Consider the following 72,089-nt stretch of genomic DNA (forward strand, 5'->3'; position numbering starts at 1 on the left):
ATGCACACGTATGTTTATTGCAGCACTATTCACAATAGCAAAGACTTGGAGCCAACCCAAATGTCCATCAATGATAGACTGGATTAAGAAAATGTGGCACATATTCACCATGGAATACTACGCAGCCATAAAAAAGGATGAGTTCATGTCCTTTGTAGGAACATGGATGTAGCTGGAAACCATCATTCTGAGCAAACTGTCCCAAGGACAGTAAACCAAACACCACATGTTCTCACTCATAGGTGGGAACTGAACAATGAGAACACTTGTACCCAAGTTGGGGAACATCACACACCAGGGCCTGTTGTGGGGTGAGGCGATGGGGGAGGGATAGCATTAGGAAAAATACCTAATGTAAATGACGAGTTAATGGGTGCAGCAAATCAACATGGCACATGTATACATATGTAACAAATCTGCATGTTGTGTACATGTACCTTAGAAAATAATAAAAATAATAATAAAATAAAAAAGAAAAAAAAGAAAAAAAGGGTTATAGAAACAGGCCTCGCCATGTTGCCCAGGCTGGTCTCAAATTCCTGGACTCAAGTGATCCACCCACTTTGGCCTCCCAATGTGCTGGGATTATAGGTGTGAGCCACTGTACTGGGCCAGCCTTTCTTTGTAAAGTAAGGAGCCTGTCACTCAGTATACTTTGACATGCTCCCATTATTCAGGTGTTGTATCTCTTTGACTGATTCTCAGATGTCCTCATATTTGATCTCCTAATTTCTGTGTCTGTAATTTGTTTACTTTCTGGGGAAAATGGCATTAAGCTTTATGTTATAAATTTTCATAACATTTATATATGACGATTACACTTTTTCATCTTCAAGAGCTTTAAATATTCCTTTTTTAGAGCATCCTGTCCTTATTCTATGATTTATCATGTCATCTCTTCGTTCCTGGTAGTGATCAGTGATTTATTTACTCTGAGTTTTGTTATATTGCTTGTTTCTTCATGTTTAATTTTGGTTGCTCTTGTTAGTGGTTTTTCTGAAATGTCTGGTTGTCCTGTGCTGTCCATTTATATTTACGGACAAGAACAAAAAAGTTGATTGAAGCCAGATGAGGTGGTTCATGTCTATAATCCAGTGACTCAGGAGGCTGAGGTGGGAGGATCACTTGAGTCCAGGAGTTTCAGACCAATCTGGACAACATAGCAAGTTACCATCTCTAAATAAATAAATAATACTTAAAAAGTTAAAAAGCTGATTAAAGTTCTGTGAGTACTGATGGGACATGTCGAATGTTATGGACTGCATGGTTGTGTCCCCGCAAAATTCATATGTTCAAACCTTTATCCCAAATATGATGGAACTTGGAGATGGGCCTTTGGGAGGTAATGAAGTCATGAGGATAGAGCCCTGATGATAAAATTAGTGCCCTTATAAGAAGGGACATGAAAAAGCTTTCCCCACTTACTCTCCTCTTTCTCTCTCCTCCTATCCCATCTCTCTCTCTTCTCTCTCTTTCTCTTTCTCTCCCTCTGTCTCTCTCCATGCTATCTGAAGACAGTGAGAAGGCATCCATCTCCAAACCAAGGAGAGGGCCCTCACCAGTTATCAGATCTACTGGTACCTTCATCTTGGACTTTCCTGCCTCCAGAGCTGTGAGAAATAAATGTTTGTTGTTTAAACCACCCAATCTATGGTATTTTTTTTTTTAATATATAGCAGCCTGAACAAAGACATCCATGTAGCAATATGCCTGTATAGTGATTAGACAGGGACATGGCTCCTTCATTAGGGGACCATCAACTGTCAACACCTGTTGTCATTTCTCTTGAATAATCCACTTCCTCAGAGAGGAATCTAACAAACTGGTGTGTAGGGATGAGAATGGCAGTGAGGGAGTGAAGGAGGGGCATATCTATCCCTGCTTGCAATATTCTCAGAGCACATGGAAAAGGGAACCGGGGGTCACCAGTCAGAATAGACTTTCACACAGGCTTCATTCTCAGTCTTTGTGACTGGTGTTTCCAATCCAAACTCCTCCATAGACTGAACCTTCTGTCAGGCTGTTGACCTACAGCATGGGGGAGGGAATCTAAGGCTCTGACTTCTTAGACCAACCATCAGCCATTCATTCCATTGAAGGAAATACCTGGAACCTTCAGTTCCAGAGCCTTTCCAGAGTGCTAGAAATTACCTTGCTTACTCAAATTCACCCGTAGATCTAGGTGTTTGGCTTTCTCCTCTGATTTTAATAGCCATCTTTTCTGGTCCTGAAATGTTGTGGCCATCTCTTCTGCTTTTTCTCTCTTGACCTCCTCATTATATATGGGCTTTGTTGTTGTTTTGGTGGGGGGATGGCTTTGAAAATCCCTTAACTGTAATTTTATTGGGAATTGGCACATAAATACATGTGTCCAACCTGCCATGTTTAACCAGAAAAAAGAATGTCCTGCTTAGGACATTTTAATAAAGCTTCCAATCCTTGTGCCTTTAAAAGTCTGCATGTTGCTTTTACACTTTATTAGTGATAGCTGCTATCAAATGTTAGTTTCACGTTCATTTTCCCTTAGAGCTTGGAGGCTTTCTTCTGTTAGATGTTAAGCATGCACTGATGCTGATGAGAAGAGTGCTGTCTTCATGGGGACTCCTGTTCCTTTACAGGTAATCTGATATTCTCTCTCTGGAAGGTTTTATGGTCTTTTCTTTATCCTTCATTTTCAATTTCACAAATTTGTCTCTAGGGCTGAGAGTCTTTTTATTCATCCTTTGGTGCTTGGTGGGACCGCCCCACCAAGAATGGCTCTCACCTCTGATTCCAGCTTCTTGTGTACCCGTGTTAAAGGGTATGGCCCCTTTATTCTGGTTCATCTATCAGTAGGTTCTCATTTGCTTTCAATTTTCAAAAAAATTATTCAAAATCTGTGGGCTGATTCTGCCCACCTCACTTCTCATCTGCTATGGACTTATTCTCTTCTGTGAACCCTGTCTCTTCAGTGGGATCTGAGGAAGGAGAGAGGGTAAACATGTGTCTGTCTGTCACCCTGACCCAGAGTGTGACCTTCTCCCTCATGGTGCTCTTTGTCTGATCGCTCGGACCTCAGAAGGCCCAGGTCTTTGTTTTCTAAGCCAACCTGTGGTTGTTTGTATGAACCTTCACTAGAATATTCTTAGAGGGCAGGAACTGAATATCATTTTTGTGCATATCTAGAAAAGATAGCTAACTGAAATGTTTATGCCAGATGAGAACCTAACACTTTAAATTATTGCTGTTGTGGTTTATGCTTAATTGTAACATTCTCAAATAAAAACTAAAGCAAAACTCTAAAAAGAACACTGTGATTATAGTTCACCTTATTCCTTTTTCTGTTCTTTTTTTCCTTCACTTGTTTTTCACTTTTCAAAAATGTCCTTTATCCCTTGCTTCTTTCCGCTTCTTTTCTGGTGGCTGTATTTATTTTTGTTCAAATTCTTTTCCACGAGCACTTTTGAAAATGAGTCTAATAAGGGATTCTAGAGTTCGTAAATCTTTTTAGAGTGCCTGGGGATAGGGCCCTAAGACTAAGGTACTTATTAAAAAAGAGTGCCAAGAGGTCTTTTATACTTTGATTTTTAACTTTGGAAATGAAAACTTTTGGTTTTTCATTCATCACTTGGACTGCATGTTTCAGTTCTGAACTATTTCCCTTGGGCTTTGCTAAAATTAATAACAAGCTTTTCAAAACTGCTAGTTAACATTAAGTTAACTCTTCTAGCCCATAAAGTTTTCTCAAGAATAGAAATGACAAAAATTTAACTTCAATACGAAAGCAATTACTGGTCATCCACCAAAAATTAAAGGCATAAGGTGAAAAATTTATTTTATACAACTCAATTATGTTAAATGTTATAACACATATCGGAACTGTAAATGCACCATTGCTTTATTGCTATTAGTAGTCGCTGTACCTATACCTATCAATTCTGAAGGATTTTTTGTTTTGTTTTTGGTGAAATTTTATCATTCTCTGACTAGTCCAGAAATTTTGGGTTATTTTCTAGTCAAACAAGTATAGAGCTTCTATAAATGTGAACAGTTTATTTACTAGTATAAAAATTTTAAGTAACATTGGAAATTACCTGGACATAGCCTCAAAAATCTAGCTTTATGAATGTTAGAAACAGTATGAAAATGTTAATGCTGACTTAAAGTTGCTAGCCTTGATGGACTCACATATTTTATTACTAATTTCTGGAGAATTTAATTTTCCACATAAACAACTTTGATAATTAAATGAAAATATAGTCAGAAATATTGCCACTCTTGGTGTTATTAATTATTGGGGAAATTTCCATCCCTATTGCTGTTGTCAATCTGTCATTACATGATAAGGACCAAGAAATATGTATTTTAGTAAATAATTTGTTAGTGAATATTATTAAATTGAAACCAAAGGAATTTCATGTAGTTTACATGTCAAAGACTCAATTCTTTAAACTAAATATCTTGAATTCAAAATTTACTTCAAAAATGAAAGGGGCTTAGCTTTTCCAGTGCAGTGTTTGGCAAAGTCAGGCTTTTCATGGAGTCCTGGATGAGGAGTCCAAATTTGGCTCTTTGGCTGACTGCAGAATGACTTGTCATCCCAGGTCCTTAAACATGCCATTTTGCCTCTAGGTCATTGATTTTCCAATCATAAAATAAGGAGACTAACATTTCCTTGTGTATGTGTGAGATCATAGCATCTGTAATGACGTCTATGCCTTCCATAACCGACACGCCATCCACCCCAAACATTAGAAAATGCATGCAGTAGGAAAAAAATAGTGAGCTTACATCAACTAAACTTGAAGTTGGACTCTTGAAAGATTATTTTATTCAGCTTCAGGCTTTAAGCCTTGGAAATAATCTTAGATGCAAATGGTGGTAGAATTTTCGGAATGAAAGCAATTGTTTCATTCACTGGTACCAACATTTCTCTTCATGAAAATTATAACATTTAAAAGAACTCCCATTGACCTAGAATGAGCGTTTGATCCTTTCACTTACGTGAAAAAAAATTTATTCTTCTTCAAAAAATGTTTTTAGTATAGCTGTTGGTTTTTCATTACAGAATGCTTACTAAAATTTTAAATAATTTGCCCTGTGGAAAAATTATTTGTGATAATTTGCTTGAAATTATTTCAGAATTTATGGAATATTAAATATATGGAAATATATGTGTAGAGTGTGCATTCCTGTATACATTTTTTAAAGGGAGAAGCTTTTAAGAGATTATAAAATAGAAAGAAAGACTGCAAGATTCAAAACATAGATCCCCTTAAATGACACTTCCGTCACCAATAATTGCACTGAGTTACGGTAATTTTACTTTAGCAAACAAGACATGTATTCTATGTCTCACACGCCACCTGCTGAATGAGAGGACTCCAGATGAAAGGTCAAGAACATAAAACCACAGGAGCTTTTTGAGTGGGTCTTCAACTTAGTTAAAATAAAAATAAAGGACCTGTGTTCCTTGAGAACTGGCCCCTAAATTTTCTTTCTCTACTTCAGAGTGTGGCAATGATGTGTTTGGGGACTCCGGTCAAAACTGAAGGTTTAGGAAACATTGAACATGACTTGAGAATATTTAGCACATTTACAAATGCATTTGGAAATATTTATATCACCATCTATATAAAAATGAAACTGTGAACAGCTGGACAAGAACACTGGTCTACTCGCCGAACTTTTTTCCAAGTTCCTTGACATCGAGGATTACCAATTGCTTGCCAATGGAGAGTCTGATTTCTGAAACGATATTTTGAAAATGTTAGTTACACTAAAAGCATACCAAAGAAAAGTCTAATTTACAGAATTAAAACTCGAAGTTAAAAAATACTGATCACAGTCTGAGCAATACAGTGAGACCCTGTCTCTACAAAAAAACTTATATATATATTTATAATTATATATATAATATATAGAGATATAATTTATATCTATATTTGTTTTAATTAGCCAGACATGGTGGCACATGCCTATGGTCTTGGGAGGCTGGGGTAGGAGGATTGCTTGAGCCCAGGAGTTGGAGGCCATGATCTCACTGCTGCACTTCAGCCTGGGTGACAGAGTGAAACCCTGTCTCAAAAAAAAAAAAATTATTTGGAATGCACTTGAAAACTCTGTGTTACCTCCTTCCTTCCTTCTTTTTTTTTTTTTTTTTGAGACAGGGTATCCCTCTGCCGCTTAGGCTGCAGTGCAGTGGTGCAATCATGGCTCACTGCAGCCTCGAACTCTTGGCCTCAAGCAGTCATCCCACCCCAGCCTCCAAGGTGGCTGGGTCCACAGGTGCATGCCACCACATCTGGCTAATTTTATAAAGAAAAATTATTTGTAGAGATGGAGTTTAACTGTGTTGCCAAGCTGGTCTCAAACTCCTGGGTGCAAGGGATCTTCCTGCCTTGGCCTCCTGGCTCACGCTGGGATTAGAAACATGACCCACTGCACCCAGTTCCCCAATTTTTTTTTTTAATGATCACAAACAGAGTTTCCCTTGTTAGTTTCTCTCAAAGTGAGTTTTAATTAATTGCTACTTTAATACAACCTCATGTTGACAGAGTAACTTGGGGTTACTGTATTTGCTTTTACCTGCTCTATTTGAGTACAAGTGCTGCATAAAGGAAAATGGCTGACTGTTCCATGTGTATTTACACTGGGGGGTCTGAACTAAATGATCTCTTTTAATGCTTTCCAACTCTTTGATTTCATAATGAAAAAACAATGAGAGAGCTGAAAAGAGCAAAGCCAGATGATTAAAATTATTATTTTTAAAGTCACTGCTACCTCAGCCAGGGTGTAAATACTTTATGCGTCCAAATTAAATTATGAATTCGTTTAAAATCAAAACATGGATGAGGTATTCAGAAAAATATTATGTAAATATTTTCTATTTGATATAAATTCCTTGCCCACTTTATTGTTCATATGGTGGGCTCAATGGGGGCCATGAGGCTCTAGTGACTAGTAAACATAAATACAAGTTATTAAATATGAAAACATTCTACAGGAATAATAATTGACTGGAAAGGCCCATATTTTACGTTTTAATCTGTATTTCTACCAGTTTCACCTGACATACTGAAAACCATAATCTGTGTGTGACCTAAATTAGTCTTTGCCCAATAGTTGCCCAGCACAAAGTTGACTCTTCTTTTAGTTTTGAATAGTGTTATCAAATTTAAACACTAAATAAGTGCAGAACTGGGATACAGGTGCACGACGGTAAAACATTTTTGGAGTCAATTCTTTCAGAGAAACCTACAGATTTATATAAGATGATTATACTGCAGAAATGACCCCACCACTGTCTCAGTCAGGGTTTTATGAAGAAGCCCCACCGAGCAACAGTTCTGAAACTTCACCGCGGGTATGAATTACCTGGGCAGGGGTCTCCAAGTTAGGACCCTGTAGAGGCCAAAGCCAGCCTACCCCTTCTTTGTGTCTGGACTGTGAGTTAATAATTTTTATGTTTTAAAATGTTAAAATCGAAACAATAATGATATTTTGTGACACATGAAAATTACATGAAATTCAAATTTTAGGGTCCATAAATAAAGTTTTGTTAGCACAAATCCAAGGTTCGCATAGTGTCTCTGACTGTTTTCCTGCTACAAAGTCAGAGTTGAGGAGTTGTCACAGAGACCACACAAAGCCAAAAATAGCTACTCTCTGGCCCTTTACAGAAAACGTTTTCTGGATCCTGACCTAAGACATTATTTAAAAATCCACCTCCAAAGAGTGATTCAGTTAGTAGGAAATGAAGTTCAGGAATCTGCACATTTTACATCTCCATCTCATGAGATTCTAATTCTAGTGATCTTTAGAACACCACTTTGGAGTTGGAGTGATCAGGTTTTTGGTGATCATTTGGGAATGTGATCTAAACTCCAATATCCTTTTTTTTTTTCTTTTGGAGACAGAGTCTGGCTCTATCACCCATGCCAGAGTGCAGTAGTGCAATCTCAGATCACTGCAACCTCCGCCTCCCGGGGCTCATGTGATCCTCCCGGCTCAGCCTCCCCAGTAGCTGAGACTACAGGCATGCGCCACCATGCTGGGCTAATTTTTAATTTTTTGTAGACATGGGGTTTTACCATGTTGCCCAGGCTGGTCCCAACTCCTGAGCTCAAGCAATCCACCCGCCTTGGCCTCCCAAAGTGCTGGGATTACAGGCATGAGCCACCACTCCCAGCCCCCAATATCCAAATGGATCCATATTCATTGCTGGTGTATAGGGCCTGTGGGTTCCATAGTGGGAACTGGAGCCCTGGCCCCTAGCGTGCCAGAAAGATGGTCCTCCTCACCTACTGTTTTGACTTCCCAGTCATCCCTTGATATGTTACATACTGGTCAGCTGTCCGGACATGGAGAGGACAGGTTTCTCAGAATGAGTGACAAGAAAAGTACTTCAGTTAATTTCCCTCCTTACCCATCGGAGTCCAGGCCATCTCCGGAACAACGAAGGCTCACAGAGTTCATAGCTGGAGGCTGACAATCCACACACACCGTGTATCCCTCTCGGAGATACTGCATCCATCTAGTCAAGGGCCGGTTTTCCAGAGCACAGTGAGGAGTCAAGGACTCTGTCTTAAACTCCATACAGTATCTACAGCAAAAGAAGTAACAATGACACTTGCTGTAATGAGCAGTGGCCTAACGCTGTAGAAAGTCTTAGGAAGCCTGTCACCTCCGAGGGCATCTGGCCGACTGGAGCAGGTAGTGAGTGCATCTTCACAAGTTACGTGTCAATCACCTTTAAGGTTTCTCATTCCCTGAACCATAGTGAAACACTACTGATAATCACAAAGAACCTTTCTGCCCTTTTTCAGTCCATCACTGAGCTCTCTGGGCAACATAAATGTGCAGAAGTTTGGATATCCTGTACCCTGTCTAATCAGATCACTAAACTGTGCACAGAAGGCCAGGTTTTTGTAGAAACCCAGCCCTTGATAATTTTGCTGATCTTAAGGAATTCTATAAATTGAACAAGCACTTGCTTGAGCCTGAGAACCCTAAAACGTGAGCCCAGGAGGGCTAGTCCTTAACACCTAGGCCAGCACCTCTGCTGTTCTGCTCCACGAAAGTACCTGGGATATTGCTCATCCTCTCCACCCACCTCACGTGCATGGTCTGGAGTAATGATGATGAGTTTTGACTTGAAGTCAATCATCACAGTTATATTGGACATCACAGGTGAAAGCAGAAGTGGGAGGCTGAGACATACTTTTCTGACAGAAGTTAGTGTCACCTTAAACTGAGCTGTGGAAATCTCCAACATTATATGTGACTAGACACTGAACGCCCAGGGGAGCATCCAGACATGTGGAATATTTTAGAAATCTGTACTTCAACACAGTTTTACAATTCTTCAGGGAAACAAGACATAGTAAAAACTCTGAGTATTGTAGCAGAAACTTGTTGCATTGTCAGTTCCATGGGCTAATTTCTTACCCATACACTTATGAGTTACAATAGGTTGAATGGGAAGTGTTTGGAGAATCTGCTTTAAAGACCTTTAATAATGATAGGTACAGCTAATTAGTAACTAAAGGTAACAGTATCTTTAGTTATTGAGATAAGAAATCCTACAATGTGGCTTCAATCAATTTCAGACAGCTAACCCCAGGCATCTCTTTTTTTTTATTATTTATTTTTCATAGAGATGCGGTTTTCACTATGTTGCCCTGACTGGTCTCAAACTCCTGGGCTCAAGCAATCCTCCCGCCCCAGCCTCCCAAAGTACTGGGATTACAGGTATGAGCCACCAGGCCCAGCCTCAGGCATCTCTTCAGTGCTATTTTCTCATTAAATGCTCATACCAACCTCATGTGGTAGGTTATTAACAGTCATTTTTTAGGAAGAAAAAACTGAGGTGGAAAAAGTTGTTCAAGGTCTTACGCTAGTGAGGGCAGTGTGGGGACCTAAGCATGCAGCTGTCTGGTGTTCCTTATCTGATGGCAGAAGAATGGATTTCAGTTGAGCGTGAAGGTGACTTCCAGCCTGTGCCAATAGGTTTCCATAAGAAACCTCTGACTTGAAGTGTGTGTCACTTTCAAATTCACCAAACAGAGGTGGTGCTGAAGTCTAAGGTCCCATAAAGACTGCAAGAGAAGCATCCTTAGTATGATTGATAAAATAAGCTCGTAAAATAATCTCATTTGTATACAGTTTGTTTCTTGTTGGAGATTGGATCTGAGAGGTAGATACTTCTTTATAGTCCCACAAAAACCAGGAGGGGACAAGTATTTTCCCAACCCTGATGAAGAGTCCATATTTTAGCCAAAGTCAAAGAGCAAGTAACAGAAGAAAACATAAACCAAGTTGACCCTCTTGCATTGATTTGACTATATAATTGGAAAAACATGATTAAAAAAAAAAAACCACGAAATTACCCAGGATCCTCTGAGTGCGTAGACCAGTGTGGAGACGTAGCTTGTCGTGTTCTCTCCTTGTTGAATGTAGAGGTAGTTATAAAGGCAGGAACTGGAAAAGGGAGAGTTCTGTTGAATTCAGGGAGCCAAAGTACTCAGAGCATCGTTTCCCAATCTTGGTTTTGTACCTGTCTAAAGGTCTCCCCATTCCTAAACTCACAGGGCTACGGCACACCATCAAGGTGTGAAATGAGGCCAACTTACAAATTTGATAAAGATGTGTGTGCACACAGATGGGTAGGGAGGGGGCCTGCAGGCCTTTGACAAGCACATTTGTCTGCAGTAATGCAACTGTGTGAGGAAGGAGAGGGGCCAGGAGGAAAAACTAGAAGGAAAGGAAAATGGGGGTGAGAAGGGGAACAAGGGAAAAAGTGAGATAATAGAGATTATGAAGAGAAGAGGGGGTTTTTAAAAATGAAAGGAAGAGAAAGAAAGAAAGGGGAAAATAAGATAATAAAAGAATAGAAAGGAAACAAAGAAAGAAGAAATGAGAAAGAGAAGACAAAAGAGAGTAAAAGGGGATGGAAGGAGAGAAAACAGACAACCAAAGGGAGAAAAAAAATGAGAAAGGAAAAAAGCAGCCGGCACTTTGGTTCATGCCTGTAATCCCAGCACTGTGGGAGGCCATGGTGGGTGGATCACCTGAGGTCAGGGGTTCAAGATCAGCCTGGCCAACAGGGCAAATCCCTGTCTCTACTAAAAATACAAAAATTAGTTGGGAGTGGTGGTGATTGCCTGTAACCCCAGTTACTCGGGAGGCTGAGGCAGGAGAATCACTTGAACCCAGGAGGCGAGGTTGCAGTGAGCTGAGATTGCGCTCCTGCGCTCCAGCCTGAGCAAAAGAGTGAAAATCTGTCTCAAAAAAAAAAAGGCAGAAGAAGCAGAGGAGGAAAGAAGGTGAGTCTTCCCCAAGCCTCAGGTAACCACAGCGGGAAAAGTTCATGGAAGCTCTGCCCACCACATAGTACCAATGTGGCTGCCCAGTACCAGCCTGCACAGCATTGTCCCCACACCAGCTCAGGGAAAGGAAGTCTTCAGTGGTCCCCTTCTTTTCCCTCTTCCTCCCCACAACTCTACCCCAACTCTGATGCTCTGGGTCAGAGAAAAAAAAAATGGTGCCAAGAATCCTTCCTCCTGCCTCTGCTCACTTTAATTCTATTGTGTTTGTGTGTCTCCTCTCTACCTCATCACTAAGTCTAGGGAGGCATTTGCTGCTATAATAACACCTCTAGGTTCCAGTCTCCTGGATTGACTCTGTTGTCATCTTGAGGAAGGAAGAGTTTTGCCTTGTCCATCACTATAGCTTCACACATTTACACACTCAATAAATATTTGTGCAAGGAATAAATGAACCAGTGAGTGAATGAATGAGGTCATGGGCTTGCAGCCAAGACACACAGGCCCTACCCCCTGTAGTCTTCTGTTCCTATACTGAGCCTTGCAGCCAAGATGGCTCAACAGTCCTCCCTACCTCTGTTTCAGAAACTGGGCAATTCCAGGAAAGGTAGACGCAAGCTGATATCAACTTGTGAAATGCCAAAGTCATCATCAACATGAGTTCAACAATGTGAGGATACTGGTTGTAGGACAGATGCTTCAAGCCTACATGTTGATTTTACCTGTCTCTTTACTATCCCAAGATGACAAACCTTAACTCTTCTTGAGCTTTTCTTAATAAGGAGTTATTTTTGTATTACTAGGGAATTTAAGACAAGAGGCCAGGCACAGTGGCTCATGCCTGTAATCCCAGCACTTTGGGAGGCCAAGGCAGGCAGATCGCTTGAGGCCAGGAGATCAAGACCAGTCTGGCCAACATGGTGAAACCCAGTCTCTACTAAAAAATTATACAAAAATGAGCCAGTCTACTAAAAATTATACAAAAATGAGCCGGATGTTGTGGCATTCGGCCGTAGACCGTTCTGTTCAGGAGGCTGGGAAAATCGCTTGAACCCAGGAGGTGGGGACTGCAGTGAGCCAAGATCACACCACTGCACTGCAGCCTGGGCAACAGAGTGAGACTGTCTCAAAAAAAAAAAAAAAAAAAAAAAAGACAAGAGCAGCTGCCTGATACCAGGTAGCCACTTGCTCCTGTGTAGCTCTTTTTTTTTTGCTGCACTGATATGTTTAATTGTTTTCTAAATGTGACCATAGCGTTTGCATTTCTAAGATCTACAGACAGAATTAGAAAGAACAAGTGAGTGCGCGTATATCAGGATCCCTCTCTGTTTCTCTCAGAACTAATTATCAGAAACACAAACATCTAAAGGATTTTAGTTCTCCCATATATTTTCATTGCTGTTCTTCAGACACATGTATGTGTTTCTTCACTAAGTGAAGAATAAATTTACTGCTAAATCCATGCAGCATTACACAAGTCCACCTGTAATTTTGGGGGGATTCTTTAGCTCAGATATTTATGTAATCGAGTTTATGCAGCATGTATCATTACAAAAGTTCAAAGGCAAGGTTCTTAATGTATAGCTCAGAAAAAAAAGGTTATGAAGTGAAAGGAAAATATAAATATATGACTCTAGTTTCTGATACAAAATTCTTGGAAAAGGTTCTATAATAATAAAAATAAAAGCTAACAATGACACATTTCTGAGTTTCCAGGGACAACTCTAAGTCGCTTTTCATGTATTAATTTAATTCTCACAAGCCTCTTGAGATAGATCCTATTATTTCCCCATTTCACAGATGAGAAAACTGTGGCACAGAGAGGTTAAGAAATCTGTTTAAGGCTCATATCTAAATATAGCCCAGCCAGGCAATGTCTCCGAAATCAAACTCCTCAGGGCGGCACTCCACTGCCTCTATAATAACACAGATGACAAAGTTCCAGTACTGTATGCAGCATCTTTCCCATGAATTATTTAAATTCGGCTTCATTTTCCCTTTCTGTCACTAATCACTGTGTTTTATGTGAAGTCAGATTTAAGAACAGAAAAGAGAAACTTTTAGCCCCTTGTATCTGGAGTGCCCTCAGGCCATGAGGTAGGGGAGCGAGGGAGGGCACGCAGTGGACGCAGGGTCACCCCCTGGGTACCATGGCCCCTGGGATGTGTATGGCCTTCTCATTTACAAAGTAATTTCACATCATATGTTACTAACCTTCACCAAAACTTTGCAAAGTGGTGTTATACCAATTTCACTCATCAGAAAACTGAGGCTCACCGAGGTTAAATGAAGGGAAGATAAATAGTACGTGACTAAGCAAGAACCCAGCACAGAAGCTATCTTCTGAGGACTTGGGGGTTTTCATTTTTGTTTTCCATTTTCTGTTTGTGTTAGAGACAGGGTCCCACTCTGTTGCCCAGGCTGGTCTTCTGGGGCCCAAGCAATCCTTCTGCCTTGGCCTCGCAAAGTGCTAGGATTACAGACATGTGCCACCAAGCTTGGCCCATCTGTTTTTTAGGACTTTCTATCAAGCTTGGTTTCATGCTCTTGGGATTAGGGCGCATCCTAAGAGCAAGCCAGGGCTGCTCCCTCCATGTCCTGCCCCCAGGCCTTGGGCTTGGTGGTGGCACATTCTATTGCCAAGGTCCCTCTCCTCACATGAGCCAGACTGCCTGGAGGTCCCAGAACCAGCACCACTTTTTAATACATCCCCCAGATTCAATTTGCATTACTTAAGTAATGAAATAACTTAGAAATTGTTTTTGCCTCCCGCCCCACTTCTGCTAATGTGCGGAAACACGTAACCCAGCATCCCCGGGACAAAGGCCCCCAATAAATCTAAGTTCCCCTTCCTGGCAACAGTATTCAAGTGCAATATATTCTTTGTTCATAGGCGATTTGCCAATGTTTCTGGCGTTCTATCAGCCTACCATTGTTTGGTTTTACAACAACTTCCACTTCTAAAAGCAGGGCATTGCATATACTTACTTTGAACATGAAAGTAAATTAAATTTGCTTTGAGAATTTCGTAACGCCCTCTGACACAATGGGGTGTCACAAAAGCAGGCCTGGGATCACTAGTCTGTAGATATGGTGCAGAAGAGGGTAAAATGAAAAATTAACAAATAATATCTACCTAGAGGCATATGGTTTATCATATTGCACCATTGGTCTCCTTTTAGGAGGAAAACACATATATATATATAAACAATTATCATTGATGTGCAACACATTCAGTAATGTGGCTTTTTAAATTTGTTTTTATGATAAAATATAATCATGGTATGCATTAAATGAAACAGGAAAAAGGAAATAGCTGCTTGATCATTAATAAGAGAGCTTCGGGGATCATGTTTCCTTCACTGGCTTCACGGGCCTTTATATTTCTACTTAGTTACAAGAATCTGTAATTACAATTTTAGCTGTAATGATGACAGTTAATAGCAAAACACTATTGAGGTGGGAAAATCCCACAGGATTTAGAGCCAGGAGATCCAGGTTTAAGTTCCAGTAATCCTTCACACGTGCTGTCACCTCTCGGAACTCCAATGTCCTCAGGTGTAAACCAAGGATAACAACTCTGTCCCACCTCTCTGTGGAGGCAGAACTGTGACCCCTAAGGATGTCCGTGTCCTGATCCCCAGAGCCTGTGAATATGTTATATTACATGGGAACAAGGCATTAAGGTTACAGGTGGAATTAAGGTTGCTGCTCAGCTGACCTTAAAAGAGGAAGCATAGCCTGGGTTTTCCAGGTGGACCCAATGTAATCACAGGAGCCTTAGAAAGAGTTGGTCAGAACCTGGCCAGCATGGCAAAACCCCATTTGTACCAAAAATACAAAAATTAGCAGAGTGTGTTGGCGCGCGCCTGTAATCCCAGCTACTTGGGAGACTGATGCAGGTGAATTGCTTGAACCTGAGAGGCAGAGGTTGCAGTGAGCCATGATTGCACCACTGCACTCCAGCCTGGGCGACAGGGCAAGACTCCATCTTATATGAAAAGAAGAAAAACAAAAAAAAGATGTGGCAACAGAAGAAAGGGACAGAGAAATGCACTGTTGCTGGCTATGAGGAAAGAGGGCGGTGGCAGTGAGGAAAGGATGCGGGCAGCCTCTGGAAGGTGGAAAAAGCAAGGAAGAGGAGTCTCCCCCAGAGCCTCCAGAAAGGCCTGTAGCCCAGCTGACACCTTCATTTTTGCCCGAAGAAACCCATGTCAGACTCTGGTCTTCAGAAACGTAAGATAATAAATCTGTTTTGTTTTTTTGATACAGAGTTTCACTCTTGTTGCCCAGGCTGGAGTGCAACGGCACAATCTTGGCTCACTGCAACCTCTGCCTCCCGGGTTCAAGCAATTCTCCTGCCTCAGCCTCCCAAGTAGCTGAGATTACAGGCATATGCCACCACACCCTGCTAATTTTTTATTTTTAGTAGAGATGGGGTTTCACCATGTTGGTCAGGCTGGTCTCGAACTCCTGACCTCAGGTGATACATTCGCCTCAGCCTCCCAAAGTGCTGGGATTACAGGCATGAGCCACTACACCCCGCCTAATCTATGCAGTTTTAAGCCACTAAATTTGGGGTAACTTGTAGCAGGGGTAACTTCGTTGCTATGAAGGCTGAACCAATGATGTCTGTAAGATCTCTCTGCTATGTAAACATTAGGGATTCGTGTGCCGCACCACAAAGGTGCCTGATCTGTGAACAGGAAGTCCTGTGGGGGTGGGAGGCAGTAACAGGGACACAGGTGACCATGCAGCAGGATGAAAGTCTCCAGGTTGAGTGTGGGCTGCTTCTCCATGCTCCCACGCCAACCTGTGTTTCCTTCTATCCCAGAGCTCACCACCGTGAGTTCTATTTAGCTGTGATATGTTTGTTAATCAAGTTTGGATCTCTAAAACCTAGCACAGTACTGGCACACATAGGAGGTGCTCAGTGAGTGTTAAGTTCATGAAACCCATAAGTGAATGCATAGTGCCTGGAATGAAACAGGGCCTGGGGCCCATGGAGAATCCACCAAATTGGATGTTCACATGATTGCCTCTCATGTCCCTCTTGTTTTCCTCTAGTAAACCATCATTTTCCAAAGAGCATTCCACAGCACATGAACGATTTTAGTGGGACACTCCATAGAAAGGGAGGTCATATAATCAAATTAAGTGGGAAAATACTGCAAATCCTCTCTCTCTCTTATAGAATAAAAATGCAGATCCACATAATAAAGGCTCTGAAAAGTTCTTTGGTAGCGAAAACCGTTTGATTAACCCCGTATTTTCCTACTAATCCCTTTTCTTGCACAACTATTCTAATAAAAGAGGATACGCTTTGGGAACTTCTGCCTTCAGGAAAGTGCTACTTAGGTGACCCAGCTATGACAGGGGGGTGTCTGTCACGCTTAGGCTACAGCAGTGGCTCTCAAACTCCAGTGAGCATCCGAAGCCCCTGGAAGCCTTGCTAGAATGCAGAGTGCTGGGCCCACATGCAGGGATTATGATCTCATGGGTCTGGGTGGGTGGGGCTGAGGAAGCAGATCCTGATGCTACTGGTCCAGGACCACCTGTTAGGAATCACCAGACAGGGTTGTTGGAGGGGTCCTGTCTTCCCCAACTAGCTTGTGACAGGAGTAATCATCACCCAGACATCTCCAACAGGAGGGGAATGCTGGGGACCAAAGTCAGGACTGCAAATGCCAGCCGCCCTCCCTCAAGTAGAGATTTCTCCTCTCTTCCCAAGCTGACATCTTTTATTTTATGATAGTAGGGAAGGAGGCTGTTCAGTACAGATATGCTAAGACATAGTTGCTAACAACTTCCTGCATTGTCCTGGGTAGAGACCCAGGGCTGGGAAGGGGAGCGTGACAGCCTGGTGCCCCACTGAAGAGCCTGATGTGCTGAAGGAACCCTCTAGCAGTCAGGCACGGCACAGGAGTAGGTGGGCTGCTTTTCCTGATAGGTTGGCGCTGGCTTTTAAGAACCACCGAAAACATCCACAATGTCCCACAGCGTCTTCCTCCCCGAGCCGATTGTGTAGTGTCTCTGAAAGCGACTGGGCATATGTCTGTGAGCAACCATGCCTGAAGCGCTCAGTGATCTCCCTGTGACCTTAATATGACCTCCGCATCAATGGGGGACAACACTCTGGCCCCTCCACTTGCCACTCCACTACCAGAGTGATCTTCTCCCCTGCAAAGAACACCCCAAAGATAAAGCCCAGAATCCCAAATAGGGTGTTCTCTGTGTGCCCCACACGCCAACCTTCCTTTGCCAATTGCGTGCAGGCCTTGCGCTCCCCCATGTTACATAAAAGAGCCAAAGATGCTTATTCCTCACGCTAGGCTAAGACCCTTTAGCTCGCAAACATGCTGGCACAAAATTCAAATTTTTTACACATGCAACTGTTTTTAAATAGCCAAATAGGCAGATTTTTAGCTACATAGGCCTGCCTGCCTGCACACCTGTGAAACTATACCCAGCATCTGTTGGCCACTGATAGGCCTTGTGTTATCAGACCCCAAGATGCTGCTGCCCTTCTGAGGTCTCTGACCAAGAGACTCCCCACTGTGCTGCTGGATGACCTCTCCTTGACATTTAAGGCCCCTTTCCATTCTCCCTCTCCCCCAGGAGTTGCTGTGCCCTTCTCCCCAGCCCACCATAAGCCTCTGAAAAGTCTCATGCTGTGAGGGCGGCCCCTCTCATGCAGCCCTGTCCAAGCACTGCCCAGTAAAGCTTGCTGTGCTACTGCCTCTCGTGGATACAGCTTTTCCCTTGATCAGCTTCCAAATCCCTCAAACCCTCTACACCTGGCCATCAGGTTTAACTGCACTCGTCTGCCTGCCTGGGCAGTCTACATACCTCAGCCCCATCTCCAGGGAAGCCCCTCCTCCTCCTTTTCCCTCAAGACCAAGGGGAATCAACTGATTACACCCACTGAGAGCTCCCTGCACCTCTCACTTGTTTTCTACAAGTTGCACCAATTACTGCAGCTGTAAATCCATTAATTCCCTGGATTATCTGATGATCGCACCCCTCTCACTAGGCTATGATCTACCTGACAGCAGGCTCCACATCAACTTCTCTCACCATCGTGACCCCAGTGTCCAGCCCAACACCTGGCATCAAGTAGACTCTCCATAAATATTCGTGTGTGGAAAAAAAGAAGGAACAAAATGGCTTTACAAGGATTGTGTTGACATGAAATTTCCACATTCCTATGAGAAACATATGGTTTTTGCTATCCTGAGAAGTCAGTGTTTGCCCTATTGGATTCAATGCAGATCAACACATTAACTTTTTCATTTATTTCTCTGTGAGCCTTGTACGGTCTCTGGCTCATTAATGAGCCGATTCCTGGCCACTCCATTGGCCACTCCAAAACCAGAATGATCTTTTCAAATTACTTTAGCCCCAATCCAGTCTTGAGAGGAGAGGCAGGTAAAAGGAATCATTTAAAAATAATAATAAAACGCCGGGCGCAGTGGCTCACGCCTGTAATCCCAGCACTTTGGAAGGCTGAGGCGAGTGGATCACTTGGTCAGGCGATCGAGACCATCCTAGCTAACACGGTGAAACCCTGTCTCTACTAAAAAATACGAAAAATGAGCCGGGCCTGGTGGTGGGTGCCTGTAGTCCCAGCTACTTGGGAGGCTGAGGGAGAAGAATGGCATCAACCCGGGAGGCGGAACTTGCAGTGAGTCAAGATCATGCTACTACCCTCCAGCCCGGGTGACAGAGCGAGACTCCATCTCAAAAATAGTAATAAAAAATAATAATAATAATAAAACAATCATTTTATCAGTTTAGAATTCTGTGATTTTTCCACGATTTTTCCACATGTGTGAGTGTGCATAATGAAACAGGAATTGCAGCGGAAGGTGAAATAGCGTTATCCTTCCTGGACACTTACTATGCTGTGTGAAATGTCATCCTCCTATCTAAAGTCCTTCATGACTAGCTTGATTGAGTTCACTCCAAACCACAAGCATGAGGTTTATTTCATTACTGAGCCCATGCACAATGAGAATGGGCCATCGGATTATAAAACACACGAAGGGAAGTGAGGGAAAGGCAGGCGTTTGCACAGCTGGCCATAATTCCTTTATTAAGCATTTCCTGAGCTTCCTATCTACTTTGGGCAGCCTGGCCCATCCCACTCCCTGTGGTGGATGGAACTTTCCCTGGCACAGCATATGGCCTTTTATGGGATGAAGTGGTCAAAAAGTCATCACAGATAACAAAGGCAGCAACCAAGAAAACATCAGTACCATAGGAGTGCCCGCAGTTCTGGCCCTGCGGGGTGGAGTACTCCAGGCAGCCGGCTCTCTCTTCCAGGGGTGGGCAGGGCGCCCCACCGTTCTGAGGCTCCTGCTGCACAGAGCGCCTCCGCACACGGGTTGTAGGCTTGCACTGGTCTGCACAACCACTCCAGGGGCTCCATTCCCCCACGAAGCATGGGCGAGCTGAAAAACAGCACAAAAGGACGCTCACCTGAGTAAATCCCGCCAGGTTGTCAGGCTGTTCCCGCCAACACAAACAGCTGAGTTTAGCCCCATGTAAACTTCGCCTGGCCCCAGGCCCTGTATCAGGAGATGCACACAAAGCCTCAGCAGGTCCCAGTTGACACTGACTCCACCTGCCCACCCTGATGGTGAATTGATAACCTGGTAGCCCTTAGAAGCAGCTGGATACCCGTGGATCCTAAATGTGGGTCTGACCCAGGGAAACACACCCAAGCAGAAGAGACAGATGCTTTCAGGGGAATTTCTCATACTCCCTGGGCCGAGATCAGATATTTGCTTTTGTTTTTCCTTGATATTAACTTTATTTGCCCCTGCCCATAACATTTTTATTACAACAAGACATTCTCATCATAGACAACATAAACAAAAAAGAAGGTATGAAAAAGAAAATGTACTTCACCCACCAACAATCCCATCACCTACCCAGGTCAATTCTTCTCAGCAAATGTGTCTTCATAAGAAACAGGGCTTAGGGCCATGCATAGGGACCCCTATACTTTAAGTCTCTCCTGTTTACTCTATTTTCTTTCTCCATGGCTTGTAGACTTGTAAACTATGAGGGTTGGAGTTTGGAGATGAGCCACCAGGGCCCAGAGAGGTAAAGAGTATTCACGGTCATGCATGAAGAGGCAGAGTCAGGCCAAGAATCTGGCCCTGGAGTCTTTGTGCTGTTGGTCTACGCTTTTCCACACAATTTGGTCGGCGTGGGGCTCAGCTGGTTTCTCGGCAGCCAGCCGTGCACTGGGCTGCTCCCTGGAGTCCAGCAATACGTATTAGGATTCCCCTGATGGACAACTAAAGACATTCTCCTTCCTTGATTCTGAAGTCCACTTACCAAATCTGAAGATGTAATTTAAAAATGCAATTTCCTCACCATGACCATAAAATCAATATGGCGTCACATTTAACTTTCTCATTCAAAGTTCTAATGTGTCTCAGACTGTAATCAGCTTTTACATTGAATTATTTCAGAATTTAAAATTAAATATAAGAAAAGGAAAGAACCAGAAGACAGAAGACGTGCCCATGACCTAGATGCCAAACCTTTTTTTCCCTTGAAGTGTGATCCACTTTCCTATCATCCTCGTACTTTCCAATTCATAGTGTTTCCCACAAGAATTAGCACTCTGACTTCTTTGAAAGCTTGATTTGAACTTCTGCATTTATAGTTTTCGGAGGACATGTGATTTGGCAGCACATAGCTACCCCTGACGTAGAAAGGGTCCCAAGCAACATAAACATGTCAGTATTTTTAAAATTTCCAAACTAGTTTAAAACATGCTTTCATTCATCAACTAAATACCTATAGGTATCACAAGTCGACTACCTAAAGAAGCCAGAATGAGCCACGTTAGAGTTCATTCCCAATATCCGCCATGCATACCTACATCTTTCGGAAAACCACTAACAGGTCACTTCCTGCTTTTGTTGGCTCTTGTTAGCCCTTCCCTTTTTATTTTCATGATTTCATAATTTCATTGGCCCATCGAAGCAAAAGGCATTGAAAGAGATCCCCTAGGCTGCGAGCTGATTGAGAAGGATTCCTTCTATCCTTCATTATTTCAATACCTCTTTTCTTCCACCTTCAGCCTTGAGTCTAGCTAGTCCTGCTGTGATGTGTTAGGCTTGAACAATACTTAATAAGGCATACAAAAGAATGCACTTGTTTCAAAGATTAACGTTTGGACATCACTATAAAATACAATTTTGCCATAGCCTTAACTCAGAACTTAGTAATATGGCCTTGAGTTAGACTCAGTTCTTATGGTAAAAGATGACACTGGGGAGGGTTTTCTGACTGAACTTAGCCTCCCAGGATTCCATCATCATATGTGTCTCTTGTCTAGTATTTGTTTCTTGTATTTGGTTTGGTCTCACAGTTGCAGTCCTCAAAATTACAGAATCAATCACTGCATCAAGTTGTTCCTGTTGGTTACAGTTTGTCCTTAGCAAAACGCTATATCCTATTTTTCCAATCCATGATTTTAAAAGCTCCATAAAGAGAATCAGAAAGTTGTAGGGTCCGGAACAATGACATCTCAATAGCTTCATTATGAGACAAAATAAAAAACACTCACTCAGAATTACAGGAATAAAAAGGTGTTTCACAAAATATTTTGTGTCAGAAGATGAAATAAATTAAGAAGTATTTATTCCTATACTGCACCAAAGATTCTATTCTTGGTTAGCTTGTGAACTTCTGATTATTTGGATTGCAAGCCATCATAGATCACAAGAGATCTTTGGTCATGGAGGATATGGGAAGTAAGGCAACTTCTGACAGATTTATTACAAGTCATTTATTATGGCTGCCTGACACAGATTTCCTTCTGGACGATTCCAATAGTATTCGTGTCCCCTTTCCCACTAGCTTATCTAATTCACATCTATTCACAGCATATCAAAATATTCTTTTTACAATCTGACCTTCTCAATCTTCACTTGAGTTTCACCAGCTGTTAATGGAGCCGATAGACTGTGGCACCTAGGAGCGGCATGGTGGCCTTTGACTCCAAGTTTGTCACAGCTTCTCAGTTGCTTCAGAGTTAGAATTTGATGACATCATCCACCCCTTTTAGGAGAAGAAAGCCTAGATTTAATGGGTGCCAAGAAGCTCGGTAAGCTTGCTCTTTTCTTTTCTTCTTTGTTTAAACTCAAGTTAATATTCGGGTTGGGTCTCCCCAGAAGCAGCCTATGAGACATGGATTTAAATGCAAGCAATTTATTTGTGAGGTGATCTCAAGCACCATACAGGAGTGGAGAACAGAGTCAGAGAAGCAGACAGAAGAGAGCACAGACAGAAGAGAGCACAGACAGAAAATAGACACCTGAAAGCTCTGCTGAAGGCCTGGCAGGCACCTCTGGCTCTCAGCTCACTGGAGAGTGAGATAATGGATGTAGATTCAGAGTGCAAGGAATTATCAAGTCCTTGCCCATTTACCAACTGGTCCCCCTTTCTCAAGACCTTTCCAATTATCAGAGATTCCTACCACAGCCAAAGGAGAATAAGTGATATATCTCAGTAATGAATCACACACAAGAGCAGCACATTTTCACAGTCCTAATGGAGATAGCCAGTCACGTCCAAGTACAATTACTTTAAAAGATGGATCACTAATTTTTTAAAAGAATAAATGACTTAAACTCCCTCATTTCATTTGGATTTCATCTGACATCCGAACTCCCTGCTGTGACCTACAAGCTTCCATTCCTGCGTAACCTGGCCTCTGCCTGACCTTCCACTTCCACCTGCACTTCACTGCCCATCTCTCCTCCAAGTTCAGCCACGTGGGTCTCTTTACCCCTTGAACACACCAAGCTCTTTCCCACCCTGGGACCCTTGTACACATTTTTACTCTGCTGGGAATATTCTCCCCACACTGGGCATAGCTGGGTCCCACTCACCCTTTAATTCCCAGACTAACTATTTCCTCTTCAGGGAGTCTTTTTCTGGCCGGCTTTTTCTAGTCTTCGCCCAGCCCCACGACACAGACACAAACACAGACACACACACACACACACACACACACACACACACACACACACATTTCCTCTCAGAGCTTGGTGTTCCTTGCCTTGTAGCATTGCCATAATTCATAATTACATATTCATTTGTTGTGTTTATTGTTGATGCCCCTGAGGATCATCATAGTTTTTTATTTCATTCCTGGCACTTGGCACATTGTAGGTGCTTAATCATATTCATTGAACGAATGAATGAATGAATGAATGAATGAATGAAATGGCATTGGGCATGTTTCCCCTCCTCCCTAGATAATGTTCTACATTGAAACAGACTCCGATCTGTTCATATCATTTGTTAGAAACCAAAGCACTGATGTAGGCTCCAGCAAAGGAAGGAAGTAGGGTGGAAGGACACAAACAAATCAGAAGCCCCCACAGCCAAACCCATGGGAATTCTTAGTCTGGCCCAGAGTTTGGGCTCTCCTGGCAGCAATGGCCCCAAGGGCGTCCATTGGAAGGAGCACTGTTTTCTGTGCCTAAAGATCAGGTAGGTCCAAGCTTCTCCTGGCAGCTGCGAGTCCTTTAGATCCATTCTGATCTATGTATATCTCCTGCCAGTACCACATTTTGAAAGTAACAAGCTTCTTTACTTTTATTATCTGTGCCATAACATGGCATTTCCTTTCATCTGATCCAAATTTCCCTCACTCAAGAATTTCAGAATATGTTAAAAAACAATAATAATCCATGCTTACCTTTTCTGTACCACTCATGGTCTAACGTGGTCTGTGCCACTCATGGTTTGGGGAGGTCTCCTTTCCTCCCAGCCAGACTCTTCAAGGTCATGTCTTCCGCTTTTGGACCCATCTTTCTAGGCACTTCTCATCTCGGAATTACCACTGGACTTTCTCTAGGTCTGTTCACAGCTCAGGAAGTTGTGCCAGCCAGAGCAAGACACCCTATTCTCAGCCTTTAGGTACCAAAGGGTCATTTAAAAATATATATATTTTTTTCAAATGCTTTTCTAGGCGATGCCAAGTACATGCACACAGAGAGCAACAAAATGAGCCGACAGCCAGAACCATTCATTTTATAAAGAGAGTTTGGACTATTTCTTCTTCGATGTGAGGCGTTGTTCTTGTTTTCATGTAACGGTGTCTCCTTGGTTAATCACAGAGACTCAAGCACTCTCCTTTGTAATCTAGCCCTGCCTATTGGCTCTTTGCCATCTAAAAGTTTAAGACCACCCACAAACCAGTGCTTTCTCCCTCACACCGTGAAGTTCAAATAGTCCTAATCATTCCTAAGGAAATGTTCTTACACCATACCCACAGCAGTACCCGTTTATGCATAGCTATTGTTTCTTCACATTCTGTGGAAGAAAAAAAAAACCGGTCCTATTATCCCCCAACACCCACACATGCAAACCTCATAGTGACAAAAATTTAAATATATGTCATCTCCCTTTTTTTTTTTTTTTTTTTGGAGACAGACTTTTGCTCTGTCACCCAGGCTACAGTGCAGTGGCGTGATCTCAACTCACTGCAACCTCCGCCTCCTGAGTTCAAGCGATTTTCATGCTTCAGCCTCCCGAGCAGTTGGGATTATAGGAGCGCACCTCCATGCCTGGCTAATTTTTTGTATTCTTAGTAGAGACGGGGTTTTGCCATGTTGGCCAGGCTGGTCTTGAACTCCTGACTTCAGGTGAGTCGCCCACCTCAGCCTCCCAAAGTGCTGAGATTATAGGCATGAGCCACTGTGCCTGGCCATCATCGTCCTTTCTCTTTCTCCATGTGTATTCCTCTTTCTGTAGAACCTTGTCAAGCTTCTCTGAAAGCCAAATGAGATTACGTTCCCCAAGTGCCTATTACTCCATCAGAAAGCTTAAAAAAATGATCAAGACTTTTTTCCCCCTCTTGAGGAAACCATGCTATCTGGCCCCCAAAGGGTGTTTTTTTTTTTTTTTTTTCTTTTGAGACATTTACTGGACTAGTTCCTTAAGTACTAGCAAGATGATATGGGCTGCGTCATTTGATAAATAGAATTTTATACACTATGTAACCCAGGGGAAAAAAAGATATGAATAAAAAAGAAAATGGTACTTTTTTTTTCTGGGTAACAGGTTTCCAGGTGAGTTGTTTTCTTGTTTTGTGCTTTTCTGTATTTTCCAAATTTTCTGCAACAAACATATATTTTGTATATGTTTGTATACAAAATATATACAAAGGAAGAAAAATCTTTTATAAAGGAAATGTGGCAACACCCTGGATGGCAGTGTCATCTGAAGCCATGGACAACATCCCCTGGTGGGGATGGGTGGGACAACTGCTCACATTCTTTTGACAAACATTATGAAGTGGCATCATGATAGCCATTGGGGTTTATGAAGATGAGCAAGACACACTCTGCCTTCGGGGGGCCCCGAGTAGATGGAGGGTGAAGGCTTGCTCACTCTGCTGGTGTTTATGTGGGGCCTACCCCGCAAAGCACACTGCTTCTCATAAGACCTCATTTCTCTGAGGCAGAAAAACATCATGTTTTGACATGTGGGCTCTGGATCCGGAGGACCTGGCTTCAAATCTCACTACACCACTTATTAGCTCTGTGACTTCGGACAACTTACCAAACCTGTCCGTGCCTTGTTTACCTCGTATGTAAAATGAGACCAAAATGAGGAATAACTTCAGCGGGTTGTGGGATCAAGTAAGTTAATAACTGTGAAGTGCTTGGGAGAGTGCCTGGTATGGAGTAAATGTTAAGTGTTAACAACTTGACCCTCCTTCACTGCTCACCCAGGGCCGCGGCCAAATTCTACTAAGTCAAGTCCATTTGAATACTGGCTCCAGGCAGGCCCCGCTCATTTTTTTTTCTTTAAAGCCAAAGGCGACATCTCTCAGACTGTTCTGGCTCCTATAAAGCCTCAACTCTGTAAATCATCGTAGACTCTGGCATCTTTCCTTTGGGTGAGTTTGGAGCCTATATTTTCAAGCATGGTGCCTCTTTCCCTCCAGATATGATGTCATCAGACTTTGGCTAGTTTGTTTCCTAGACTCTCCATAAATCTAGGAGAAGACACCAGCCCATATAGGCTATTCAATGTTTGTCCTGCTTCACTTGGGTTAATTATTACCCTCTCCTTAAGCTGCCAATCAATGATCTAATGCAACTACTGTTCTATGATCTTAGAAAATGCAAACTTTAGGAACCCAGTTGGAGAATTAGAGATTGGAGGTGTTATCCACCTCATTAGCAAGTCTTCCAAGAAGTTCTTCGAAGCGCAGGGTAACTTGGATCTGTTCCCCTACTCTACTTTTCCCCATCCCTGGTAAGGCACAGCCAGTGGAGAATTTTCCATCCCTTTTTTAGTGGAGGTGGGAAGGGAGTCGTGATGCTCCCTTGGTGTTGAAACTCATGCCATTGTCGTAATGAGATTTCCTGAGATCATTCCCGAACAGATGTATTTGACAGTTTAGTAATTGTATAGATTCAACAACATTTTAGTTTTTACATGAGAAAAAAAAGTCTTCTTACTTAGAAAAAGAAATGCCGCTGTTTCATCTCTTAGCTACATAATAATAACAATAATAATAATGCATTTATCAAGATGAAAAAATCAGAAGGAATAGAAGTAAAGCATGCTTAGTTACACTGACTGAGTTACATTTTCCATTCACGTTGAATGTAATATCAGTCAAAAAAGGCTTTAGGTAGCAACAATAGGTAATATAATGGGTAAGCAGGAAAAGAGGGCCAGGCGCCATGGCTCACACCTGTAATCCCAGCATGTTGGGAGGCCAAGGCAGGCAGATTGCTTGAGCCTAGGAATTGGAGATCAGCTTGGGCAACATGGTGAAACTTCATCTCCACAAAAAACAGCCAGACTTGGCAGCACACACGTCTGTAGTCCCAGCTACTCAGGGAGCTGAGGTGGGAAGATGGACTTGAGCCTGTGAAGCAGAGGTGTGGAGGTTGCAATGAGCTGAGATCACACCACTGCACTCCAGCCTAGGTGACAGAATCAGATCCCGTCTCAAAAAGAAAAAAAGAGAGAGAAGAAGAGATTCGAAGAGGCAGAATGGTTCTATGGGCATAGAGTAACTGAGGGTTCTGAGATGCTGAAACCTGATTTATCCAGGAATAAATAATAGCCATAAATTGGCACAAATATATGTGGCAATTGGCAGTCTGAAATCAGGCCCTTCAGATCTCAGCTCTGCTTGTTGGTTTTAACTTGAGTAATGGAAACCCTTGGAAAGCCTTAACTGTTCTGTCTATAAAAATGCTACTATAGGTCACCAGGTTCTTTTCCCAAATGCTTGAGGCAGTTGAGGCTCAGAACTCAGGACTTCCCGGATCTTAGAAAGGGAATACAGTGTATGTACCTTACTTGGAGTGTCCCCCTCTCCTTAGCAGGGTCTGGAGCAGTTCCTTGAAAAATATATTAATATTTTTGACGCAAAATATAAACAAAGATTATCAATATCCTTCTATCAGTGCAAGTCAGGTGAGATTTATTTTTGCCACCAAATGAGTTATGAAAAAACTTTAAAATGTTAGCACTTTTTAGGTTGGGATTGTCATATGGGTTTGTGGACCTGACCTGCTGTTCTTAAGAATTGTTGGGATGGCTGGGCGTGATAGCTTATACCTATAATCCCAGCACTTTGGGAGGCCAAGGTAGGTGGATCACTTGAGGTCAGGAGATTGAAACCAGCCTGGCCAACATGGTGAAACCTTGTTTCTACCTAAATTACAAAAAAATTAGCCAGGCATGGTGGCGGGCGCCTGTAATCCCAGCTACTCAAGAAGCTGAGGCAAGAGAATCACTTGAACCTGGAAGGCGGGGGTTACAATGAGCCAAGATCACGCCACTGTACTCCAGCCTGGGTGATAGAGTAAATGAGACTCCTTCTCAAAAAAAAAAAAAAAAAAAAAATTTGTTGGGAGGATTAAATGAGACAAAAGTATTAAGTATCTGGCACATGGTGTGAGTTGAATATAATGTGTTTATGATTTAATATTAACAAATACAAATTATAGCAATATGTTGTCAGAAAATTATGATGTAAATATTTAATCAAATAAAATATTCTCCGCTGTCCACTAGTGCTAAGAGCCAACCGACAGTACATTTGCTACCTAAATGTCTACCACAAGCCAGGTGCAGTGTAGCCTCCTTCTGTCAACTCCACAGTCCCACACAGTGGTTTCATCTCCCCTGCCCTCACTTTTTTTTGAGACAGAGTTTTACTCTGTGGCCCAGGCTGGAGTGCAGTGATGTGATCGCAACTCACTGCAGTCTCTACCTCCTGGGCTCAGGTGATCCTCCCACCTCAGCCTTCTGGGTAGTTCAGACTACAGGTGCACTACCACATCCAGCTAATTTTTGTCTTTTTAGAAGAAAAAGTGTTTCGCCATGTTGGCCAGGCTGATCTCAAACTCCTGAACTCAGACAATCCGTCTGCCTTGGCCTCCCACTGTGCTGGGATTATAGGCATGAGTCACTGCTGCCTGGAAGTATCATTTATTCCCCTTTAATGAGGTGCTTTAGGCCCCACGAGAGTGACTTTTCCAAAGTCACAAAGCCAAACGGCACCAGGGTAAAGGCTGAACCCAGGATTCTGACTTTAGAGGCAAAATTGAGGCATTCAGGTTACTTCTGGGATTAAAAAAAAAAAAAATCACAAAAAAACCCCAAATATTTGAGACTTAGACTCTGTGAGAGGGAAGGCTGCATTCCAGGAGTTGCCCCAAACCAGCTTCCAGCTGCCAGGTCAGCTCTGGGCCCAGGAGGCCAGGAGCCATGGTCCATATGGTTGTGGCGTGGGTCCAGGGCTAAGCAGGCTGGGCCTCTCAGCTCCCGGCCCTCTGCTCTCACCCTCGGAGGGGCAGACTCAGTCCCACCAAGTGGCCACCTTCCAACTGTCTTTATTTTCCTCCTCCCTTTGCAAGAAACTTCAGACACAGAGAATTTCTCAACACAGAGCTTTTTAGTCCCACACCTGCTTCCTTCTAGGCCTGCGAGGTCCTCTATTGACTCTGCCACAGGGTATTGAGGGCTTCAGAATATGCTCCTTTTAAAATTCAATCTGACACCATCTCCTTTTTCCCAACTCACAGCTCTTCTCCGGGGCGCACACTTACAGTGATTTCCAAGAGCTTCAAAAGACAGCAGGCCGTCTCACCGCTTCTGTACTTAGCCACTAAATCCCCACTCCAAAACCATAAGCTCTTTGTCACACTATTCTACCGCCTAGACCGAAAATAAGCAATTTCTTTTTGACCAAATAAAGACTGAGGGTTTTGCAATTCCTGGGAGCACTGAGGTCTCACTAGAAAGCAAGTTCTTCTCGAGACATTCGCCTTGTCTCTCCTTATCCCTCTTATGTGCCTGCATCTCTCCAGATCTGGCTGCCTCCAGCATCTGTCCTGTTCACCGTTTTGGCCTCAAGGCCTAACACAAGGCCTGGCACAAGCAGGTGACGTCCACAGTAACTGCTGGACTGTGACATTGGGCTTCCCTCCTACAGCCTGCCTCTCCCTCCTCCGGCAGGCCTCTTCCTCATTCTGCAGGTCCAGGCTCACCCATTACTTCCTCAGGGGAGTCTTCCTTGAATTCCCTGGGTCTTTTAAGTGCTCCCTTCCAGGTCAGCTCCTGGATCACCTATTTCAGTGCTAAGTGTGTCTAACAGGGGTTTGCACAGGTTTCCTGGCTAGAGTAGAAAGTCCTAGAGAGCAGAGACTGCATCTTCATCACTTCTCTATCCCTGCGCTTACCACAGATCAGGGGACACTAACTGGGCCACAGGAATTCCATAATTACCTTTAAAACATAGGCAAGTCCCTCATGAGAGAGGCTTTGCTTGAGTTATACAGGGAAATGAGGCCGACAGTTTAGGATGCTGTGAGGAGGGGCTGGAGACACCTGGCTCAAGGGCGCTGCATTTCCTAAATAGCTGACTCTTCCATCTTACTTTAGTAGTAAAATACTCTGGCCTTGCAGCCAGAAAGGGAAAGAAGCTTATCAAAAAACTTTATCAAAAAGAATATCAATATTCACAGGTAAATCATTAGCTTTCAACCAGGGTCAAAAAATCTTAATGCTTTCAAGTGTGTTCTTTCAGCATCGGGCCTGGCGGCGGGCTGAAGCCCTCTTCAAACAGCGCAGAGGCAGGAGGGGTGTCCCCCGCCACTGGGTATCTGGTTGCCCAGGGAATGGCATAGCCCCAGAAAATGCTGAGGATCCCACACGCCGGGCTCCTTCAGCTCGAACCCTAACATCTGTGTGGCTTTGGGGATGATGTGATTAACAGGAGCAGAGCGACTTCCACTTCCATGGCTGGCTTCTCTCAGGTACACCTTGTTCCTCAGGGCTGTACTCATCATTTGTTCCTTTATCTTTTGATTCAATTAAACCGGTTTTTATTGAGCCCTTACAGGGGCAAGGAACTGTGAGATACTGTGGGAAATCTAAAGTTGAAAAAGACTGACCCTAAAGGACCAGCAAGATTACAACATAATAGGGACCTCGAGATACAATCCTTGTCATGCTGTATAGAGAAAATTGAATTCCAAGAACATACAGTACACCTCCTAGGAAAAAGAGCCTGTGCTACATTTTGGGGTCCAGAGATGAGGACACCTTCAGTTTTTTAAGACCTTGCTCTTCAGAAGAAAGTATTAATACCTTCCCAGAGCACGCCCTTGGCACAAAGTGGGAAGATTATACAATCTTGCCCTCATCACCCCTTACCAGCCCCAAAGATCCCTGAAGGTTAACAGAATGAAGGTGGTGGAGCCTGGCCCAGGGACATGCCCGTTATCTGTCAGTGCCATCTTTGCCGGCCAGAGGTGGCCCTATCCAAATGGAGTTCCTGTCACCCGGCTCCCCTCCAGGAGAACACCGGGATCCAGCCCTTCCATCCAGGCTTTGCTCTGTCTGGGAGTTGTGGGGAGGACACTTTGCTGTCTAGGAAGGGACTGGAAGACTCTAGGATGAATGGAGCCGGGCGTACCTGGATGGCAGTGGTGGGGATGGGTGGGGATAGAGGGGCTGGCACGCCAGGAGGGAAGGGGCTGGAGGACACCTGGCTCAGGGGCTGAGGTCCTTGGCACAGCGCCCTGCCCTGTGCCCGCTGGTTGCAGGCGAACGACCGGCGCCCCACCCTCGGCCTGGCCACCCACCTGGGCACGCCCTGTCGTAGTCGAAGCAGCAGTCCCCGGTGAGGCGACAGGCTTGGTCGCAGAAACACGTCCCGTAGACCCTGTCCAGCCTCCAGCCGCGGGCGAAGCAGGCGGGGTCCCGGCCGGGACAGCAGCGCCCGGCCTCAGCGCAGCCGGCCTGGGCCCCGGGCCACAGCCGCGCCAGCGCGCACAGCGCCATCCACAGGGTCCTCATGGCCAGGGTTCCGGCGGCGCCTTCGACGCGGCAGACCCCCGGGGCAAGCGCTCTGCTCCTCGGCTGGCCGCGGCCCGGGAGTTGCCCGAACGGCCGGCGAGGCACAGCAGGGCCCTGCCCCGCGCCCGGCCCCCGCCCTCCGCGCCGCCCCTCCCCAGCCCTGGCGGCGAGCCCGTCGAGGCCCGGGCGGGTGGCGGAGCTGCCCCTGCCCAGGTTGGGAGGGCGCTGCAGTTCCCGGGACGCGCCCGCAATCGACGGTCCCGGCGCCACCCACTCCCCGCTGCCAGCCCGCGCCCCCAGCTCCAGCACGGGGACCTACGGGGCGCGGGAGCGGAAAAGCAGGTGCTGGTTGGCGGGGGGGCGGTTGTGGTGGGGTGCCTGGGCGTAGCTAGGAGCCCGGCCAGGGAGGCCACATTTCCTGGCTCTAAACTGTACTTCTAACGCCTGGGGACACATTAGCGAGCGGGCATTTTCACTCTAAAGCCTTGAGACCAAGAGCACTCGAAGTGCACCAAACCCGTCTCAGCAGCAGTCTGCGCGGGCCACCCGCCTTCGCCTGGGAAAGCTCATTCAAATACAGAGCGGACAGCAGCTCGCCCACCCTCAGTCCCCGCAGGCCTCAGAGAAGCCAGGAGATAAGTCCGAAGAGCATCCTTTCTTTCTGCTGCATTTTATAATGGGACTCTTCTGCCCCAGGAAAATGCCACTTCGCTTCACGAGGAGGCAATTCATGAATGGTGGGAAGAATAAATAAAATAACGAGGCTCTGCTTTCTGATAAAGCCAATTGCTCCGCCTGAAAACTCTGTGTACTGATATTTTAGAACTTTCACTTTAATAAAATGCTTGCCTAACTTTATATATATATATATATTTTCTTCTCCTTTTCTCTCCAAATGTGTTACGTTTTCAGCACCACTCTCTTTGTTCACCAAAATTTATTCTGGAATTTTCATTTTATGTTCTTAAATCATTTAACCTAATATGGTTTTTATGTGAAGCCAAGAATATAACGTTTTTTGCATCTGCGAACCTAAGAAATCAAATTAATTTCATAGACTTTCTTCCTTTCTCATAAAAGGATTTTTAGAGGAATTTTCTTTACTCATCAGAGAGAAAACTTAACAAAAGTAGAAACGAAAAGCTTGACTACAAAAGCAGTAAAACAATACAGTAATCAACCATAAAAAACACATTGTGAAATGAAAAAGATTTAATACATTATAAGAATTTTATCTTACAAACTCTAACAACAAAGTTTGACCAGTGGAGACTAATCTTATTTCATCTTCCAAGAAAAACACACTCGAAAGTCAAAAAGAAATTTTTTCTTTGTGAGCTTATACAAATAAATTCTCAACGTTGAGATTATTTTTTCCTCTTTAGGTAAGTCTCTCTTACTTTTGTAGTCTAAAGAAATAACATATACATATATACTTATATGTGTGTGTGTGTGGGTGGGTGTGGGGGTAGGTGTGTATCTTTAGCTTTTGTAGCTGGAACTAAATAACTTTGCCAGCAAATTATACCCTCTGCCTTTTCCCATGTTATAGGTTTTATTAGCAGTTTTGTATTAACTCATTCATGTAATTTATACCCACGCCTTCTCTAAGACTGTCTGCTTTATAGAACGCCTTTAGGCAGATACTTTTTTTGTAATGCCATAAGAATCTGGAACAGTTCCAGAAAGATGTAAAGGAAAATGATCTGCTGACAAGTTCACTTTCAGGAATAAAACATGAAACGAAGTGATAACAGAAAGGAGAAGAAGAGGTCTAGTTTAAGAGAATTAAAAGTATAATGCCAAATGCCTGCTCAAATACCATTTTTTTCAGCCCCCTCCCCACCCCCGCCAGCCCTTTTCCTTACAGACAAAACCAAAATTGAAAATCAAAAACAAAAAGTTAGGAGGTCTGTGCTCACAAGATTTAGGTTCCAGAATTACAAAATTTGGGTCTAATTCTGATTCTATAATTTCTGACAAATCTCAGTGCCCCCAACTCAAACATAGAACACTAAATCTTTTTAAATTGTTGTGAGATGCCCATAGAGATGAGGCGATGTTAGTGGGAACTAAATATCTCTATTAATGTCCTAATGTCCACCCCACTCCCACTCCATAATTTAAGGCTAAATCACGTAAAGACAAGTGCAGTTTTGGTTGTGTGCAAAATTGGGGAAAGCAGAAAGGTTTTGTTGCTTAAAAAAAGAAAGAAAAAGAAAACCACAAATGATTACTACTTTAACAGCGTAAAAAGGAGCTTGTCTCTGGTAAGTAAGATTAAAAGAAACAATCTCAAGTTAAAGCTTGTACTGTCTTGAAAATATCAAGATAAGTCTCCCGTAGCAGGCTCTAGCAAAGGAAGCTGTTCCTGCAGGAATGGGCAAAGTCAGAGGACCCTGACATTTAAAGCAATGGAGTTGACATCCTTACTGGAAACTGGATGCAGTCAACTGTAACAATTAGTGGCTTTGTTTTCCTTGCCCTGGAGATGTTTGGAGAGCAGAAATCATCCCAGTGATCAGGTGGATGACTACAGGAAGTAATAAAATGTACCTTAGAAGACACTCTTTCTTCTGAAGTGTTGTCTTTGGAAGCTGTGCAGGATTGGTAAAATTATGGAGGCGGGCGGGGGGGGGGGGGGCGAGGCGGAGGGGAGAATGGAGATCTACCTATTCATCATTCTAGAACATATTTATTTATTTATTTGAGACAGGGTCTTGCTGTGTCACCCAGGCTGGAGTGCACTGGCACAGTCATAGCTCACTGCAGCATCAAACTCCTGGACTCAAGCGATCCTCCCACCTCAGCCTCCCAAGTAGCTAGGACTACAGGCACATGCTGCCACACCCAGCCAATTATATTTTGGAGACACTGGGTCTTGCTATGTTGCCCAGGCTGGTCTCAAACTCTTGATCTCAAGCAGATCACCTGTCTTGGTTTCCCAAAGCACTGAAATCACAGGTGTGATCCATCACCTGGCCAGAATATAGTAATTAAAAAAAAAAAATCCACATATATGATTTTATTTGATGCTGCATAATTGTGAGGAAAATATTAACATCCTCATTTTGCAGATGACAGAGAGATTAGACATGTAGCTAATTAGTGACAAAACAGAACTAGAACTGAAATTATTCTTTCCAAAACACCGCAACATTCTTCCCGTTACATAAAGCTTTTTATGAGGGATTGGGAAAGATTGGAATAGAAAGTAAAGACAAATAAGATTAAGTACTGTACTAAATTCTGTAACTATAATAGTGTATGTGTAAATCAAAATACAAATACTTTCCAGAAAGGTTTGGGTACATTTAAAATGTAAGTTTTACTTTTTTTTTTTTTTGAGACAGAGTCTCACTCTGTCACCTAGGCTGGAGTGCAGCGGCTGGATCTCACTGCATCCTCCACCTCCTGGGTTCAAGTTATTTTTGTGCCTTAGCCTCCAGAGTAGCTGGGATTACAGGCACACGCCAGCAGGCCCAGCTAATTTTTGTATTTTCAGTAGAGATGGTATTTCACCATGTTGGCCAGGCTGGCCTCTAACACCTGACCTCAGGTGATCTGCCTGCCTCAGCCTCTCAATGTGCTGGGATTACAGGTGTGAGCCACCGTACCTGGCCTATGTTTTACATTTTTATCCGTGTAAGATGAATAAAAAGTTTTTAAAAGCAACCGGGATGTTATGAGGGCTGTAGAGGGAACCTTTGGAGGTTGACAAATAAGGTAGTTGATTCTTACACAATTTGGGGACATTTGTCAGAGGCAGAATACTGCATGGATAGAGACAGAGAGAATATTGGATATTAGCCACTTTTGCTTATAAGATGCACCGGTAGGCCGGGCGCAGTGGCTCACGCCTGTAATCCCAGCACTTTGGGAGGCCGAGGCGGGCGGATCACGAGGTCAGGAGATCGAGACCATCCTGGCTACACGGTGAAACCCCGTCTCTACTAAAAAATACAAAAAACTAGCCGGGCGAGGTGGCGGGCGCCTGTAGTCCCAGCTACTCGGGAGGCTGAGGCAGGAGAATGGCGTGAACCCAGGAGGTGGAGTTTGCAGTGAGCCGGGATCACACCACTGCACTCCAGCCTGGCAGCCTGGGCTACAGAGCGAGACTCTGTCTCAGAAAAAAAAAAAAGAAAGATGCACCAGTGTTTTATCTGACACTAATACAGAAAACAAAAACAAAAACAAAAACAAACCCTGTATGCTAATTACACTGTGATGCATACTTATATGTGATTGTAGGACAGATTTCAGTTTCAGAGATGTTTAAATTTGGAAGCATGTGCATCCCTGAACCAATGAAAAAATGGAACAAGATATCACTTTCATCGTTTTACATTTTATAACATGCTTTTTGGGCAATCCTATGATTGCCCAAAAACTTACTTGTTTTGCTGAAGGGAAGGTTAAAAGGAGCTAAACGACCTGGGCAGTGTCCCAGGGGGTCAAGCCCAGCCCTCCCTGGAGAGCTAGCGCTGTTCATATGGTTGCATGCATTCTCTTTCTGAGGGTGTGATGTCATTCTACGTTGAGGGTCAAAGGTGGGTAAAAATGGTGAAGAAGACCAAAATCCAGTGGAGGAGCTGGACGTGTAAGCAGTCACCGCAGCAGGTGGTGATAAGTGTTACCATTAAAGGGAAGGGGAAGGGATGTCTGAGATACTGACACTGGATCCGGGCAGACAAGGAGGATTTTGAATTTGGGTTATGAAGATCAGGATTCATCCCTTTACGTTCTCCCTGGAAAATGCGGATTCAGCCACCAGGAAAGCTCCAATAACTTTTGGAAAGGTACTGCCTGTGTAAGCTCGTACCTGTATTTATTTAATAATGCCAAAATGTGAAGACTGGTATCCAAAGATGCTTGTTTAAGGTGGTATGCATAACTCACTTTGAGTAATTCTTCTCCTATCACCTTATAGAAAGCAGTCAAGTACATCACCAGTAAGGTTTATGCTGCCATTTCTATGCCCTTGACCCTGTCAATGAATTTATTTTACCACTTCCATATCCAGTGTACATTTTTTTCATTGACAGAGAAAAGAAGGGAAAAATTGATGACCCTGTCAATGAAAAAAAAAAATGTAAACTGGATATGGAAGTGGTAAAGATAAATTCAATCAATTTTTCCTTTCTTTTATTAGACTGCACCCCTAGTTCTAGGGATGAGCTTTGAGGATTAATCTTATCCTCAGTCTATGAACCCATCACTCAGAGGCTGAGTGCTGGTCCAATCAGAGGCTGGTCCAATCAGAGCCCCAGGGATCCGGGACATTTGTTCAATAGATGACTTGGTTTCATCTCTTCACATACTAGGGGAGAATGGGGACGCGTTTGGCCACGTGAAGCCAGCCTGAGATCTTAGGCAACAAGCCAGGGGAGAGAGAGCCAGGAAATCACAGGGGCTTTGCTTGACATTAGAAGTCAAACTTCCCCCTTCTCAGTCCTCTGCTCTATTAAATCCTTTTTATAATTTATGCCATTTCAATTGCCGTTTCCGTGGCTTTAAAGAAAAGCACTCAACAGAGGGGATATGGAAAGTGAAAAGAGCTCAAGTTTTAAATAGAAAAGTGGATTTGAACTGTGGCTTTATCGCTTATTATGCAACATGAAATAAATTATTGTAAACTCAAGTCTCAGCTTCTTGATCTGTAAAAATGGAGATAAATAAGAAAAGCATTTAATTATATAATTTACACATGTCTAGTATAGTTCCTGCTTCATAAAAATGAGCTGGTAATTAATAATTATTGTATGTTAGCCCTGGATTTTAACACAAAAGACATGCTTTAATGATGACTAATTTTTGTTTCCATTAACTAGTGTGTCAGGCTACATGGTGCAATCGGAAGAGCTCCGTAGTGGGAGTCTAAAACCCTGGCTTTGATCCTGCCAATGAGTGATCTTGGGCAGTTCATTTAGCCTCTCTGGGCCTCAATTTCCCTTATATAATTTGATAATGGGAGCCAAGAAAATCTCCAAGAACCCTGTTAGTTCAAAAATTGTAATATTCAATTTAAGTAACAGTGTAAGCCACAAGGCAGTGGTCTCACATGTGATCTCTCTGACCATAATAGCAGGATGCAAGTAACACGACTGCAGAAATGACTTTGCAAAGTCTCTCCAAGTAGAGCTAATTTGGAGACAGACATTTATGTCGACAGGTTAATTACAAGTTCATCATAGATGATTTCCCGGATGTGCATAAGTCATGGTGATTATTGAAGCAATTACGTGGTAGAAAGAAATTTGGATTTAAGAATCAGGAGATGGATATTATAGTTTTGGGTCTATAACTCACTAGCTGTATGACCTTAGGGAAAGTATGGAATTTCTCTGTGCTCAGAATCCCAGCTATAAAAAGAAAGGCTTTGAGAGGCTCTATGAGATCTCCTACAAATCCAACACTGATTCTATGAATATAATCTTCTAATTCAGGGGTAGGCAAATTATGCCTATTTGTATGGCCTGTAAGCTAATTTATTTTTACATTTTTTTAAATGATGGGCAACAATTATTTTAAAAAAGAATATTATTCCGTGTCATGTGAAATTTAAATGAAATTCAAATTTCAATGTCCGTAACTAAAGTTTTATTGGAACACAACCATGCCCATTTGTTTCCATATTGTCTATGGCTGTTTTTATGCTAGAAGGGCAGAGCTGAGTAGTTGCAGCAGACAGAAACTGTAAGACCTGCAAAGCCTAAAATATTTACTACCTGGCCTTTATAGAAAATGTCTGCCAATGCCTACTGAATGTGTCCAGCTCTAAAATTCCGTGAACTAAAACACAGAGCTGGGCCAGGCACACTGTCTTACGCCTGTAATCTCAGAACTTCGGGAGGCTGAGGCAGGTGGATCACTTGAGGCCAGGAGTTCGAGACCAGCCGGGCCAACATGGTGAAACCCCGTCTCTACCACAAATACAAAAATTAGCCGGGTGCGGTGGAGCACATCTGTAATCCCAGGTACTCAGGAGGCTCAGGCAGGAGAATCACTTGAACCCAGGAGGCGGAGGTTGCAGTGAGCTGAGATTACACCACTGCACTCCAGCCTGGGCAACAGAGTGAGACTCTGTCTCAAAAATAAATAAAAAAATACTAAAATTTAGAACTGGACACATTTAGTAGGCAAGGTGACATTAAACACTTTGTAAACTACACAGCATTAATCCATATATAAGAGGTTTAGATACAATGGAATTCTGAAATTAAAAAGGCGCAGCCGGAACACTCACGCCCAGCACACATTGTTTATGATGGTAAAACTACGGATAATGCCAAGCTTAATCCTGTGCTGCTAGAAAATGCTGTGGAATTATAAGAGAGCTTACAGAAATGAAAAGGAGAAAATCATCTGGATGACATTAAGGAAGTCATCTAATTTTGCTCCTTTTTTGGTAAATAGCCTTCTCTGATCCACAGTAGAGATCTTTATAGCAAATTGTTCTTTCTTCCTACATGCAAAACTCTCCTCGTGTCAGCGAAGGGCAGAGTCCTAGGAAGCCTGCCACGCGACAAATCAGAGAGAAATGTGCCCCTTCAAGGGAAAGGAATGTTCTACCCCATTTAGTTCTAAAGTGGGAAGTAAGTGCACTCACTGGCCAGCAGCAGCCCTGTGTGGGTGTGAATGCAGCTCATGGGTGCGTATCATGGTTTTGACCTTGATCCTAGACATTTGCTTGAGGGAAAACATGTTCTTTGCACACTAAGCCTCCAAATACTCTCTTATTCACAATACATTTATTAAGGCCTATTTAGTACCAGGAACTACATTAAATATTTAATGTATCTTATCTTGTTGGAGCTTGTAAGGCAGGTGTTGCCATTTATCTTTCACAGTTGAAAAAAATGGAAGTTTGAAGATGTAAAATAACGTGCCCAAATTAGAGATATTCAAACCAGTTCTGCAATTTCCAGAGTCCACATTTTTTTTCTACTTAGAAAATGAATCGTACAGTTAGCAATTGGATTTCTATTAAGATTTCATAGACTTTTTATGATAAATATCTTGAAGACAAAAAAGGCATAGTTAGACCGTTAAAAAAAACTAAGACCTTAAACTTTGTGGTATTATTTTCTGTTAAGTTTCTTAAATTTTAAAATATTTAATTAATGATAAAGATTATTGAATTGGAGATGGAAAGAACTAGGTTTTAAGGTTTGTTTGTTTGTTTGTTTGTTTGTTTAAGACAGGGTCTCACTCTGTAGCCCAGGCTGAAGTGCAGTTGCCCAGGCTGGATTGCAGTGGCACGATCTCAGCTCACTGAACCTCCACCTCCCAGACTCAAGGGATCCTTCCACCTCAGTTTCCCAAGTAGTTGGGACTACAGATGTGTGCCACCACACCCAGCTAATTTTTGCATTTTTTGTAGAGACAGAGTTTTGCCATGTTGCCCAGGGTGGTTTCAAACTCCTGGGCTCAAGTGATCCTCCAGCCTTGGCCTCCCAAAGTACTGGGATTACGGCATGAGCCACTGAAACTAGCCAAGGTTCTAGTTTTGTTTTTGCTACTCTCTACCTGTGTGATTAGGGCATTTACTTAAACTCTACAAGTCTGTTTTCTTCATCTGTAAGGGAGGGACAGCAAGATCTACTTTGACAATCCCACAGGGATCTTGTAAGGATCAAATAAAATAGTATATGTGAAAGTGCTTTGAAAACACTCACTATTATTTCTTGGTTACTATTGGGTTCCATTTTTTATATTGCAGTTTTTTATATTAAAATGTTTATATTCTAAGAAGTAAACAGAAGCATGTCTCAAAGATTTCAGTAGATGTAAATGCAGGCTTTGTACATACGACTGGCTTAAAAATATAACTTTAAAAAGTATTTCTCCTTTTACCAAGCTTAAAAGGATAAAATTATTATCACAAAGGAAAACTATCTTCTAACTTTGCATAAGATGTTATGCCAAGAAAGTGGTACAGCCACCGTTACAAACCCTCTAGGAGTTTGCATTAAAATGCAATGTCAGATGTGGCAAAAGTTTAAATTCCATGCCCACACACCACGCAGCACACATGTGCACCCACCTAGATTATATCCACCAATATTATTTCCCACAAATTCCTGCTTTTACAGCCTTCCAAGAGTCACAGAGTCTGCAGGGCCATGGATTAGCAGTAGTCGGCCTGTCCAGCAATTTCCACGCTGTGGCTATGTGGCCACTCCGCTTTCAAATATCTGACCAGTTGGAAAGACCCATCGAGTACAAACATCTCTCCTCCTCCTACAGAGAGCTGTTCCAATCAGCAGCCCATCTGCAGGCTAGTGCCAGGAACAGAGTCAGTATCTTCTCACCTTTTTTCCTCCTCTGAAGCGTCTAGCACCAGCTCTCCTCCTCAGACCTACTATTTCGCAGCCCACGATTCAATTAATTCTATCTCAGTAAATCATTCTTTGACAGGTACACACACATTCTCTGTCATTCCTGCATTAGTTTGCTCAGGCTGCCATAGTGAAGTACCACAAACAGGATGACTTAAACAGAGATTTACTGCCTCACAGTAGCACAGGGAGTCTGAGATCAAGATGTTGGCAGGTTGACTCCTTCTGAGGGCTGTGAAGGAAGAATCTGTTCCATGCTTCTCTCCTTGGCTTATAGAAGGTTGTCTTCATGTTCACACAGCAGTCTTCCTGTGTACGTGTCTCCGTGTTCAAATATTCCCTTTTTATGAAGACAATAGTCATATTGGATTGGAGCCCTCCCAAATTTTAACTTAACCGATTACGTCTGCAACAAACTTATTTCCACATAAGGTCACATGCTGAGATACTGGGCTTAACACCCAGTATTTCAAGATATGAATTTGGTGGTGGGGAGAGACACAATTCAGCGCATAACTGTTCCCCATCTTCTTTTCTCTTCCAGTTTGCTCAGACCCCTCAAGGCAGTCTCTTATTCTCAATCTCTCTTCTACATGCTCTCAGCCTACCCCGTCAGCCTACAAAGTATCGCATACGGAATGGGAACACATAAGAATGGGCATGTCTAGGGAAAAGAAGGCCATGTGCTTTGAAATTTAACTAGACCTGGGTAGACTGTGAGCAACTCCTAAAATCACTCAGGAGGTATGGATTATCTCCCGAAGGTCTTTCTTCACCGTCCTTTATTTAAACCAGTTTGTTTTCTTTCCCTCAAGCACCATCGTTCAAGATAAATATTTCCCACATAGCATTTTTGTGAATAAACTGGAATAAAATTCCTGGCTAAGAACAGTGGCTCATGCCTATAATCCCAGAACTTTGGGAGGCTGAGGCAGGAGGTTTGCTTGAGCTCAGGAGTTCAAGACCAGCCTGGGCAACATAACAAGACCCCATCTTTACAAAAAAAAAATAATAATTTTTAAAAAATTAGCTGGGTCTGGTGGCATGCACCTGTGGTCCCAGCTGCTCAGGAGGCTGAGCCCAGGAGTTTGAGGCTGTAGTGAGCCATGATCATGCCACTGCACTCCAGCTTGGTAAAAGAGCAAGACCCTGTCCCTAGGAAAAAAACACTTGAAAACAAAAGTCCTTATGAGATGGTAACTATCTCTTCTCCCCTTCCCACCCACATCCCTGCAAGACATCATTACAATTTTTTCTCTAAGTATTTATTGCAAACCAGTTATGTGCTGGGCACTGTGGTAGGTGTGGGAGATACAGAAGTGACTCATGACGTCTGCTGTAATGAGAAGGCAGACAGACATAATCAATGCTCCAAGCCTCGTAATCATGGTATTTGTAAGATGACACGGCAGCACACAAAATGCAGAGATTAAGTAAGCATCAGGTATCAGAAGTCATCAGTCCCTATCTATGCAATAGAGGACAGCATTCTCGGTGAACATAAAATCTCTTAGTAGGTTAAGCCTAAGAAACCAAGCCCAGCCTGCGGAAGAAAGGCATTTTAGCACACTGCGGGAAGCCTGGGAGGCGGCTTGGAAGTGCAAGTGAGATACGAGGTGAAAGGGTCTTTGAGCAGTCTTTCATCCAACCACGACCTCAGTCTACTGCTGTGGATTAGTTTGAATTTGTTAAGTACTTGGGTACGCTAAAGTGATGGATGCTGTCTTTGACCTCAGGGACACGCACATTGCTCGGTGGAAATGAATGAAGCATTTCTGAACTTGTTTTAAAAACTGCAATTCAAGCCTCTTCATCAATTTACAGGTATCATTATAATCATCCAACCAATGAATTGTTGACACACTGTTTCATCTACCCTACAGATGACTATTATGAGCTGCAATGTGGCCAGTCATCCATAGAAACTTTTGATTTTCTCTTGGCAGTTAGTTTCACATCATTTCCCCTTGCACCAATTCTTGCAGTTTGTTTAGGATTGAATTATTTCAGCATTTGCCACATATTCAGCAAGCTAAAATCTGGATGCACTGGCAAGTCAGCTTTAGAATTATCCTTTTTGAAAGAATAGTCTCAGAATCGCAATTTTCACTTAAATCATTTGATTGTGTCATCAAAAGCCAGAAAAAGTCTGCGTGTTTATTGTCTATAAAGCCAAGGTTTGGTCAGGATCTTGTACACAGAGTCCTTCATTACCACTGATTTTTTAGTTTTACATCTCAGTAATTAATAATAGGTAAATGTATTCATGACCCATGTTGCACCAACCAAATCCTACCTTGCCCTGGAATGGATTTCTTTCTCCCAGATTGTGGCACAGGACCAAGAAATGTCAGAAAGGTAAAGCTGAGATATATATATAGATAGATAGATAGATAGATAGATAGATAGATAGATAGATTTTTTTAAAGGGTCTTGCTCTGTCAACCTGGCTGGAGTGCAGTGGTGCAATCATAGCTCACTGCAGTCTTGAACTCCTGGGCTCAGTTGATCCTCTCACTTCAGCCTCCTGAGTAGCTGGGACTGCTGACATGCACCACTATGCCCAGCTAATTTTTTAAACATTTTGTAGAGACAGGTTGCCCAAGCTGGTCTAGAACTCCTGGGGTTAAGCGATCTTCCTGCCTTGGCCTCCCAAAGTGCTGGAATTACAGGCCTAAGCCACCGTGCTTGGCCCACCTACATGCTTTTACAGTGAAGAAACTGAGGCCAGAGAAGTTGCAAGACTGACAAGATTTTGCAGACTCCAAACCATAATTCAGATCTCCAGACTCCAGTTTTGCTTTTAATGTTTCCCATTCTATTTTTTAAATTGTATTTATTTTATTCCTTTTTTTTTTTTTTTTTTTTGGAAGAGATGGAGTCTCTCTGTGTTGCCCAGGCTGGTCTCAAATTCCTGGCCTCAAGCAATCCTCCTGCCTCAGCCATATTCCCTCCATCCCCGGCTGTATTTTTTAAATGGACAAATAATAATTGTATATGTCTGTGGGGTACATGGTGATGTTTTAAAATATATAATGGATAGTGATCAGACCTGGCCAAGTAGCATGTCCATTATCTCAAACATAATTTCTCTGTGTTGGGAACATTCAATATACTCCCAGCTGTTTGAAACTGTATAGGATATTATTGTTAACTATAGTCATCCTAGAGTGCTACAGAACACTAGAACTTAATTCTTCTATCTAGTTATTTTTTCCCTCTGTTCCTGCCCTCATCTTCCTCTCCCTGTGAACCACATTAAGAATTCTGATCCTTATCTAAAAAGGTTGCTAATCAACCAAAGGATTTGAAGTTGGCTGAGCATGATGTGATTTCTACATATTTTTTTTAAACTCCCTAGTGACAAGTAGAGAGTGAATTGAAGGGAGCACTGAAGAGTTTGCCCTGGCCGCAGCCCTAAAGTGGCCCCATGTGTCTCTGGAAGCCCCTCCACCCCAAACACAGTTCAGTGTCCTTGGATGGTCACTTGACCTAAGGGCAACCAACCAGCAGCTATGACAGAGTCTGCCCAGCTAGAGATATGCTGGTTACTACTGTCTCTCCACAGAGATTTTGGTTGAGTCCTCAGGGGTAAGACCCTAGAAATCTAGATCTTTAAAAATTGCCCCAACTGATGTAAATAACAAGCCAGTCTTGGGAGCTACTACTCTAGTAAATTTGAATTAAAAGATACAGAAACAGTTTTCAACAGTGGTGGATACTGGAAGAGGGTTGTTGTAATATCAGGGCTTGAGACCATTTTAGGCCAAGTGCCAAGTGAGTGATTAGAAGGTGTTGCTTGGAGGATAGAGGAACTGAAGAGAAACAGGCAGAAAAGGAAGAGAGGAGCTCTTTCTGAATTTCCAACTGCCAAGGACTGGCTCTACTTTATTTCACGTCCCGGCAGTTTCTAAGAATATCGGATCTTTACAGGAATCCTTCCTCCCTCCCTCTCTGTGTGTGTATGAGTATGCACTAAGTTGAGTGGGTTTTTGGTCCTTGCTATTGAACACTCATCAAATTGGAGGAACTGTATAATGTCAGAATCTTTCCTCATCTTTCCCCCCCCTTAACTCTGCATTCTCCTTAATTCTCCTCCAATCCAACCCACACCTTTGTCAAGGTCTTTTTCTCTTCCCAGGAACTGATGATCTAATCCAAGTCAGAATGTCCTTCAGCGCCATCACAGCAATGACAAGGCTTTGGTGTGATATCTACAAGCAGGCACATTTCCATTTGCAAATCCTCCCAGAATTTCTGTAGCACAAAGAACACTGGGTTCTTGGAATGTGTAGGGGCCAGAGTTAGCTGAGGAGGAGGGCAGTTGGTGAGGGACTTGTTGAGGGGCTGCTTTACTTCACACTTTTCAATCACACCTTGTTGGTCAAGATCAGAAAAGCCTGCTCAGAGAAAAAGCTCTGATTTCAGCATCTATTCACACCCCTGAAAGTTTAACCCCAAGTCACCATCAGGAACAAAAACTTTAGTACTGACCTTCTCAAGTAACTGTGACCTAAAAATCACATTGGATTACATGGTCTAAGAGTTAGCTCTTTGTAGATAAAACTTAAGTATCTCTACTGAGGAAAACAAGAGGAAGCTTCTATTTAGAATTGGGTCAAATTGAGAAAAATGAAAGTCATTACCCTCAAGACACCTTATTTCTAGTAGAGTTACCTACACATACACACACACACACACACAAACAGAGTGAAAGAGAAAGAGAGAAAGGAGAGAGAGAGAGAGGTCGATGAAAATCCTGGAAGAATTTTTACTAGAATGTTAACTGAGTAACTTTGGATAAAGCAATTCATGTTTTTATTTTGATTTGTTTTGGTTTTGCTTATTTGTATGTTCTTAATGTTTTATAATAAACATCATATTTACAATACTATTGTGTTAATATTATAAGAAATTATTTTAAAAAAGGAAGAAAAGAAAATAAGCCGCCCCCCTCCCAAAAAAAAGGAAAAAAAGAAAAAGAAAAGGAGAGCGGAATGGAGAGAATAAGGTTGGAAGGGACAAAGAGAGGCTTGGGAAAAGGTATTGTCAGTGTTTAGACCCCACAGTCAGTCCTGGTGTGTGTTTTGTTGTCTTGTTCTGCAGAGTGATGTTTCCAAACCTGATGTGTGAAATGTGGGGGCTAAATGCACCACCAGGAAGAGGAGAACAGAGGGAAACCATCTGCATGCGGAGAATCTCTTCTAACAGAGGATTTACTCACTAGCAAAAACACTTTGTTCCTGTTTCAAGTTTAAATTATAGCCACAGCAATATTGAAAACCTGATGAAAGGATCGTTCAGGTCAACTTCAAAGAGGAGCTGAGATGTAGGATCTGTCAGGGGAGAGCATGCCACACCTCCACCTCCACACTGGGACCCACCCAGGGCTGGGACTACAGATGTGCAGCGCTTGCTTTGTTACTCTCCAGGGATTTAACTGATGGAATCAGGATGAGGGCACTTCGCACAAGCTGCGTTTTTCTGTTTTTCTTTTCCCCTCTTCTCTCTCTTCCTTATTTCCTTATATCTGTGTACTCTTGAAAGACATTCTTTTTCCTTCCCTCTCTCCCTCTTTCCCTCTCTCCCTCCTTCCCTCGCTCCTCTCTCTCCCTTCCCATCTTTCCTCTCCTCTAAGCACCTTGAATGAGAAGCTCCTAAGACCAGAAGCTGCCTGGTTGTGTGATTCCGTGATTCGCAACTTCACTCCTGGTTGACTAGTTGGTGATACACCTTCCCTGGCTTCCAGGTCCTGGCTGGGGACTGACCCAGAGCTAACTTCTCACTCAAGTGGTCACTGAATCATTTAGGATTATTAGGAATTCCTTTAATTTTATTTTTAAGATTATTTCAAGGATGATTAAGATCCTTACGTTTTTCTTTAGAAAAATAAATGTACTTTAATATCTTGGATAGAGATAAGGCTAAAGCAATACCAAACAGGTCAGATTAAACTGCAGTGTAAATTCCAGGCCTCTGATGCCAAATTTCAGAAAGAACATTTCCCTCTTACCCAAAACAGTGACTAAAAATGGTATTTTTGTTTTTAATGCTTACAAAGCACTTTTGCATTATATTGAGTGAAGCTTTCTACAACTCTGAGGGAAACAGGGCACATGTTGTATTAACCCCAGTTTACAAGAATAGGAAACAGACTAAAAGAAGTCAAGTGGCCTGTGGAAGAAGGTAGCCATCTGGGAAAGAACTGAGGTGCAGCTGTTTGGCCTACATCTGGGGCTCCTCCACACCAGCCACCGCTTACTTCCATTCCCAAAGAGAAAGAAGCTCCTTTCCCAGAACTTGCTGCACTGTCCCTGCCAGCACCATGGGCAGAACAGGACTGGAGGGAAAAGTTGGAGGCTCCCTAAAATAAACTTCCAACAAACTTTTATTTTTCGTGTTTAATAATTATTTATTAAAAATTTAAATACATATGTGTATATTTTGCGGCAGAGCCTCACTCTGTCACCAGGCTGGAATGCAATGGTGTGATCTCAGCTCACTACAACCTCCGCCTCCTGGGTTCAAGCAATTCTCCTGCCTCAGCCTTCCGAGTAGCTGGGATTACAGGCTTCCACCACCATGCCCAGCTAATATTTTTATTTTTAGTAGAGACAAGGTTTCACCATGTTGGTCAGGCTGGTCTCAAACTCCTGACCTCAAGTGATCTGCCTGCCTCGGCCTCCCAAAGTGCTGGGATTACAGGCCTGAGCCACCACACCCAGCCCTAAAACCTTTTTTTTTTTTTTTTTTTTAAGAGACAGGGTCTCTCTCTGTTGCCCAGGCTAGTGCAGTGGCATGATCACAGTTCATAGCAGCCTTCAACTCCTGGGCTCAAGCAATCCTCCCACATTAGCCTCACAAGTAGCTAGGACTGCAGGCACTGACCACCACACCCAGCTAGTTTAAAAATTTTTTTTGTAGTGACAGAGGTCTCACTATGTTGCACAGGTTGATCTTAACTCCTGGCCTAAAGTGATCCTCTCACCTCAGCCTCCTCAAGTGTTGGGATTACAGGCATGAGCCACCTTACCTGGCCCTAAAAACACTTGATAACTCACTCCAGAATACATTTTTAAAAAAATACTTACGGTCTTAGAGACAGAGGAAATCAAAATATTTACATTAACATGAGGTATTTTTATTGTAGGAAATTATGACAGGGTGGTTAGCAAAAACTTTTAAGCAGAACAAGATAAGGGGATAAAATTCTGTGGGAGAAGTGGAATGGAAATACAAGTCCAAGGAGGCAAAGAAGCACTGCAAACTTTCCCACCGTTAGGGGAGAACTTTCCCATGTATTACAAACGCATGGCAGTGGTTATAAAACGGCTACCATATCTGTAGCATAGTGGGTTTATTTAAGAGTAATTATAGTAGTGTTATTTATAAGTGCCAATATTTACAATACAATAAAAATTACAGCTTTTGCATCAAAATAAAAATCTTAGATGTCACATTTTTTAAAGTATGGGGATACAAAGTTTTTCAACATTCCTTTGGTGGGGAGTATAAACAGATACTTTGATGACCACAGCATTAGAGAACTCGTGGCCTCATCTGAGGGTGGAGGAGCCGTGAAATGTGCTTTTCTTAATAAACTATTTCGTGGGAGAGAGAAAGTTTCAATGAACCTGTAGGTCAATTGCCAAATTGGATATGACTTCATTTTAAATTAGACAGGATCCTACTTTTTAAAAACCACAAGGGATCAGAAAACTGTGGATGAGGGATTTGACAGAGTACTTTAAAAAGTAACGCTTGAATAAAAAAGATTGGACTATTTTGTGTTTGTGATCAACTAAATTCTGACTGTTCAATAAGCCTTTCATGCAATATCTTTCCACTAAAAACATAGGCCTTTTCCTTTAATTAATTCAGCTGAGCAGTGTCAATGTGCTAAGAAGAACCATAGAAGACTGTCTCTACATTGGGCTAGCCCACCAGTCAGTCTGCATGTCCAGGAAAGGGGGCGGGAGTAAGGGCGTCTTTAAGTTCGTAGAACTGTCAAGAAGAGACTCCAGTAGCGAGAGGCCCTAGGGTGTTGGAGGGGGTATGTCCTGAAATATGTCTCTTAATGAGTTAGCTGGAATTAAAAAAAAAAAATCTTTCATGTATCCATGGATAAATATATATTTATTGCTACAATGAGCTGAAGTTAGTATAAATTTATAAGAATGGAAGGTGTTTTGTCATAGCAAAGCCCCTCAGCCCCTTGAACATCATCTGAGTATTCTATAATCCAAATTATTTTTAATAATCAGCTTACAGCTCAAAAAGGACTTCCTTCAATTGTACTGAGAGCAAATATTTGACAACGAACTGAACTGCAAAAATATGTTACCTGATCATTAGAATCACTCACCTTCTCAACACCAGCGTCAAAACCATCTACCAGGCTGAGAACAATGGCTCACGCCTGTAATCCCAGCACTTTCGGAGGCCAAGGTAGGGGGGATTCCTTGAGGTTGGGAGTTTGAGACCAGCCTGGCCAACGTTGTGAAACCCTGTCTCTATTAAAAATACACAAAAAAAAATTAGCCAGGTGTGGTGGCCCACCCCTGCAGTCCCAGCTACTCAAGGGGCTGAGGCAGGAGAATCACTTGAACGTGGAAGGCAGAGGTTGCAGTGAGCCGAGATCGCACCACTGCACTCCAGCCTGGATGACAGAGCGAGACTCCATCTCAAAACAAACCAACAAACAAAAAAATACCCATCTGCCAAATTGTCCCTTTATTAGGCACCCCAGAGGTTTGTCAGACACAGGACAATGCAGTATGGTAAGATTAGAGATAGGTTGTATCTTCCTCTTGTAAAATGGAAGTGGAATGATCATAAAAGGAGAGGTGGGAAATGAGGGTCTCATAATAATAAAGATATTCTGCAGTCAATTTTATCCCCATCTTATAGAGGAGGAAACAGGGAACATAGGGGATGAGACAGTTTGCCTGAAGACTACTTGCATAACTGGAAAAGCTTGACTTAAAACCCACACTGTTCTGATTCCCAAGTCTGCAGTCTTAACTGTTATGTCTCCCAGGAGCAACTACATGGAAAGTGTCCATTTGTAGACCATCTTAATCCCAAGGATGGCTAGCAGGGGTGCTCCTTGAATCCCCGTCCTTTTAGTGCCTTTGCCTTGCTGTGTCCTGCACACCTGTCACACCCATCCACTCTCCTTGATCCTCCTCTTTTTGTTCTTCCCATTTTTCTTTAGGTTTAGCAATGTCTTAAGACTTCTCTGAAGGCACCCGCATGCACTGCATCATTCTTCTCGGGGTTAAAATCTCTGTGCAGCCTGTCTTGTGGGAAGAATATTCAGGATTTGGACCTGTTTTCCAAGGTCACATTCCATTCCTGGACCATTTTTTTCCACTGAAGCCCACACAAAATAATTAATATCAAATAGTAAGACAAGGTCTTCAATAATTAACACCTGGAAACAAGCCAGCCAACTGACATTAAAGCCAGACTCCATGTAATTTGGTATCATGAGCTGGACAAATAATGCAGAAAAGAACATGTAGTCACCACTCGAGTATTTGGGCTGTAGCAGCATAATAAAAGCTGGACAACAAGCAAAGATAGGACATAGGAAATTGGAGATGGAGTGGCAGTGTGAACAGGGGTAGCTAAACTGAAGTGACATGAGTTGGAGATGGGAAATCCTGGAAAATATGTGACCTGCAGGCAGTGGCTGGCTTTATATGGTTAAAACCACAGATTTCACTGAGCTCTCCTAGGTTCTAAGCTGGCAGTGAAAAAGCAGCACTTGGTATAGCCACACAATTGTTCTGAAGTCAGTTCTATTCCATTTGGGCTGGCTGTAGCCAGGGGCATGAGGAGTGATGGCATACTTGGTATGAAATGGGCAGAAAGCCCCACTTTCATAAATACCATCCCCTGTATCTACTGCCTCGTTATGGGGCTTCAAATTTCTCCGACTAGTCACCCTTCTGGATTAAAGCACTGGAGGTATCTGCTGTAATGTGTACGTTGAGAGCATGTTGGAAGATTCTCACAACAGAGACACTCATTTTTTTTTTAACTGAGGTTAGCAATTTTCCCTTGTCTGGTTAGATTTTCCTCTTCCACGAACCAAGCTGTTTCATGGCACCTGCATTACTGGGGAGCAGGCCATGCCCACCTGCCCGGCGAGCCACAGCGGCCCAGGCCATAAACGCAGTGAGGCTTGAACAGTGAGAGGGACACATACTCCACCACAGTGTGGAGGTTGCAGCTTCACACGAAAGCAATTTAAAGTCCAGAGTTCATTACCAGTTTTGTTGGGGTTTTGACTTTTCTTTCTCTCTCTCTCCCTTTCTTTTCCTTCTTTCTTTCTTTCATTCGTTCTTTCTTTCATTCTTTCTTTTCTTTCTTTCTCTGTTTCTTCTTTTTTTCTTTCTTTCTCTCTTTATTTTTTCTTTTCTTCCTTTCTTCCTTTTTTCTTTCTTTCTCCTTCCTTTCTCTCTTTTCTTTTCTTTCTTCCTTCCTTCTTTCACCCACCACCCTCCCTCTTTATTTCCTCTTTCTTTCTCTTTCTTTCTTTCTTTCTCTTTCTTCTTTCTTTCTTCCTTTCTTTCTCTCTCTCTTCGTTCGTTTGTTCGTTCGTTTTTTGAAACAGGTTCTCTCTCTGTTGCCCAGGCTGGAGTACAGTTGCTCACTGCAACGTCCACCTGCTGGGCTCAAGTGATTCTCCCACCTCACCCTCCTGAGTAGCTGGGACTACAGGGTGCATGCCACCACACCTGGCTAATTTTTGTATTTTTTGTAGAGACGATGTTTCACCACGTTGCTCAGGCTGATCTCAAACTCCTGAGCAGATGATCCACCAGCCTCAGCCTCCCAAAGTGTTGGGATTACAGGTGTGAACCACCATGACTGGCATTTTTTGCTTTTCAAAGAAAGTATTTCCTCAGAATTTTCTTAGGTGTACTGAAATATCCAAGAGAATGCATAGATAATATACCTTCTGTTTCAATGAAGTATGAAATGCTCACTGGCAAATGAGTGATTCACTTCTGCTTTGTGTTTTAATTAAGGTGAAATTCACATAACATAAAATTAATCATTTTAATATGAATGATTCAGCCAACTGGCATCAAAGCCAAACTCAGTGCAATTTGGTTTCATTGAGCTGGACAGATAATGAAGAAAATGAACAACACTTAGTTGCCCCTGGTGTACTGGGGGTTGTAGTGGAGTAATAAAAACTGGACAATAGTGCTATTTAGTACATTCACAGTGTTGTGCAACCATCACCTTTATCTAGTTCCAAAACATTCTCATCACCTCAAAAGGAAACCCTGTGTCTATTAAGCAGGTATTCCTGATTCTCCCCTTTCCCCAGGCCCTGGCGAACACCAGGCTGTGTTCTGTCTCTATGGATAAACTCATCCTGGTTATTTCATAGAAACAGGATCGTATGATATGTGACTTGTTGCATCTAGCTTCTTTCACTTAGCATAATTTTTTCAAGGTTGATCCATGTTGTAGTATACATCCGTAGTTCATCCCTTTTTTGGCTGAATAATACTCTGTTGCATGGATGTACCACATTTTATTTTTCTATAAATCAAATATATTTGATGAACATTTGGGTTGTTTTCACCTTCTGGCTATTGTGACTAGCACTGCTATAAACATGTGTGCACATGTGTGTGTCTGGATACCTGTTTTCAGTTCTTTGGGGTAGATACCTAGGTGTGGGATTATACAATCGTATAGTAGTTCTATGTTTAAATTTTTGAGGAACTGCCAAACTGTTTTCTACAACAGCTGTACCTTTTTATATTCCCACCAGCAATACGCACTTTTTATTTTTACACCAGGCTGGGGGCACTGAGGGGTGATATGGCCCCAGCTTCCAGGTGGTCAGTGTGCACATTTTTAAAAATTATAGCCATCCTATTGAGGATGCAGTGGTATCTTATCATGGTCTTGATTTGCATTTCCTTAATGACTAGTGATGTTGAGTATCTTTTCATGTACTCACTGGCCACTTGTATATTTTCTTTAAAGAAATGTCTATTCAAGTCATTTGCCCATTTTTTAACTGAGTAATTCAATTCATCTTTATTTTTTATTTTATTTATTTATTGTTAATTTTTTTTTGACATGGAGTCCCACTCTACTGCCAGGCTGGAGTGCAGTGGCATAATCTCGGCTCACTGCAACCTCCACCTCCCAGGTTCAAGCAATTCTGCTGCCTCAGCCTCCTGAGTAGCTGGGATTACAGGCGCCTGCCAGTATGCCCAGCTAAATTTTGTATTTTTAGTAGAGATGGGATTTCACCATGTTGGCCAGGCTGGTCTCAAACTCCTGACCTCACGTGATCCACCCGCTTTGGCCTCCCAAAGTGCTGGGATTACAGGCATGAGCCACAACGCCCAGCCAGGTAATTCACTTTAAAATTGATGTTTATTGCCTCACAAAACCATTCATAGTTGGTATTTTCTAACTTTTAGGGTAATGATCTGTATCTTGCCTTGTTCCTGTTAGAGAGCTCTATCTCATTCTGATTCCATTCCAAGAGAAATGTTAAGAACTTTCTTTTGATACTCTTCTCTGATCACAATTCCCATAGTAATAGGGCTAACATCTATTGAGTTCTTACTGTGTGCTAGGCACTGTTTGAAGTGCTTTCAGTTATTAATTCATCTAATCTTCATGACAATCCTATGAAATACATTTCACAGAGGAAAAAACTGACACATCTTGCTCCAAATGCACAGTTAGAAAATGGTGAAGTGGGGATTTAAACCCCGTTTGGATAGGCATCAGTGTAGGTAAAATAAGGGTGGATTGAGGTAGTCCTCAGCAAAAATTTCAGTGTTGTTAATAAATTCTAAAGGGTAGTTTTCAGCTCAGTTTATATTTCAGGTTCTATAAAGCTATTAGGACAGGAAGATGAGCTTCTATGTGCAGAACTGAAATGCGGTCAGGAGAGCAACAAGCATGCTGAGAGTCTTAAAAAATTACCTATGCAAATAGAAAAGAAGCGGACAAAAATAAGCACCCCTAGGGGTGAAATGGATAAACTTCAGTGAAAAACCATGAGTTTCTACGAATGAATGGAATCAATGATGCAGGAAGTGTGAGGAATAGGAGTGCTAGTCTTATCAGTGCTAAGACCGAGATCTCAATCAAGTGAACCCAGAGACTGTACTGTTCATTCTCTCTCTCTCTCTAATAGAGATGGGGTCTTGCTATTTTGCCCAGGCTGGTTTCAAACTCCTGGGCTTAACTGACCCTCCTGCCTTGGTCTCCCAAGATGTTGGGATTACTGGTGTGAGTCACTGTGCCGGCCTCTGTTTAGTTTCTCGTCAGGAAAATGGGTGAACATGCTCACAGCTTATGAATACATCACTGGATAAACTTAATGAAAACCAGAACACGAAGAACTGCACAGCAGGGAATTTTTGTAAAACAAAAAAGCTCAGTAGTCTATTTTATATTTTAACACGGAAGAAAAAGCCATTCTTACCACACTGATGAAGACATTTTTGGATTCATTAAGCACAGCATATGCCCAAACTTTTCCTGAAAGTATCCTAAGTAGCCTCTGATAATGCTATTGGCTCAATGAAATGCAAGAATCAACATAAAAACATTAATATGTTTTAACATAAATGTGTCTTGAACATGAGATACAGCACATTCCCCAAAGCCTTTATTTCCCTACCCACTGTCATCTCTTTATTCACTTAACTTTAAGTCTTTTTCCCTCACTAAAAATTACTTCTAACTTTACAGCCAGAACTGAAGTATAGGAGAAAGTGTTATAAACTGGAGAGCTAAATGCCAGAAAACAAATGGGGGGGAGTTTGGAAAACAAAATTGATTTGAATCAGAGAGCAAAATCAGCAAGAATAAGACAAGAACGAACTGCCCAAGGGTACAGGCTTGATTGTGTGTTCACGTCTGATATTCAGTGGACTTTGTAAATAGCCAATCATCTACTGTATAGGCATTCATTTTTCAATTGTCAGTAGATATAGAACACACAGATGTTTGATCAAGATAAATATGAGAGACGGCTTTGAAATTCACCACAACTGCTGTGTGAAAGCAGCTCAGGAATGGCGGTCGAGAGCAGTGAAGTGTTTCCATGCATTTAATAAAATCCCCTGGGCATGTTATCAAACGATGCTTTTCTCAGAATCTGTCCACCAAGGGGTAGATAGATATCTTCATGGGAAAGTTGTTGGAGGGAAGAGAGATTAGCAGACAGAGAGTGTGGAAAGATATCCCTGTGGAGTAGGGTTTGGAAAAAGTTCTGCAAGGAAAAGATGGGGTGATGGGCAGGAAGGAGGTGGGAGGCTGCTTCAGCTGGGGTGGCAGTGGGGAACACGGATGTCCAGAAGAATAAGAAAGAGGTCAACAGGGTGTCCCCTTGGACAAAATGAGAAACAGGAACCCAGCAAGGTGCATGGGATGAGATTGCCACAGTGTCCTGGCACCCAAGTGCAGAGGAGGGAGCTGACTTGGGAGGCAGAAAGGAGTTGTGGTGGGTCAGAAAACCTGGAGGGGGAGATTGTTTCAGAAGCAGCATTTTGAACTCAAAAAACAAGAGAGCTTTGCTGGTAAGAGCAGGAGTGAAAGGCTGCAGATAACATTGGCAAGGTCTGTCCTTGGAAGCAGGTTTTTTGTTTTTTTGTTTACTCTGGTTCGATGGGTGGGGCAAAAGACCCTGGTGCTATCTCTACAGAATGTTGGAAACCTTTCATGTAACATTAATCCCCATGGGCTCAGTCATCCCCAACCCCATGTTTTATTTAGTTGGCAACAAGAGGTGTGAAATGCCAATGTATAGAGCAGTGGTTCTCAGCCGGGGGTGATTTTGCCCAGGGGACATTTGGCAATGTCTGGAAACATTTTTGGTTGTCACAACTTGGCAGGGGATTGGGGGGATATGGGCACTACTAGCATCTAGTGGGTAGAGGACAGGGGTGCTGCCGAACACCCTGCAATGCTCAGCACTTCTGTTTCTCAAGAGTGTTGGGCAGCCCTTCAAAGTCATAACTCTAAAGAAACACTGGGTTTTGGTTACTGCAAGCATGGCGCTCGGCCAGTGGCTTCAGTAGAGAAAAGGAGGGTTGTGGTATTTGTCAGAAGAGAATTTGATGGAGACACACACTGTCTCTGAATATTTATATATTTTGAATGTTTTTATTCTTAAAATTTAAAATAGCCTAAATGTTACTTAACATTTTTTATTATGCATGCTTATATACTATAATTTTAAATGAAAATTAGTTTAAAATCCAATAAAACAGAAGACAGTTGCTCACAACAAAAAATTATCTAGTTCAAAATGTCAATCATGCTGAGGTTGGTAAACCCTGGTATAGACCGATCCATCGTTTCCCTTTTTTTATACTCCATGCCCAGGACACACACACACACACACACACACACACATATGAATGCACACACATGTGCGCACCCAAGGGTGAATGCAGGAATCTGGGTCTGGGTCTGAGTCCCAGGTGCCAAGGCTTTGGGCTGTCACCTAGAGGCTAGGGTGACTGAATAACAGCAGTAAGAGCTGCTGATCTTAACTACTGCGTGTCAGGTACCGTGCTTTTCTCACAGCTCATTGAATCCCTGCGGCAGCCCTGGAAGTGAAGCCCTCACAGTCTAACTTCACAGAGGAAGAAACTGAGGCTCAGTTAGGTGAGGTATGTGTCCAGGGTCCTACACCCAGCCCCTCAGAGGGCTTAGACAGGGTTCAGAGCCACCTCTGCAGACTCCAAAGCCATGAGACGGCTTTAACATACATTGTAATGCCACAGCCAGGAACATTTCCCTGAGAGGGAAAAAGGGCATTTAATAAACTCTCGGCTTTTTTGTTTAACCGATGGCATTTTGGTCTGTTCCTGACTTCCTTGAGTGCCAGAGAGTGGATGAAACTGAGTGAGGCTCAGGGGTGGGCTGAGGGACACAGGCTTCCAGGTATCTGTCACTTCAGGTTTTATGAGGTAATGAAAATAAAGCAACGTTCCATCAGCCTGCCTGTGGCCTTTCTCTGGCGCCATGCTGCCACATTTCTTCCATCGTGTGTCATCTTGTGTGTGGTGTGTGTGTGTGGGCAGCCTGCTTTTGTTTTCATATACAACAAAATGTTCTCTCTTCCTGACTACTCCCATCCCTTCCCCACGCTCTCTCAGCACCACGTACATTATCAGCCCAACGCCACACCCTCAGCAAGCATTTCATAAATGTTAGCCGTTATCACGATTATCTCTTCGTTCCAGTGCATATTACAATGTGAGGCTGTACGGTCCGTTTATCCATCTCCTCTCCAGAACTAGAACCTCTAAGCCAGGGACTATATCTTACTTATCAGTGAAATTCACCTCCTGGTGGGTGGCTAACAATACATATCTGTCGAATGACTACTCCATTGGCAAGTAGATCTCAAACACAAAGTTGTGATGGCTCACAACGCCTGGACAGTGCCTTTGCTCAGTACTTCTGTTTCTTAAGGGGGTTGGGCAGTCCTTCAAGTTATTTCTTTATAACTCCAAAGAAATATTGGGTTTTGGTTACTGCAAGCATGGCGCTTGGCCAGTGGCTTCAGTAGAGAAAAGGAGGGTTGTGGTATTTGTCAGAAGAGAACTTGATGGAGACACACACTGTCTCTCACACATTCTCACACAAATGTGTGAGGGCATGAATGTGTGTGTGCGAGCATCTGTCTGCAATTCCATTTGGCGTGCAATTTCAAGAGGTTCACAGACCCCATGAAGCACACCCAAGAATATTTGTATATTTCAAATTTTTTTATTCTTAAAATGTAAAATAGCCTAGATGTTAAACACTTAACATTTTTTATTATGCATGCTTATATACTATAGTTTTTAAATGAAAGTTAATTTAAAATCCAGTAAAAAAGAAGACAGGGAGAAGATAGGAGAAAGAAAGGAGGTGTAGTTCTAATTGTACTATCACCTCACTGTTCTAAAAAAAATGAATGGTTAGGAAGTTGATCTGAGTTGAAAAACAAACAATATATTCTTGAGTCAGTAAATAAAGCTTTTTTATTTTGCATTGATTTGTAAATTAAAGTGTTTTTGTAGTTCTTGACTTGATAATCACTCTGGAAAACGGTTTTGGAATGTTATTGATGGCAAGAAATTGTTTATTCCATTACTTTTACTCTGCCCAAGCCCACATCTTTTTCTAAAGTATGTCTTATTTTTAGGGTTTATAAATCAAATGTATTGTAGGGCTGGAATGCAGTATGCAATGCACTCAAACAGAAATCCAGCCTTCTTCAGCAGTCTTCACACAGTATCAACAGAAGGGGAGCCTCTAAGACTTTTTGTTACATGAAGGCCTTTTTTTGAGATATTTAACATGTGTTCTTATTAAAAAAATATTAGAAATCTACCTTCAAAGAAAATTTGACCTCTTGATCAAATATGTGGTAGGAGAGACAAAAGCCAGCACTTAATTCTTACTCATTCTAACATTTCAGAGCACAAGTTTTAAATATTTAAACCTACTGGAAACCTGTCAATATTTAAAAGGAGCATAAAGATGAGACAAAGTAGAAGGAAGCAATTCATTAACATATGATCACTCTATCTCTAAAGAAAAGGGGTGTATGCCTAGCAAATGGCTTGCCCTTACCTGGGCTCCAGGTCCCTTGCCTGAGAGATGAACATGTTGGATCACTTATGTTCAGGTCCCTTCCTGGCCTCTTATGCTACGATTCCCTCCTTCTCACTTTTGAGTCCAAAATCATCACTTTGTAAGTCATCTATATTTTGATAACACTGACCCCCAGCCGTTTGAAGGGTTTTTGTTTTAGACACGAGTCCTCTGGAGATCTTTAATTCTGGTTGGTAATGGATCAAGCTTCCCGGAGGAGTCAGAAGCTCAGAGAAGGGCTAGTCTGCTGCAATTTACCACTGAAAACTTTTGTGTACCTTTGCAAAAGGTGGTATCCCACTGCCTAAAGAACCTCTGCCCCTGACTCCCTACCAGGAATCCCAGCCACAGGGGACTATCACCTGCCACAGCCATCCCAGCTTTCTCACTTTCTCACTTTGGCTCATCCCTGCAGATTTGTTTTCTGGCCCTGGTTATAGCTCGTTAACATACATCCTTTAAAACACATCATGTGGTTTTCCTATGGGCCCTTGTGACGTTACCCCTTGGAAAGTTTTTTTTTTTCCTGGTGGCTCACTGGTTGTTTGGAAATGACAGTGTCCAACAAGAACTTCAGAACACCTGGTTTCTAATCATAGCCCTCCCTACTATTAAAAGAAAACAAAACAACAAAACCCTATGTGTCTCATTGTGCTGTAACCTACTTATGTGAAAGAATGAGAAACAGTCACAGCCTTTGCATCCTCACTCAGACACTGTTAAGGATAAAGTGATATATGTCTGTGTAAAAGAGGTCTGAAAATTTTTTTAGGTATGATACCAATATAAAGCAATATTGCGCATTGAAATTAACATCAGGACAATCTCCAAAAAATATTTTCAGATGTATGTGATGCCTCTTTACATTGGGTGCCTGATAAATTATGGCTTTCAGATTCAAGTTAATAGAGCAGTGGGAAAGAATCCTTCCTCTCCCCATGCCTCCCACCCCATTTTTTCTCCTTGCCTGAAACATCTGGTGGCCCTTTGTAGTTCTGGATGATTTGATTTGGAATTCATTAGTAATAATTGATGTGCTTTCTGGAATTTGTTTAAACAGTGCATCGTGTGTTGAGTAGCTAAGCCAAAAAGGATTGTGCAAATGGAGGCTGCCAACCTGATGGAGTTGAGGAGGGCAATAACTCAGCACTTGGTGCCGGAGGCTTGAGAAAGCGGCTTGCACCCTCACCCCCTCACCCAGTTTGGGTGGAAGGGAGCTTGTCTGTCCTGGTGGAAGCTTGGTTGGCCCATAGTGTGTGTTTTCAGAGCTGCCTTTTGGCAAAGTGATGAGGAGAGCAGCCAACTAAAGAGCTGTAGCGGGGCATAGAGCTAGAAATTAGCATTTGAAACATTTGAAAACTAGAAAAAATTAAAGCATCTGCACAGGCAACTCTAAGCAGTGTGGGGAGGATTACTCTAAGGCAACTCTAGGAAAAGGGTTCTTTATCATTTTGGGTGTTGTGGACCTCTACAAGAATCTGACGACAGCTGTCGGCAAATGTGTGTGAGGGCATGGATATGTGTGTGAGAGTATCTGTCTGCAATTACATTTGGCATGCAATTTCAAGAGGTTCACAGACCCCATGAAGCACACCCAAGAATCCAGGTTATGAAGCCCAGAAAATAGGGATGGTAAAATAAGAAATACCATGTCACTTAGGAATCTTTCTGTTATGGGTAACAGGAAAACCCCATTTTAAGCCTCATTTAAAAATTATTAGATTCAATGGGGATAAAATTACTCTGTTGAATTTCTATAAGAGTTTCTAAATGTGTACTCTCGACTTTCATATTTATCTTCTCGAGGACCAGTAGCAAGCACTTTACAGGCTGGCAAGGGTCCCTGGACCACTCTGAGTAGCTGGCCCTGTGCTAGATCACAGCTCTTCCTGCCTGCTCAGAGACATGACTCCAGAAATTCTCCCCTCTCTCTCTCTGCTAGATAACCACTATCAACATTCAAACATACTGTTAAGAAAATGCAATTCAAACCAACTTACGAAGGCATTAAGGGATTATTGATACTTATATCCACATGAAAACCTTTTGAGGTATTTTAAAGGCTATTTTACCCTAATAGTTAAGTACATCTTTCTAAAAATTAAGGTCAGCTTCTTACATAACCACTATGCTAACACCCAAGAAATGCAACAGTAATTCCTTAATATCATCTAATATTCTAATTTCCCCAACTATTTCCCCAACGTTGGTTTGTTTTCATCAGGATCCAAATATAAGGCCCATACGTTGTTTGCCCCATGTCCTTGGTCTCCTGATCTTCAACAGTCTCTGCCCTATCAGCACACATGCCATTTTTTTCCTGCCATTGACCTGTTGGGAGATGTCAGGTATGTTATAGAAGTTCTCACATTCTGAATTTCTCCACTGACTTCCTCATGGCGTTGTTGAAACAGATCTTCTATGCACTGTGCTTCCTATAAACTGGAAGTTAGATCTAAATGCTTAAGTTTGCATTCTAACTTTCTGGGAAGAATACTTGATAACGATGCAATGTCCTCATAATGTGTGATATGGGAGACATAATGTCTTATTCTTTCACTCTTAGTGAGACAAAAACTGATCAGTGAGTTCAGGAGATGACAGCTTCATCCCTTCTTTGTGAAGACTCAATTCCCCATTTATGATCAGCAAATCATCTACAGGTTGATATAAAATGCTATCAAATATGAAAGAAGCCTACTTCTGCAATGACTGGTCAAAGCCTGAGACTGTATAATTTCTTAGGTGGAATGTTACTGTTTTCCTTTGGGAACTTCCTTTCCCAAACATTCATGTAAGTGATATTTCTGCACAGATTCAAGCCTCCATCCCCTCGGCAACTATAATAGATAACAGAAATTCCTGGACAATTCGGGGCAGTTTTTGGTTTGGTACGAATCAAGTGTCTGCACCATGCTGGGAACCTTCTCATCAAGTTCCTTACTCTCTTCCTCAAGAACATAAAACCTGGCAAATCTTGCAGGGATTGGTGACAATGGAGGTTGAGTTTTTTGTTTTACATGAAGCTTGTTTTGTTTTATGTGAAGCTTGCTTATAGTTGTTAGAAGTAAAATATTCTTCAGTTTTTAAAATTTCATAGTTATGATATTTGTTCCTTTTCTTTCTCTTTCCTTCAGTTATAGAACTTCGAGCTACTTTTTTTACAACCAAACATTATCACCATGGAAAACCATTTATTAAGCCTTGCGTGCTCTCCCAGAGCTTTCAGATTGATGGATGGTTTTATGGAAATATTTGAAAGACCCAAGTTTTGATCCTTTTTACTACTTTCCTTGGGCAGAAGCAATTTATGTTTTGCTGGTATTTGCTCCATTTGAAGTAGTTAACTTTCTTTTGCAATTCTAAAAACATACCCTTTCAGTTTTGTAAAATAATATAGTATGACAATAGTAAGTGTTCTCAGACTCTTGGTTTCCAATCCTGTTACAGAAATGGAATATAAGTAAATGAGAATATTAAAAACTTGGAACTTATGCTAAAGACAAATTATGGTGCATTTATAAACCTCTGACAAAAACACACCTTGAATCTTTAATACAGTTCCTTTCTGTATTAGTCAGGGTTCTCTATAGGGACAGAACTAATAGGATAGATGTATGTATGAAGGGGAGTTTATCAGGAGTATTGACCCACGCAATCACAAGGTGAAGTCCCACAATAGGCCATCTGCAAGCTGAGGAGCCAGGAAACCAGTTTGAGTCACAAAACCTCAAAAGTAGGGAAGCCGACAGAACAGCCTTCAGTCTGTGGCTGAAGGCCTGAGAGCTCCTGGCAAATCACTGGTGTAAGTCCAAGAGTCCAAAAACTGAAGAACTTGGAGTCTGATGTTTGAGGGCAGGAAGCATCCAGCATGGGAGAAAGATGTAGGCTGGGAGACTAAGTCAGCCTAGTGTTTCCATGTTCTTCCACTGCTGAGACCAGCTCGGTCATGGAGACCCTAACTCAGCAGCACTAGAAGAATTAAAGACGCAGACACAAAAATAGAATGCAGAGTGGCATCAGGGGACTGACGGCCTTCAGATCTGAGCCACAGAGTCTGACCCATATATATATTGACAGTAAGCCAATGATAAGCATAGTTTCTACAGATTATAGATTAGCTAAAAGCATTCCTTACGGGAAACAAAGCATTCTTAGCGAGGAGTAGAGAAGCAGGCTCTGGCTGATTATCTGCAGCAAAAGCATGTTGTTGAGGCACAGGCCGCTCCTGCTATTGTTTGTGGTTTGAGCAGTTTTCCGCTCCGGGCAGGCCAGGTTTTCCTTGCCGTGCTCCAGTAAGCCAATAACTTTCAGCAGTGTGCATTACAGCCATCATGAACATGTCACATTGCTGCAGAAATCCTGTTTATGGCCAGTTTCTTTAAGGCCTGTTTATGACAGGCTTAGGGCTTGTTCACAGCATCCCACCTGCTTTTATTCTGGCCACGCTGGCAGTTGATTAGATGGTGCCCACCCAGATTGAGGGTGGGTCTGCCTTTCCCTGTCCACTAACTCAAAGTTAATCTCCTTTGGCAACACCTTCACAGACACCCTGAGGAACAATATTTTGTATCCTTCAATCCAATCAAGTTGACACTCAGTATTAACCATCACACCTTCAGATGCAGATATTGGCATTTCTGAACTTTTCTAAATACAGAAGAACTGTGAACTCTCAGGGTTTGGAAGAATGGTAGTCATGGAGCCTAACCATCTGTCTTATGCATGACTCCCACACTCCTGCCAAATGACAGGTCCAGCAATCTCTGCCTGAGTTCTTCCCATAAGCAGTGCCTCTCTGTGTCCAATATCCCCTTACTCATTCATTAAGCACCTGCAGTGTGCCAGGTGCTATGCCAGGATCCTGACTACTCAAGAAACACCTATGTAGGTACACAGAATAGGATGAGAGAATACAGATGAGGAATGAGAAAGAGATCCTTGAACAAAGTGAGATGGCTCTGGATACTAAAAGTCAAAACAAAATCCAGTGCATCCTCTAACATTTGACAGGCATTTCCTCTTTGCCATCTCCCCATCCCCTAACCTGGACATACTGACAGTTGTCAAAGCACACTTACATAAAGCATATTGTGTTTCCATTCTAGATTCTCAAAATATTTCACCATTTTGAGCAGTGTTACATTGACTCTTATTCACTGTCAAAAGGTTTCATAATCTAAATCTTATAGTAGTCAAGATGACACCTAAAAAGAACAGCAAGGGTTGTTTGTCCAGTTTCTGTTCCAGAAATCACCCTGGGTGCCCTGTGATGCTAACAGTGTGGGACTAAGGCCAAGTGATAGGCAGCATGTTCGTGTCATTGGCCAGTCCTCACTTTGCCCCACGAGGACCCTGAGATCAGCCTGTGAACAGCACAAGGTGACCTGCAGACAGGTAACCTCTCTACGCAGCTCTCTCAGACCCCAGCAGTGAGGGAGAAGAAAGTGGGGAGGAGGCAAGAGAAGCTGAGTCATCACTCAAGGGCAGGGCAAGGAGCCAAGGGAAAAGGAAGTGACAACTGTTATCTGTAATTAATCTCTGTGACACCCACCACTTCTCTAGGGGTTATGATGGTGTTTTGTCACCATCCCAAGGAAATTAGATTATTATTCCTATTTAAGGACATGGAAGATTATGGCTTCCAATGGTCCTTTAGGGGGTTCAGCATCTATTTTCTTTCTTCTTTCTTTCTCTTTTCCTCCTTTGCTTATCCTTCCCTGTTTGGGGGTTACCTTCATCGTCTCCACTTTTTTGTTCTTTCTTCCTCTCTGCCTCTGTCTCTCTGTCTCTGTTGGTTTCTCTCTCTCTTTCCTTCCCTGTCTCTACCTCTGTCTGTCTCTCTTCATTTCTCTCTTTCTTTCTCCCTGCCTACCCCATAGGCTATGTTTCCCCTATAGATGGAACAATATCCTGGGCACTGATCTAGAGACTGAGATAAAAGTGTTTCAGGAGCACCAAGCAGATAGAACATGAGGCTAAGATCCAGGAAACCTGGATTCTTTTCCTGGCTTTGTCATTAATATCTGTGACAGATAGGATGAGATGAAAGACATGAATGTGCTTTGAAAAATAATACAGAGTACCATTGTATATTCTTCCAAAGATACTACTTGCAAAGTGACGTCGAGGAGGCCCAGCAAGAATACAAAATCTATTGTGACCCTGCTGTTGTGCCTGGCATTGGGTCAGACAGTCCATTCAGCATATAGAACTCGTTTTGAGCTTAAAAAGGCCTATTTAGAGCAAAAAAACCCTGAAGAATTTGTGCAATACCAGGCATGCAGTGAAACCTGAGAACACAGAAATTCCTGAGCTCAGTTTAAAATCAAGATCAATGTTGTCATTCTGAAGTCACTGCTCCATTTAGCTCCATGCCAAGGATTACTGCCATGCTGAGTGATGAGAGCCATTGGATCCAGCTCCGTACCATGGAAAACATAGCACACTCAGATGCTCTTATCTCGAATTACATTCTTGAATGGGCCGCTGCTGATCTCTCTGACGTGAGCCCATCCCCATTCGTGTGCTACAGGGAATAAGAATGACTTTTACAAACTGCTCTGCGCAGGTTTAGGGTGCTAATTGCTTTCTAACACCCATCTTTTCAAGTCCTCTTTTCACTTCTGAATTTCTCAAGCCAAAGGATACAAAGTATTGTTAAATAAATAACATGGAACACTTCAGAAGCTGAGTGACCTGCCACAGTTTAGGCCTTAAAGGAGAAAAGCAGGATTTCTCCAAGTGTGGTCCCAGGTCCAGCAGCAGCAGTTTCTCTTGAGAACTTGTTAGAAATGCATATTTTCAGGCCCCATCCCAAGATCTACTGAGTCAGAAACTTTGGGGAAACAATCTTTATTGTAATAAGCCTTCCAAGTGTTTCTGATAAACACTAAATGTATTTTGTTTTCAATCACTGCTATAACAAATTACCATAAACATGGTGGCTTAGAACAACACTAATGTGTTATCTCCAGTCTGTAGATCAGAAGTCTGCCAAGGGTTGCACAGGGCTGAAATGAAGGTGTTATCAGGGCTGAGTTCCTTTCTGGATGCTCTAGAAGAGAATCTGTTTCCTTGCCTTTTCCAGTTTCCATGGGCTGCCTTCATTCCTGGACTCATGGCCCCTTCCCCCGTTTCCAAAGCCAGCAACACGGGCCCCAGTCCCTTTCACCCACCATCTCTGAGCCTCTGATTCTTCTTCCACTTTTAAGGACTCATATGAATAAACTGGTCCCACTGAGATCATCTAGACTAATCTCCCCATCTTAAGTGAGCTAATTAGCAAACCTAGTTACATCAGCAACCTTCTCTTTCACCATGCCACGTAACATACTCACAGGTTCCAGGTATTGGGGTGTGGGCATCTTGGGTGGCTGCACATTATTCTGCCTAGGAGAGTCCACCCTCTGGCACTGAAAGATTCATGTTTGCCCCACATGCAAAATACATTAACCCCATCTCAGTGCACCCAGAGTCTCAACGCATTATAGCACAGACTCAAAGTCCCAAATCTCATTGTCTAAATCATCTGAATAAGGTACGGGTCAGCCTCTGGGTATAATAGATCTTCGGGTACAGTTTCTCTCTACCTACACTCGTGAACTAAAAAACAAGTTATCTTCTCTGAAAATACAATGGCAGGGCAGGCATAGGATGACACAGACATTTCTGTTCAAAATAGGAGAAAATAGAAGAAAAAAGAAATCATCAATCAAGTGACTTCAAACTCCAGCGAGGTAAACTCCATTTGGTTTTAAAACCTAAGACTAATCCTCTGCAGTTCACTGCTCTGCTGCCTGAGTCATCCCTCCTTTTTCATAAAAGGCAGCTGAGTAGTTTCATTGGTCTGTGTTCTGCATTTCAGGGGACCAACAGGCTTCTTTTATTTTGCACTCTGTCCTTTTCAGTCCAAGTTGGAAGTGTTTCAGCAGGTATAAACATCCTCAGAAACCTTGTAAGTTTCCCATGTAATCACAGTGATTTACTCCATTTGATAAAAGGATCCTTCAACGATGTTTCCTAGATAATCCCATCTCTATTTTTGGTTTCTGCTGAGATAATGGGATCTGTGAGTTGCATCTTTAATCTTTACAAAGAGTTTTTTGGTTTTTTTTTCCTTTCTTTTGTGACTGAAGACTCTGAACTTTTCATTTTTCTGAAACATTTTATTTTTCTGGAGTATTATCAAAAGAATTCAACCATGATTGCAGCTTTTTCTCTACAGATGCTTTTGATGGTGAATCTCTTAATTTTAGCATCTTTTGCAATCTGGGTAGAATGAGAATTCCCCAAATAATCAAGTCTTGAATTCTTTTGGTTTAACTGTTCTTCCCACAATTTATCTCATTCCTCTCACACTTCACTATAAGCAGCAAAACCAGGCCATGTCTTACGACCTACCTTGGAAGCCTCAACCTAGTGTTCAGTTTCATCACTTGGAAGTTCTGCTTTCCACATAACTGCAGGACACAATTCTGCTCAGCTTTCTGCCACTATATTACAAGAATCCCCTTTCCTCCAGCTCCCGATAGCATGTTTCTTGTTCCCTTCCGAGCCCTCTGATAAAGATGTTATGAACACTGTTGAAATAACAACACAAGATTTAGACTATTACATAAACTTATTTGATAAAGTAGCATCAGAATTTGAGAGGATTAATTCCAATTTTGAAAGAAATTATATTGTGGGTAAATGCTATCAAACACCATCACATGCTATAGAGAAATTTTTCATGAAAGGAAAAGTCAATCAATGCAGCAAACTTCACTTTTGTCTTATTGAAGAAATTGCCACAGCCACCCAACCTTAAGCAGCCACCATCCTGATCAGTCAGCAGCCATCAACACTGTGGACCCTCCACCAGCGAAGAGATTACAACTCACTGAAGGCTTAGATAATCCTTAACATTTTTTAGCAATACAGTGGGTTTAGCTAAGTTATGTATGTTGATTTTTTTAGACATAATGCTATTGCACACTTAGTAGACTACAGTATAGTGTAAAACTAACTTGTGTATGTTTTGAGAAGCCAAGAAAATTCATGTTTCTCACTTTATTGGGATGCTCATTTTATTGCAGTGGTCTGGAACTGAACTTTCAATAAATCCAAGTTATGCCTGTAAAAGTAAAATAAGATGCAAACTTTTGAGTGTTAAGTAGGCACACTTTTAGAAGATTCATAACATAGTAGAGGATATTAAAGGATCTGCATAGCCACAGTAAACAAAAGAGCAGGAGTTGTCAAACTACCCACAGAATACTTTTTTATGTGGTGTTTCATGGGACGTACTCTTGAGAATGCAGCTCCAATCACAACAGGTAAAAGATGAGAACCATTGCGAATTATGCAGGGAACTGGGACTATTTAATCTAAAAAAAGTGATAAATGAAGTAACCTTAGCTAACAAGTACATAAAGGATTACTATAAATAAAATACTGTCCTGATGGTCTTTATATGCACTAATAAAACATGAAGAAAAGAACTATACTATCAACCAAGTATTCAAGTTCTAAGCAGTAACCATCTTCTAAGAGCAACGTGAACACTATGGGAGACAGAGACGTGGAAGACCCACACCTCAGGCATTCTACCAGGGCATAAGATAAGCATGATGGTGAAACAAGGGAAGCCCACAGACAGCTGTGTAATTAAGCATTGCAGTTTGTAGTAAAAATGATGATGTGTCAAAGACTATGGGTGGTTGGGCAGGGGAGCTGTAGGAGCTGGTGATGTCAGGAGGGTTTTGTGGGAGAGGGGGTGCTTGAGCTGGTCTCAGGGTATAGGAAGAATGGAGGAGAGGAGGTGGAGGGTGCTCTGGGCAAGAGGAAGAGCAGGAGGGACATCCTGAGGTAAAAAGTAAAGTAGAGGTTCCTCTTCAAAGACTTTCCTCCCCATCTAATTGAGAACAAATAGTAACTTCCGTTAGAAGCAAAATTTATTCAAAGACCTGCTAACAGGTCTTAAATATCTGCTAGCCGTAATAAAGAAATCAATGTACTTTATGTTCTTAGCTCCCACAGTTTAGCCTAAATATTTGCCCTGGCATGCTTATACTGGTCCAAGCAAGCATTAGGCCATAGCCTGTTCCTCTTCCTTATTTGAAGGTGTTTTTACCTTTCTCAGCATTCCACAAGTTACTTCCTCCTTCCTTTGTTCTCCTCTGCCTTCGCCTCCTTTAAAAAGTTATAAGTTGCGCCGGGCGCGGTGGCTCAAGCCTGTAATCCCAGCACTTTGGGAGGCCGAGATGGGCGGATCACGAGGTCAGGAGATCGAGACCATCCTGACTAACACGGTGAAACCCCGTCTCTACTAAAAACACAAAAAACTAGCCGGGCGAAGTGGCGGGCGCCTGTAGTCCCCGCTACTCGGGAGGCTGAGGCAGGAGAATGGCGTAAACCCGGGAGGCGGAGCTTGCAGTTAGCTGAGATCCGGCCACTGCACTCCAGCCCGGGCGACAGAGCAAGACTCCGTCTCAAAAAAAAAAAAAAAAAAAAAAGTTATAAGTTGCTAGCCAGTTGGGACAAATACAGAATGCGAGGTCCCGTTTCAGCCGATAGAAACTGGACACAGCAGTAGAGTGGAGGCATCAGGTTATAAATGACCCTGTCTCCTTTGTTAGGTGTACTCTCGTGGCAAAATTGCTGGCGAGTGTACCCTTTCTGCGGAAAGTATAACAATGGCCAATGGCCTTGCTGAGGAAATTAAATTTATGTTCAAGTGCTATTTCTTTACAGCACAGGGGAACAAGCATTACAAGCAACTGGAATGAGTCTGAGGCCCTGCGCGCAGGGCAACCTGACCTAAATGCCTGAGATAAAGCCAGAAACATCAAGGCCTGAAATGAGGGATTTAGATTCTTTAAGAGCAGGGACTGTGTCTTACCATCATTTCTCTAATATCCAATGAAGTGCCAGCCACTGAATCAGCACCCAATCAATACTGGTGGAGTTACTGAAACTCTCTCAAACCTAGGGCTAGTTGGTTTGTAAACTGTTAACAAGGAAGCTGTGAAGATCTTGAGTGAGTACTTCTTGGGCATCCACAATGTGCTGGGCTCTGGGACAGGCCCTGGGGGAATAAAGGTACAAGGCAGGCGAGATTCCTTCCAGCAGGGGCCTCTGTCTTAGTGGAGATGTTTCCTTGGAAAACAAAATATCAGACGGTCCAGTGGCAGGGATGAATGAAACACAGCACTGTCTAAAGTCAAAGGGGTGAATGACATCCTCATCCACCCCTGGAACTCTACACTCAACCCTGCATCATGTGAGTCTTCTGCGCATGTCACAGCAAAACGGCCTAAAGAAGATTCTACTGTAACTCTGACACTCTGTCAGGTGATGGACAGACCCACACCTTGGAGAATACCCATCAGAATCCATCCCATTCATTACAACATCTCACACTCAGGCTGTGCGGGTCAGCTGGACCACCCGCACCCTTGCCTGTATCTCACAATCCTCCCAGCATTGAATGTCAAAACTCTGGGCAGACTGACTGCACCTATTAAGCACCATAATGGCATGCAAACCTAACAGGTGACTTTCACGATTTGTGGAGAGCCACAGGCAATGCCAGTCCCGTGGAAAGGCTTCCGGTTTTGTATTTTTTGTTTTTTTGTTTTTTGTTTTTTGAGGCGGAGTCTTACTCTGGCCCAGGCTGGAGTGCAGTGGGGCCGTCTCGGCTCACTGCAAGCTCCGCCTCCCGGGTTCACGCCATTCTCCTGCCTCAGTCTCCCAAGTAGCTGGGACTACAGACGCCCACCACCACGCCCGGCTAATTTTTTTGTATTTTTAGTAGAGACAGGGTTTCACCATATTAGCCAGGATGGTCTCGATCTCCTGACCTTGTGATCTGCCTGCCTCGGCCTCCCAAAGTACTGAGATTATAGACGTGAACCACCACGCCCGGCCCAGTTTTTTTTTTTTTTTTAAATTTAAATAAACGTTAAGACCAGAATCTGTGAAGATATTATTTTTGTTTGTTTGTTTTAAAGCGGGGATAAGGGAGTACTTAAACTCTCAATGCTCTGAGAAAGGAGCTGTTCCTCTTGGAGGAATTTTGAAGTTGACCTTGTGATGATATACATTCAAGAGACTGTAAAAAGGATTTAATGTGCTTTGAACTCATAGAGCCAAATTTCATCATAAATTTTTCCTCTAGATTAATATTCAATTAAATATATTGGTGAAGAAGATTATTATTTCCTCTTCTTCCCCCATTATTTGTCATCTTTCTCCTTTTCTCCTTCCCCCTCCCTTCTTCCCTTTCCTTTCCTCTTTGCTTTTCCCTTCCTCCTTCTCTTCACAACTTAAGAATTGGAGGATTCAAGCACGTTAGAACACCTTAGTTAATAATATACTTACTTTACACACGCAATAATCTTTCTACTAATTCTTAAGCCTGTCCTATGGTTTAAGCACAGGGCAGTATCCTGGAGGTGTTAACTCATGACACAGGTCAGAGAGGACATCTATGTAGATACTGAGGACTGCGGACAGCCTGGCCTCTACAACCCCACGGTGCTATCCGCATGGTGATGGCAAGTTCTGTGATAAATCAAAAAGTGCTGTCTTCTCTCTATCATCCCACTGAGGTCATATAATATTAGCTTTAACATGAGCCAGATGCTGTTCCAAGTTACACAGCCCTAAGTGGTAGGTGCTTTACCCCCAGTTCACAGAGGGGAAAACTGAGATACCTGGGCCAAAAGCAGTAACAGTGGAACTAACCCAGGGAATCTGATGCCAAAGCCTATCCATTTTATTATACCATTCGGCTATACGGTCTTGACTTAATAAGTGTCGTATCATGACAAAATAAACTGCTTCGAAGGAAAACAAGCCTAATGCCGTGTCTTCATAATGTTCTCATGCTATTTAATCCTTTAAATTCCTTTCCCAAATCTACGTATTATATCATACATGCATAACACCATACTATTTACATAAGGCCACATATCAAATCAATTGTTAATTTCTGTTCAGTACTTTCTATTATCTCCACATAGATGATGAATCAGCCCTTGAACATTTGCCCAAGGATTATCTACTGTGCAAATCACCTCATTTTCTTTTCTTTTCTTTTCTTTTTTTCTTTTTTTTTAAATTTAAGACAGGGTCTCACACTGTCACCAGGCTGGAGTGCAGTGGAGCAATCATAGCTCACTGTAGCCACTTACTCCTGGGCTCAAGCCATCCTCTGGCCTCAGCCTCCTGAGCAATGGGAAGTACAGGTGCATGCTACCAGGCCCAGCTGATTTTTAAATTTATTTTTAGTAAAGATGAGATTTCTGTGTTGCTCAGGCTGATCTTGAACTCATGGGCTCAAGTGATCCTCCCACCTAGGCCTCCCAAAGTGCTGGGATTACAAGTGTGAGCCACCATACCTGGCCTAAATCACCTC

General features: G+C 42.6%; 1 protein-coding gene across 1 annotated transcript; it reads right to left on the minus strand.

The window, feature by feature from the left end:
- Positions 1-5,286: 5,286 nt before the first annotated feature.
- On the minus strand, positions 5,287-31,812 carry SBSPON (somatomedin B and thrombospondin type 1 domain containing). The gene is made up of 5 exons (XM_008000867.3): positions 31,469-31,812; positions 19,565-19,759; positions 10,371-10,461; positions 8,408-8,584; positions 5,287-5,727 (listed from the first exon to the last, which is right to left on the minus strand). The coding sequence occupies exons 1-5, from the start codon at positions 31,680-31,682 to the stop codon at positions 5,610-5,612; spliced, it is 795 nt and encodes a 264-aa protein (XP_007999058.2). The 5' UTR covers positions 31,683-31,812; the 3' UTR covers positions 5,287-5,609.
- Between the last annotated feature and the right edge of the window lie 40,277 nt (positions 31,813-72,089).

Source organism: Chlorocebus sabaeus, chromosome 8 (assembly GCF_047675955.1).
Source record: "Chlorocebus sabaeus isolate Y175 chromosome 8, mChlSab1.0.hap1, whole genome shotgun sequence".
Classification (NCBI taxonomy): Eukaryota; Metazoa; Chordata; class Mammalia; order Primates; family Cercopithecidae; genus Chlorocebus; species Chlorocebus sabaeus.

What these genes read in the sequence shown, in the direction of transcription:
- SBSPON (XM_008000867.3), bottom strand. Translation starts at nt 31,682, where the DNA reads ATGAGGACCCTGTGGATGGCGCTGTGCGCGCTGGCGCGGCTGTGGCCC. An exon ending in CTACGACAGGGCGTGCCCAG is followed by an intron (nt 19,760 to 31,468) that starts GTGGGTGGCCAG and finishes GCTGTTTTTCAG; the next exon opens with CTCGCCCATGCTTCGTGGGG. An exon ending in ACGCACTCAGAGGATCCTGG is followed by an intron (nt 8,585 to 10,370) that starts GTAATTTCGTGG and finishes CTTTTGCTGTAG; the next exon opens with ATACTGTATGGAGTTTAAGA.